Genomic DNA, 72,089 nt, shown 5'->3' on the forward strand with positions numbered 1-72,089 from the left:
CTTCACGTACTCTGATTCAGGGAGGAAAACTCGGCACTTGCTTCTCACCTTCTTGAATTTACAAATGAAATCATTAGCAGATTCCTCGAGTTTTTGGACCACCCTTGACAATTCTGCTATACTAATCTCAGGTACCGTTCTGAAGAATTGCGTATGGAATTGACGTTCCATATCGTGCCAAGTCATAATAGAGTTTTGAGGTAGTGTTGCATACCATGTGAAAGCAGTACTGGTTAGGGAATTGGGGAACAAACGTAACTTGTAATTAGAAAAATTCTCCAAATTTGCCAATTCCCCACACTGAATTGTAAACCTGGCCACATGTTCCACGGTGGACTGACCGTCTTCCCCGGAGTACAACGTGAAGTCTGGAATGCGGTATCCTCTTGGATAAGGGTTGTCATGATCCACAATATCAGGATACGGCTTATGGAATTCTGGTCGGTTGACTGGCCTCATTTCTGGGCCATACAACTCTTGAATCACATCACGTACCATCTCAAAATCCAACGCTGGAGTTTGTCTTAAATGGTGAGGGGGATAGATTGCCCCCCGAGTGTTATTCCCCAAACCTGGCGCTGAATATCCACGCATTCCGCCATCAACATACATCCTTGGATGTAAGTTAGGAGACGTCACAGAGAACACGTTACCAGCCATTTGTTTGATGTTGCTGCAGTTTTGGAATTTCAACCCCAATTCTTCCTCCCTTTTGTGCGGAGGAGTATATCTCCCTCCCCTGGCAGATTCAGGAATTCGTGTTTCCCCCAAGCAGCGATTTTCACCTGCTTGAGAAACCCCTGATCCTTGGCCTTGATCTTTTAGCAATTTAACGTCATTTTCTTGGAGTTCAGCATGTTCTGGTGTAACAGCCTCTCCTTTTGCAGACTTCCTCCATTCCTTCACTTCTGCCACAAATTCCATCATAACAGTAGAGAAAGTTTGGGTCATTTCTCTGAGATCACAGCGAATATTTTTTTCTATGACCAACGTAAAGTTCAGTGAAGGTCCATCACCACCAGAAATAGCAATTCCTTCCTTCATAGTCTCCTCCTCGAACTGGTGAACAAATCTTTCAACAGTTCTTCCATCTACATCAGTTTCTTCTTCCTGTAAGCGATGAACTTTCCCCTGTGATGGAGGAATTCCCTCATTCTTCTCAGTACGCTTTGGAGGCATTTGGTCCCACCGGGCGTGCCAACTTGTTTATCACGAAATTTGCGGGCGTGCCAGGCATGTGTTCGTGCCAAATGTGAATTAATCTGACTTCGTTTACCAAGCGTTGTGTTTCTCGATTCGACCGTTCGTTCTAATTCCCTCGAAATGTCTTCAAAAATAAGAACATAAAATGAAGAATATACTGAAATTAAAGGTGGAATTCATAAACAACATCAACATTCATTATGCTGCCATGAATTTGATCGACACTTTTACAAGAAAGTCGGAGGAATACATCAAAATTCAAATACTGACTATTGGAAATCGAAATAAATGAACATAGAATTGATGGAATTCTGCAGAAATTATGCTTGTAGATTTTTGTGTTGATTTTGTCGGGGGCCTTCTCTGATTCCTTCGTTCCCATTTTTGTACAACTCCCCTAAACGGTTTGGCCATTTTCCACGTCTATCCATGATGTGTCGTGGATCACCTCCTCCGTCATGGCCTTCAACTGACACTTTATGGGCTTGTTCATTGGGCCTTCTCATATTCTGCAGGCTTTTATATTTGATGGGTTTTCAAATATTTGGGCTAAACAACTACCCATCAATCCGATATAGTTCAACTCGAAAAAATCAGATCTAGATTTGAAGTTTTTGGGTTTGGGTCAGACCGAATTGAACCCGATAGCTGACCCGAAAAAAATGATCGAGTTGGTTGGATTCGGGTCAACCCGAAAATTTTAATTTTTTTAAAAAAATATATAATTAATAAATATTCCTTATATTTTTATATATTGTATGTCTGAAAAAATATTTATTGTATATTAATATCATAAATTTTCATAATTTAATATTTATTTTGAATATTTTTTTTATTTTTTGAGCAAATTTTTATTTGATTTAGTTATTATACTTTATTTTTTAATCATTATATTTTCAAATTCAAATTATATATATAAGGAAGATTTTATTATTATAAGTTTAAATTAAAATATTAGTATTATTTTTTTTTGAATTTTATTTAATTTTTTTTAAAAAAAATTTATAAAAAATTTAAAATCAGGTTATACGGGTTGATTCGGGTTCAAGTTCGGGTTGAGAGTTTTCTGATTTGTCGGGCTCGGGATGGGTTCGGGTTGAGCAACCTATCCGACCCACTCAAATTGACGCCCCTAATTTTTATAATAACTACTCTGACTAAGAATGTTCAATATGAATATTACGTATAGCACGTATAATATTTTTTAATTTTTTTTTTCTTAATATGATATTTGCATAAGAACTAAAATTGTCTGATTGAAGAAGAGCTAAGTCTATCATAAATTGAACCGATATAACACAAAATCTTCCAAAAATTTGGAGTTAATTTACCCTTAAATTAGAAAGATACAATAAGCAGAATGCACTTTTCGTAAATAATCATAATTTCCAAAATAAATGAACAATCTACGAAAAAGAATTAGGTCATAGAATTCTTCGAAACTCTAGAATATATCTAATCTTCAGAATTGAAATTTAATATTCTTTCAGGACCTCTGATAAATCTTATGCATTGATACATGTCCAAACACAGATAACTTCATGCTTAATCTCTGGAAGCCGATCGTTGTTCTTGGGTCTTTGAATGCGGGAAGAGCAGGAGCCACAAATTGTTGCGAACAAGGTAACACAGTAGTAATGTTCTTAGTTGCAACTTGCTACTGTACATAATTTTGAAAAACATTTCAACTAAATTTTAATTGTTATTTTAACTATATTATCGTTTCAAGATAACCAGAGCAACATGATTTAGCTTAGAAATGTACAAAGGCAATTTTGTCAATTATGTGTTAGCAATATAATGAACCAATATGATTCAGCCTGGAATTGTCAACCCGGTCTCCCACGTTCCCGAGAAGAATTCACCTGGCTCGGTAAAATCGTCCACTCACTAGTAGAATTTCCTTGATTTACTTCGCATATTCAATGAAGTCATAGGTATATAATTGCCGAAGTAGACGCACATGAAGTAATATGGTACCATTTTACTTCGCATTATCACCGAAGTCATATCCAAGAAATTAACGAAGTCTTTGGCCGGTTCAATGAGGGACAACCGGTCCAGAATTAGACCGATGTCGAAGTAAAACAACATCTTGTACATCATCGATTTCGTAAAGTGCAGAATTAATATCTTATATATAACTGCATAGTTTACATTGAATGACGAAGTAAATATGTTGTATAACTTCACAGGTTTGTATTTTTGTGAAGTAATTGATGTGAACGGATTCGGTATAACGGAGCTAAATTAGCGACGGTTTAAGCCAAAAATCGTCGCTGGTTAGCGATGATTAAGAAAAACCATATCTAATTAACGACGATATTTTGCTAAAACCGACGCTAATTAGCGACGATATTTTGCTAAAACCGACGCTAATTAGCGACGTTTTTTTTGCTAAATTCGTCGTTATTTATATTTTTTTTAAAAAATATTAGTTTTATAATTTAATAAATAATCTTTAATTTTATAATTATTTCTACATATTTAAATAATCTCCTCAACTAAATATCATATTTTTAAATTCATGATCATAAATTAAAAATTGAAACAAAAAAACTTACCTTAAAAGCAAAATTAAAATCAATCGTCGCTATTAGCGACGATTTTAAATAAATGGTCACTAATTAGCAACGGTGTTTTAAAATATGTCGCTGATTAGCGACGGTTAAAAATAAATCATCGCTAATTAGCGATAATTTAATTAAACCGCTGCAGATTTATTTTAGCGACGGTTAGCAATAGTTTAATTAAAACCGTCACAAAAAATTTTATATAGCGGCAGTTTTCTTGATAATATTTGCGACAATTCGTTAAAAACCGTCGCAAATAGATTTGTTTTTCGTTTGTAATATTTAATAATTTGTTACTTCACAATTTACATTTAATGACAAAGTAGTAAATTTAAAAAAAAATTATTTTTTTTGTATTGTAGTGAAGTAATTAATAGAGAACGGCTTACAATTATTGAGTTGTGCTGAAATAAATTATTTCTTTAACTTTGACACAATTTTAATATGACGAGATTTTTTTTATTTTATTACTTCATCATTTAATTTAGTAGTAGATTTAAAAGTCTTAATTTTTTTCGTATTGTAGTGAAGTAATTAATAGAGAACGACTTCACAATTATTGAGTTGTGGTTAAGTAAATTCTTTCTTTAACTTCGACACAATTTTAATATGACGAGTTATTTTGTATTTTATTACTTCATCATTTAATTTAGTAGTAGATTTAAAAGACTTCATTTTTTTGTATTGTAGTGAAGTAATTAATATGACGAGTTATTTTGTATTTTATTACTTCATCATTAAATTAAGAGATAGCGAGGATTATAATTAAATCGTCGCTAATCAACGACAATTTAATTAAACCATTGCCGATTTATTTTAGCGACAGTTTAGTTAAAACCATCGCAAAATTTTATATAGCGACGGTTTTGTTGAGAATATTTGCAACAATTCATTAAAAACCGTCGCTAATAGATTTGTTTTTCGTTCGTAATATTTAATATCTTGTTACTTCACAATTTACATTTAATGACAAAGTAGTAAATTTTAAAAAAATTATTTTTTTGTATTGTACTGAAGTAATTAATAGAGAACGACTTACAATTATTGAGTTGTGGTGAAATAAATTCTTTCTTTAACTTCGACACGATTTTTATATGACGAATATTATTTTATATTTAATTACTTCATCATTTAATTTAGTAATAGATTTAGAAGACTTCATTTTTTTTGTATTGTAGTGAAGTAATTAATAGAGAACGACTTCACAATTATTGAGTTGTGATGAAATAAATTCTTTCTTTAACTTCGACGCAATTTTAGTATGACGAGTTATTTTGTATTTTATTACTTCATCATATAATTTAGTAGTAGATTTAAAAGACTTCATTTTTTTATATTGTAGTGAAGTAATTAATATGACGAGTTATTTTCTGTTTTATTACTTTATCATTAAATTGAGAGATAATTTAAGGGAAATAAATTAAAATTATGGTTCATTGTTTTACTTCACTAAAACTAAAATTCAAAATTTTTTAACTTTTTACTTCATCAAAACTACTCTGTCGAAGTAAAATAAGGAATTATGTTATGTCTTTTAATAATCATATATATGTTTTCACAATCATATAATCATATATATGTTTTGAGTATAATAAGCTGTTTTGGCTGCTTCTGCCCAAAACCTCTGAAAAATGTAGGAGTCAGCAATCATTGTAATAGCCACCTCTTTTGAAGTCTAGTTTTTTCGCTCAACAACACCATTCTATTGAGGAGACTGGACAGCTAAGATACATAACAGGTCTACCAGTATGTGTGTCAAGAAGTTCAATCGCTCGAATGGAGTTGTGTGCAATGCTATGTTGTGTTCTATATTTAATCAAATTTTGTGTAGGCAGTTTGTCTTTGCTATCCATTATGTACCTATTTTGAACTGGCCTTCAATTAAAATAATGTCTTGGTTTTCCCTTTTGGACACTTAATATAGATCGAAATGACTTCTTCCAAAACTGATTGGAACTCGACCGATTACCATGCCATGTTCCATTTGATCTTGGCTTTAGCCACGTATTTCCTGACTTAGAGTCCTTGGGTTCAACGTATCCCAGTCATCTATGCTTATCTTTGTTTTCATAATACACTTTATGGTATGCTTGGATTTTGGTTTTATCATGTTCATATATCGCACTGAACCTGACAAATTTTATCATATTAGACTTTTCTTTGTTCAAATGCAATTGAATACTTGTTTCAGTAAGATTACACTCAACATTGCCAAATCCCAAGCCGATTTTTTTCACCAGATTGTTTTGTTTTTCATGCATCTTATTTAATGAAACTGAATATTGATTCCATGTGTTGATTACTTTAAGTAACTTTTGATTTTCATTCAAAGTGGCTAGAAACATTTTTCTCATGTTATCATTTTCAGTGGCTAGCAGAATTAGTTTTATCTTAAGACCGACAAGTTCTTTTGTTGTAAGGAGCTGGATTCACTTGAATTATCTCCCAGGCTTACTTTTTCTACCTTCACTTCCTCAAATGATTGAAAGAGAGTCTTGTATTCTTTCACCATATCATGAAGTGCAGTGACAAGGGCTTCTCGTACAAATTTACTAGAACAGAAATAAAATACCTCAACATCATCTTCTTTTGGTTCTAAGTTTTCTTTCAAACACTGGACCGGCTCATCATCATTGTCACTTGAATTCGCTTCCGATCCAGAAGACTCACTCTCTAAGTTTGCCCACTTGCTTTTTTTCTCCTCTGCAACAAGAACTTTCTGATATTTATTCATCTGGAAATATCTTTTCTCATCCTTCGACCGTATTTTCTCAAACATTTTATTTTCATCATTTTTGGGTATGTTGCAATTTGCAATAAAGTGATCTCTCTTACCACAATTATAACAAGCTTGATCTTCCTCTGTCTGGCCATTTTTATAATAAGGTTTAGTAAATTTAGATAGATTTTGCAAATAAATTTACTAAACCTTTTGATGAATAGAGACATGGACTCGTTATTTAGCTGTTCAACGGACTCCTTGCTTGAAGTTTCTTTGACTGGAGCAATAGCAACGGTCGTAGCTAGATCCTTTGTTGGTTGAGATGTAGATGGCTCTTCTTTAGTCTGAATTCCGAGTTCGAACTCGTAGGCTTTGAGATCAGCAAACAATTCATGCAACTCTAACTTTTAAGATCTTTGGATTCCCTCATTGTTATTGTCTTTTCATCTCCTTCTCTAGGTAGTACTTGCATTACCTTCAAGGCAATTTCACGATTAGAATATTCTTTATCTAGATATGTAAGTTTAATAATGATACTGTTAACCCGTTCATCAAACTCATTGAGAGATTCTCCAAGCTTCATCTTGACACTATCAAACTTCTGAATGGCCATGGTTAACTTTTTTTCCTTTGTCTGTTCGTTTCCCTCACAAAATTGAGTCAAATTATCTTAGATTTCTTTAACTGTAGAACAAGTTTTAATTTTACCAACCATTTTTTTTTATGAAGAGCTTTATAAAAAATATATTTGACCACATTGTCAAGATTGTCCTTCTTCTTATCCTTAGCAGTCCATTCAGATCGGTGCTTCTCCACTATCTGTGGAGCACCCTCAGATATTGCAACGGGTGTATTTGCCTTCAGGATATTCATTGGTCCTTCATTGATGACATACCATGTTTCATCATTTTGTGTAGATATGTGTGCATGCATACGGATTTTCCAGTGGACATAAAAGCTTTAGAAAATATTGTAATCTTATTTAAAGAAGCCATTTGAGTATATGTATATCAGATGTTGAGAAAAACCCGTTTTGATACCACTAGTTAGGATCTATAACGTGTTTAGATTAGGGTGAAGAAACACTTATAAAGTTTTCTCTAAAAGAACTGCCAAATAATGTGATAGATCTCGATAGAGTTAGCTAAACAAGGCATGCTTTTCTCAACATTGTAAGAAACGATCAGAACACAATTTGTGTAAAACGGTATGATGGTTCTTATGAAGATAATATACTCAAATGTATAGATGATTGTGGTAAGAAAATGACAAGTATTTTTATGGATGTTTTGAGAATTGAGCTCATACGTCGCACTTTCTTACACTTAAGAAAGATTTTACTAAAATATTTTGATTTTGCAACACATTATAACAACTCACTTCAAACTTAGAGTTTATCAACTGACTAAGTTGAAACTCTTAGTATTCTCATAAATGGTTGACATATACAGTTTAACAACTAATACAACACTAATGAAGTAAAGTAATTAATCTTTTGATTCAAGTTATCGAAAAACTACTCAAACGATCTTGGCAAGAAACAGTCGAGAGAATTGACAGAATATCTTGATGATACTTGAAAATCTTGTGAAGATTAAAGGTGGCTTGTTCAACAGTATAAATTTGTAAAGATTAAAGGTGCTCTGAAATCTTGTGTAAAATCTTGTAGTTGTTAAATTTATCTCCTGTTGGCATTCTGTATTTATAGTACTTCTTGTATTATGTTAAATGTTCAACTGTAGCTCAATTAATGAGCCAATGTAATAGTACTGATATCGACATCCCTTCCTGATTTATCGTACACTTTAATTAATGAGCAATTTGACATTTACCAAATCTGAGATAAAACGGCCAGTGACAGTAAAAAGTAACTAGTTTTGTGGATAGCGGTCTGACCTTCTGATATCCTATTTTTTCATGTATGATCAGTCTACTGGCTTTTCTAATAAAGTAAACGAGATATTTGTAAGATTTGTGACTTGTATCCAATGATAATTTTACTCTATCGTTTATTAATGTTCTTGAATAGAGTGAATGGTCAAGTAGTCCATGTGCCACAAACTAGTGCGAGATCGGTCGAGTAGATCAGATATATTCTGATGATAAAGCGATTGAATAGCTTAGCATTACAATATCAGTTAAATGGATTCTTCTGAAGCGACGAAGTAACTGTAATATAAAGCAAACGGAACCTTGATCTGACACAATAAGTTATTGTTTTGCTCAAGCGCTTACCACAAGGCCAAAAACTATAGATTTTGGCCTAGTGGTAAGCGTTTGATCTTAACAATTAGTATTAGAGTGAGATCATATGTTCAAGTATCTCAATAAGCATACTTATATACTTCTTGGGGGAAATGTTGGGTTAAGTATGCATGAGTGAGAGTGATACTAGGATGGCTGAACTCCTGGGAATTCTCGTGCGTCAAGTTGCTGACGTTGTACCACTTGATCTGATTGGTTAGGTGAGCCATAAAAGAGTGACACAAGATCTTAACAGATAACACTGTCTTTGTACGAAAAGGAGGACGACTGAGAGAAGGTAAGACTGATGTCTAAGGGACTTATGGACCTAACAGGTGATATCAGAGCGGGTTTTTCTTAATCTTCATTGATCTCTGGACTCATGGGCCTAACAGCCCGGACTATTAGCACTCAAATAGGTGCACTCTGCGCTGCAACTAGTATAAGAAAATAAAGTTATACTTTGACTAATAACTATAAGTTTTGGTTTAGTGGTAAACGATTGATCTTAACATGATCCCTTCTAAACACCTCCATCGATCTTAACTTATAAAATATATCAAATACACAAAAACTCATGTGTTAAAAAATAATATTTAAAATGTGTGTATTGAATATTTGAATGTTGAAAATAAGAGTTGTAAAAATTGAAAATTAGTTTGTGATGATGTAGGTAATGATGTATTTTATTTTTGGATTATTTGTAAAGAAATTCTATAAATAGCCTCACCATTTGTGAAGAAATTCACAATTGATTAGAGAGAAAAATATTATAAAGTGTGTAGTTTGGTAAATTTTGAGAGTTTGAGATTTTTACTTTTTACCATAAATTTTTACTTTTTCACAACACGTTATCAGCACGAAGTTCTAAAAGTCCTCCATACTTTTCCAAGCTCCAAACAGAAGAAAAAGGTAACAAAAGTAATAATATTTATTTTACTGTTATTTATTTATTGTGTATATATTTAATATATAATATAATGTTATTATTATAAATAATAAAAATAAATTTTCAAAAACTTGTTATAAATCCTGGGAGGATGTTAAGACGACATCCCACACTCCCGGTAAGGGATACGACAAGTATAAAAGCCTATAAGGTTTTAAATAAAATAACTTATGACACATAATTATAATAATATGATATACATAATTATTTAAACATGTCTAATATTATATACATCATATTATTACCATAAAATTATACAAATACATACATTTAGTTTTTGTATACCAACGGTCATAAACGGTATCAAAACGGCTAGTTTTTGCCCTATAAATATGATCTCACTAACACATTCAATCACTACAACTTTCTCTTTTTCTCTAAAAATTATTCTTCATCAAATTTTTCGAAGAAAAAAGAAGATAACTTTCTCAAGGTTATTTTTAATTATTTTGGTTATCATACTCACGAGTCTTGTATTTATCGGAGAATATCCTCCTCGTGTGTTTTCTTTATTTTTACAAATGCTTGTACTTGTTTTTTATCCATTACTTTGTATTGCAATATTCATTAACTAATAAAATGCATCATAATTTTTTTAGTACCACCATGTCAAATTTGACAAAGCTCGAATTTGTTGCGCTCGACATCACGGGAAAAAATTATATGCCATGGACTCTCGATGTAGAAATATATCTTGAGTCATTAAGTCTAAGCGAGACCATTAAAGAAAATGGTATATCTTTATCACAAGAAAAAGCAAAAGCTATAATATTTTTGCGTCGACATCTCGATGAAGGTTTAAAATGTGAATATCTCATCGAAAAAGATCTCATGGCTCTGTGGAAATGATTGAAAGAAAGATTCGAACATATAAGGGAAGTTATACTTCCGACCGTCCGTGATGAATGGAATATGTTAAGATTCCAAGATTTCAAGAAAGTTAGTGATTACAATTCGGCGATGTATCGAATAATCTCGCAATTAAAATTTTGTGGACATGAGGTTACGGAATCAGAAATGCTTGAAAAAAAATTTCCACGTTTCACGCATCAAATATAACTTTACAACAACAATATAGAGTGCGTGGATTTGCGAGATATTCTGAACTTATCGTCGGTTTTCTTGTGGCGGAAAAGAACAATGAGCTATTAATGAGAAATCATCAGTCTCGTCCCACTGGATCAACAACATTTCGAGAAGTAAATGTTGTGAGTAAAAATGAATTTAAACCTAGAAACCAAAATCAAATCCAGAGACAAGGTTTTGGTCGAGGTCGTGGTCGTGGACGTGGACGTGGAAGTGGTCGTGGTCGTGGTCGCGGCCGTGGTTTTGAAAACAATCGAGATAGTTATTGTTATAACTCATCTCAAAAGGGCGTCACGAACCACCCACCGAAAAGGCATCATGAGAACATGAGTGTAAATGAAAATCACTCAAAAAAATTTGAATGTTCTTGTTTTAGATGCGGAACTCCAGGACATTGGTCTCGTATTTGTCGAGCCCCTGAGCACCTTTGCAAGCTCTATAAAGAATCGATAAAGGGGAAAGAAAAAGAGACCAACTTCACTGAAAGCAGTGACCGTTTGAGTGATTCAACTCATTTTGATGCTGCTGATTTTCTGAATGATTTCTCTGGAATTGATCAATATGTTGGTGGGATAGAAATGGAAAAAATATTGATGCTGCAAATTTTCTCAATGATTTTTCTGAAAATGAACAATATAGTGGTAGAATATAAATGTACAATAATTTATTTTTCATGTATTCATATAATAATGTTTTATTGTATAATTATGATATGTGTTTAAATATATATTGCCAGTAATTTTATTTCATTGCATATTTTTTTTGAAGTTCAAATATAGAAAATGCTATGAGCAAAGCTGAAGTTTGCATACCCGATAGTGGTACAACGCACACTATTCTTCGAGATAAAAGATATTTCTTGGAACTAAAAACAACAAAAACAATGGTGAATACAATATCAGGTCCTGTAGACTTGATTAAAAGATGTGGTAAAGCATGTGTTACCTAATGGTACAAAATTTTTGATCAATGATGCTTTATATTCACCACAATCGAAAAGAAATTTGTTGAGTTTTAATGATATATATTCTCATGGGTATGATACTCAAACAATGAATGAAGGGAATGAGAAGTATATGTGTCTTATCATATATAAATCAGGAAAGAAATATGTGATTGAAAAACTAACAATGCTATCTACTGGATTGCATTATACACATATAAGTCTCATTGAATCAAAGATGGTAGTTGATAATTCTTCAATATTATGCAATTGGCATGATCGATTAGGACATCCTGGTTCAACAATGATGCGAAGAATTATAAAAAATTCACATGGTCATCCGCTGAAATACCAGAAGATCTTTCAGAATAATAAGTTTCAATGTAAGACATGTTCTCTTGGAAAACTTATTATAAGACCATCACCAGCCAAAATCCAAATTGAATCACCAATGTTTCTTGAACGTATTCAGTGTGATATTTGTGGACCAATCCATCCACCATGTGTACCATTCAGATATTTTATGGTATTGATTGATGCCTCCAGCAGATGGTCACACGATGATCACAAAATAGAAAATGATGTTCCTGAAGAAACACATGATGATCACAAAATAGAGAATGATGTTCCTGAAGAAACACATGATGATGAAAATGTTTTGTCAGTACCACAAACTGACGAGAATCATGAAATCTCTATCAATTATATTAATACTGGAAAAATATGGAACCGAAAAGATATAGAAGAAATTGATGATATATTTTCTTATAATGTGGCAATCGACATCATAAATGATAACGAAGATCATGAATCAAAATCTTTTGGTGAATGTAAAAATCGGCAGGATTGGATAAAATGGAAAGATGGCACCCAGGTTGAATTGGATTCGCTATATAAACGTAATGTTTTTGGACCTATAGTCCTTACACCTAAATGTGTAAAACCTGTTGGATACAAATGGGTTTTTATTCGAAAGCGAAATAAGAAAAATGAAATAGTAAGATATAAAGCTCGACTTGTTGAACAAGGTTTTTCTAAAAGACATGGAATTTATTATGAAGAAACATATTCTCCCGTGATGGATGCAATTATGTTTCGGTATTTGATTAACTTGGCGGTATCTGAAAATTTAGAAATGCGTCTTATGGATGTTGTTACAGCTTACTTATATGGATCACTTGATATATATATATATATATATATATATATATATATATATATATATATATATATATATATATATATATGTATATATGAAATTCCCTGAAGGATTTAAGATGCCCAAAACACAAAGTTCAAAACCCAGAGAATGTTATTTTGTGAAATTACAAAGATCATTATACGGGTTAAAGCAATACGGTCGAATGTGGTATAATCGACTAAGTGATCACTTGATGAAAAAGAGATATGTAAATAATTCAATATGCCATTGTGTTTTCATTAAGAAAACAACATCCGGATGCGTAATTATTGCTGTATATTTTGATGATTTAAACATAATTGGAATGAATAAGGAAATTCAAGAATTTGTGTCATACTTGAAGGAAGAATTTGAAATGAAGGATCTTGGAAAAACCAAGTTTTGTCTGAGTTTAAAAATTGAACAAAAATAATGTGCAATGTTTGTTCACCAGACAAATTATACAGAAAAGATCCTTAAACGTTTTAATATAGATAAATCAAATCATTTAGTCCAATGGTTGTTAGATCATTAAACATAGAGAATGATCCATTCCGTCCATGTGAAAATGGTGAAGATATTCTTGGTTCAGAAGTACCATATTTAAGTGCTATCGGTGCCCTTATGTATTTTACAAATTGTACAAGGCCTGATATATCTTTTGCTGTAAATTTGTTGGCAAGATTTAACACATATCAGACAAAGAGACACTGGAACAGAATTAAACATATATTCCGTTATCTACGAGGAATGACAGACTTGGGACTTTTATATTCAAAAGATGCTAATCCAAGTATAATTGGTTATGCCGATGCTGGATATTTATCTGATCCACACAAGGCACGTTCCCAAACTGGATATGTATTTACTCGTGGAGGCACTGCAATTTCTTGACGTTCACAGAAACAAACGCTCGTAACCATTTCATCAAATCATGCCGAGATTATTGCACTACATGAAGCAAGTCGTGAATGTGTGTGGTTAAAATCAATGACCCAACATATCCAAATCTCATGCGAATTATTATTCGACGAGAAGCCTGTGATACTATATGAAGATAATTCTGCATGTGTTGTTCAAATGAAAGAAGGATACATAAAAAGCGACAGAACTAAACATATTCCTCCTAAGTTCTTCGCATTCACCAATGAGCTTGAGAAGAATAAATGTATTGATGTTCGTCACATTCAATCAAGTGAAATCTCATCATATCTCTTCACAAAGGCACTTCCTACGACAATATTCAGAAAGCACATATATAATATTGGGATGCACAATTTACGAAATTCGTGAAGAATTTTTCGTGTCAACATGAGGGGGAGTTTACGTGACTGCACTCTTTTTCCCTTACTATGGTTTTTATCCCAATGAGTTTTTCCTAGTAAGGTTTTTAACGAGGCAGTATGAAAACACGTAATGAATACAATCATTATGATCATCATCACAAGAGGGAGTGTTGAAAAATAATATTTAAAATGTGTGTATTGAATATTTGAATGTTGAAAATAAGAGTGGTAAATATTGAAAATTAGTTTGTGATGATGTAGGTAATGATGTATTTTATTTTTGGATTATTTATAAAGAAATTGTATAAATAGCCTCACCATTTGTGAAGAAATTCACAATTGAGTAGAGAAAAAAATTATAAAGTGTGTAGTTTGGTAAATTTTGAGAGTTTGAAATTTTTACTTTTTACCATAAATTTTTACTTTTTCAAGAATATAAAATCGTTTTACGAGTTAATTTTGTAAGTTTGATATAGTTTAATTCATGAAAAATATTATTTTTGTTGTGAAAAAGTAAAAATTTATGGTAAAAAGTAAAAATCTCAAACTCTCAAAATTTACCAAACTACACACTTTATAATATTTTTCTCTCTACTCAATTGTGATTTTCTTCACAAATGAGAGATCTATTTATAGGAAATCTTTACACATAATCCAAAAATAAAATACATCATTACCTACATCATCACACACTAATTTTCAATATTCAACACCTATTTTTCAACATTCAACATTCACATTTTCAACACAAATATTTTTCACATTTTAAATAATATTTCAACACTCCCCCTTGTGATGATGATCATGATACGATGATGTCTTCATTATGTGTTTTGTACTGCCTCGTTAAAAACCTTACTTGGAAAAACCCATTGGGATAAAAACCATAGTAAGGGAAAAAAGAGTGCAGTCACGTAAACTCCCCCTGATGTTGACATGAACAATTCTTCACAAATTTCGTAGATTGCGCATCCCAATATTATATATGTGCTTTCTGAATATTGACGTAGGAAGTGCCTTTGTGAAGAGATCTGATGAGTTTTCACTTGATTGAATGTGACGAACATCAATACATTTATTCTTCTCAAGCTCCTTGGTGAATGCGAAGAACTTAGGAGGAATATGTTTAGTTCTGTCGCTTTTTATGTATCCTTCTTTCATTTGAGCAACACATGCAGCATTATCTTCATATAGTATCACAGGTTTCTCATCGAATGATAATCCGCATGAGATTTGGATATGTTGGGTCATTGATTTTAACCACACACATTCACGACTTGCTTCATGTAGTGCAATAATCTCAGCATGATTTGATGAAGTAGTTACGAGCGTTTGTTTCTGTGAACGCCAAGAAATTGCAGTGCCTCCACGAGTAAATACATATCCAGTTTGGGAACGTGCCTTGTGTGGATCAGATAAGTATCCAGCATCAGCATAACCAATCATACTTGAATTAGCATCTTTTGAATACAAAAGTCCCAAGTCTGTCGTTCCTCGTAGATAACGGAATATATGTTTAATTCCGTTCCAGTGTCTCTCTGTTGGATATGTGCTAAATCTTGCCAACAGATTTACGGCAAAAGATATATCAGGCCTTGTACAATTTGTAAGGTACATAAGGGCACCGATGGCACTTAGATATGGTACTTCTGGACCAAGAATATCTTCATCATCTTCACATGGACGGAATGGATCCTTTTCTATGTTTAATGATCTAACAACCATTGGAGTACTTAAAGGATTTGCTTTATCCATATTAAAACGTTTAAGGATCTTTTCTGTATAATTTGTCTGGTGAACAAACATTCCACATTCTTTTTGTTCAATTTGTAAACCCAGACAATACTTGGTTTTTCCAAGATCCTTCATTTCAAATTCTTCCTTCAAGTATGACACAACTTCTTGAATTTCCTTATTCGTTCCAATGATGTTTAAATCATCAACATATACAGCAATAATTACGCATCCGGATGTTGTTTTCTTAATGAAAACACAAGGGCATATTGAATTATTTACATATCCCTTTTTCATCAAGTGATCACTTAGTCGATTATACCACATTCGACCTGATTGCTTTAACCCATATAATGATCTTTGTAATTTCACAGAATAACATTCCCTGGGTTTTGAACTTTGTGCTTCAGGCATCTTAAATCCTTCAGGGATTTTCATATATATATTACTATCAAGTGATCCATATAAGTAAGCTGTAACAACATCCATAAGACGCATTTCTAAATTTTCAGATACCGCCAAGCTAATTAAATACCGAAACGTAATTGCATCCATCACGGGAGAATACGTTTCTTCATAATCAATTCCAGGCCTTTGAGAAAAACCTTGTGCAACAAGTCGAGCTTTATATCTTACTATTTCATTTTTCTCATTTCGCTTTCGAATAAAAACCCATTTGTATCCAACAGGTTTTACACCTTCAGGTGTAAGGACTATAGGTCCAAAAACATTACGTTTATTTAGCGAATCCAATTCAACCTGGATGGCATCTTTCCATTTTATCCAATCCTGCCGATTTTTACATTCACCAAAAGATTTTGGTTCATGATCTTCGTTGTCATTTATGATGTCGATTGCCACATTATAAGAAAATATATCATCAATTTCATCTATATCTTTTCGGTTCCATATTTTTTCAGTAATAATGTAATTGATAGAGATTTCATGATTCTCGTCAGTTTGTGGTTCTGACAGAATATTTTCATCATCATGTGTTTCTTCAGGAACACCATTCTCTATTTTGTGATCATCATGTGTTTCTTCAGAAACATCATTCTTTATTTTGTGATCATCTTGTTTCTCTATGAATTTTCTTTTTCGATGATTTTTATCCTTGGAACCGACTGGCCTTCCACGCTTCAGGCGTTTAATGACATCATGAGTATCTTCCATTTGTTTCTTTGGAATTTCAATTCGAGCAGGGGCATTTGCAGCATGTATATATGATTTAGTTACCCCTTTTGTGTCTGCAAATGCATCTGGCATTTGATTTGCTATTCTCTGCAAGTGTACAATTTGTTGTACATCTTTTTCACATTGTTTTGTTCTTGGATCCAGATGTAACAATGATGATACATACCATGTAATTTCTTTTTCGGTATGTTTCTGTTCTCCCCCTAACATTGGGAAGATTTCCTCATTAAAATGACAATCAGCAAAACGTGCTGTGAACACGTCGCCTGTCTGAGGTTCAAGATATCGAATGATTGATGGACTATCATAACCGATATAAATTCCAACCTTTCTTTGAGGTCCCATTTTCTTTCGTTGTGGTGGTGCAATAGGCACATACACCATACATCCAAATATTCTCAGATGAGAAATGTCTGGTTCTTTACCAAATGCAAGCTGTAATGGGGAGTATTTATGATATGCACTTGGTCTGATGCGAATTAATGAAGCAGCAAGTAAAATTGCATGTCCCCATATAGAAATAGGGAGCTTTGTTTTCATAATCATTGGTCTAGCAATCATTTGCAGACGTTTAATCAATGATTCAGCCAATCCATTCTGTGTATGTACATGAGCAACAGGATGCTCAACAATGATTCCCATAGACATACAATAATCATTGAAAGTCTGGGAAGTAAATTCACCAGCATTATCAAGTCTAATTTTCTTGATTGTATAATCGGGAAATTGATTCCTCAATTTTATTATTTGAGCAAGTAATCTTGCAAATACAACATTTCGAGTTGACAATAAACATACATGTGACCATCTGCTGGAGGCATCAATCAATACCATAAAGTATCTGAATGGTCCACATGGTGGATGGATTGGTCCACAAATATCACCCTGAATACGTTCAAGAAACATTGGTGATTCAGTTTGGATTTTGACTGGTGATGGTCTTATAATAAGTTTTCCAAGAGAACATGCTTTACATTGAAACTTATTATTCTGAAAGATCTTCTGGTCTTTCAGTGGATGACCATGTGTATTTTCTATAATTCTTCGCATCATTGTTGAACCAGGATGTCCCAATCGATCATGCCAATTGGTTAATATCGAAGAATTATCAATTACCATGTTTGATTCAATGGGACTTATATGTGTATAATGCAATCCAGTAGGGAGCATTGGTAGTTTTTCAATCACATATTTCTTTCCTGATTTATATGTGATAATACACATATATTTTTCATTCCCTTCATTCATTGTTTGAGTATCATACCCATGGGAATATATATCATTAAAACTCAACAAATTTCTTTTCGATTGTGGTGAATATAAAGCATCATTGATCAAAAATTTTGTACCATTAGGTAACAAAAATTGTGCTTTACCACATCCTTTAATCAAGTCTACAGGACCTGATATTGTATTCACCGTTGTTTTTGTTGGTTTTAGTTCCAAGAAATATCTTTTATCTCGGAGGATAGTGTGCGTTGTACCACTATCGGGTATGCAAACTTCAGCTTTGCTCATAGCATTTTCCATATTTGAACTTCAAAAAAAAATATGCAATGAAATAAAATTACTGGCAATATATATTTAAATATGACACATATCATAATTATACAATAAAACATTATTATATGAATACATGAAAAACAAATTATTGTACATTTATATTCTACCACTATATTGTTCATTTTCAGAAAAATCATTGAGAAAATCTGCAGCATCAAAATTGTTCATTTCTATCCCACCAACATGTTGATCATTTCCAGAGAAATCATTCATAAAATCACCAGCATCAAAATGAGTTGAATCACTCAAATGGTCACTGCGTTCAGTGAAGTTGGTCTCCTTTTCTTTCCCCTTTAATGATTCTTTATAAAGTTTACAAAGGTGCTCAGGGGCTCGACAAACTTTGGACCAATGTCCTGGAGTACCACATCTGTAACAAGAACTTTCATATCTTTTTGAGTGATTCTCATTAACACTTGTATTCTCATGATGCCTTTTCTGTGGATGGTTTGGGACGTTCTTTTGAGATGAGTTATAAAAATAACTATCTCTATTATTTTCAAAACCACGGCCTCGACCACGACCACGGCCAATTTCCACGTCCCCGACCTCGACCTCGACCAAAATCTTGTCTTTGAATTTGATTTTGGTTCCGAGGTTTAAATTCATTTTTATTTACAGCATTTACTTCGGGAAATGCTGTTGATCCAGTGGGTCGGGACTGTTGATTTCTCATTAATAGCTCGTTGTTCTTTTCCGCCACAAGAAGACAGGCGATGAGTTCAGAATATCTCGCAAATCCACGTACTCTATATTGTTGCTGTAGAGTAATATTTGATGCATGAAATGTGGAAAATGTTTTTTCAAGCATCTCAGATTCAGTAATCTCATGGCCACAAAATTTCAATTGCGAGATTATTCTATACATCGCCGAATTGTAATCACTGACTTTTTTAAAGTCTTGGAATCTCAACGTATTCCATTCATCCCGGACGGTCGGAAGTATAACTTCCCTTATATGTTCAAATCTCTCTTTTAATCCCTTCCACAAAGCCATGGGATTTTTTTCAGTCAGATATTCACATTTCAATCCATCGTCGAGATGTCGACGTAAAAATATCATGGCTCTTGCCTTTTCTTGTGACGTACATATGCCATTTTCTTTAATGGTCTCACTTAGACCCAATGACTCAAGATGCATTTCTACATCGAGAGTCCACGGCATATAATTTTTCCCCGTAATATCAAGAGCGATGAATTCGAGCTTTGTCAAGTTTGACATGGTGGTACTAAAAAAATTACGATGCAATTTATTAGTTAATAAATATTGCAATACAAAGTAACGGATAAACAACAAGTACAAGCATTTGTAAAAATAAAGAAAACGCACGAGGAGGATATTCTCCGATAAATACAAGACTCGTGAGTATGATAACCAAAATAATTAAAAATATCCTTGAGAAAGCCATCTTTTTTTTCTTCGAAAAATTTGATGAAGAATAATTTTTAGAGAAGAAGAGAAAGTTGGAGTGATTGAATGTGTTTGTGAGATGATATTTATAGGGCAAAAACTAGCCGTTTGTTACCGTTTATGACCGTTGGTGTACAAAAAATAAATGTATGTATTTGTATAATTTTATGGTAATAATATGATGTATATAATATTAGACATATTTAAATAATTATATATATCATATCATAATATTATAATGAGTGTCATAATTTATTTTGTTTAAAAACCTTATAGGCTTTTATACTTGTCGTATCCCTTACCGGGAGTGTGGGATGTCGTCTTAACATCCTCCCAGGATTTATAACAAGTTTATGAAAAATTTATTTTTATTATTTCTAATAATAATATTATATTGTATATTAAATAAATACACAATAAATAAATAACAGTAAAATAAATATAATTACTTTTGTTACCTTTTTCTTCTGTTTGGAGCTTGGAAAAGTATGTAGGACTTTTAGAGCTTCGTGCTGATAACGTGTTGTGAAAAAGTAAAAATTTATGGTAAAAAGTAAAAATCTCAAACTCTCAAAATTTACCAAACTACACACTTTATAATATTTTTCTCTCTACTCAATTGTGATTTTCTTCACAAATGAGAGATCTATTTATAGGAAATCTTTACACATAATCCAAAAATAAAATACATCATTACCTACATCATCACACACTAATTTTCAATATTCAACACCTATTTTTCAACATTCAACATTCACATTTTCAACACAAATATTTTTCACATTTTAAATAATATTTCAACAATTTTTACGTAAGTTTTTTTTATTTTGCTTTATTTGATCTATAAATAGTTGAGACCATCTTACGTGGATCCAAATTATAGACGTCACACACACACACACACACACACACAGATATATATATATATATATATATATATATATATATATATATATATATATATATATTTGTTTTTTTAGCTGTTGAAAGCATCCCGAGTTATCTATCAAAAGAGCTTCCATCGACATGCAATGCCTCACCAGTCACGACCCTCATATTCTTCCCCTTTCCCGCAATTCTAAGTTTCCAACTAACGATTTTCGAACCCATTTTGCCTATTACTTTCAATTTTACTCGTATGATACATTATAATACTCTTCAGATCTGTGAATAACATCTGCAATTCGCCTCGAAAAAGGCCATTGTCATGGCTGGTCGTTATGATTCCAATCCTTTTGCTGAGGAAGAAGTTAACCCTTTTGCGGTAATCCTTTGTCTTAAATCAGCGAGGTTAATTCATGGAATGTAATCCGTTTGGCTGGCAATGCGATTTCCTCAATGCGTTATTTTGATGTTTAGGCGATTGAAATGTCAGATCTGTTTTTTTTTTTTTTAATTATTTGAGATGTAATTTGTGACGACATTAACGTTATTCTACGTTTCTTGAGCAATGGAAATGATGAATGAGGATAGGATCGGCTGGTGCATTTCACTATGTGAAATTTTTGTGTTGTCGGCAGATTTATCCTTGATGACTGTCGGAATCAGCGCATGTATGGTTATTGTATGATTCATAAGGGAACAGTGCTCTGGTAAAGTTTGTTCAAAAAGATAAACAACAATGCTATTTGTATTACGATTTCATATTTGATCGAGCAGCGGGTTTTGTCAGCTGAATAAAGTTGTAGCTGACCTGTAATAAATATGTGTTATATAAGCTAAAATTTGTTCACCGGATAATAATAGTTGTGGGATTAGAATATATCCATGGGTCCGAAATAAAAATTGTTTAGGTTCTGACTCTCTGTGGGTTCTCTCTAATCCACTTCCAATTAAGCCGGAGAATGTAGCATACCATTGACTCATAGAATACAATTTTACTTAACAACAAACAAATTTCCTGGCATGGGATGATGCTTGCGCTTACAACGAGATTGATATTGCATGGTTTGGACTTTCAGCTGTAATGGTTCCGTGGATTCATGATGAAGTCCTTTTTCTCATCTTTAATGTTTCTATTACCTCATTTAGAGTTTGAATCTAATCTTGGCAGAATTAGATTTGCTAGAAAAATTTAGTTATTTATTTTACTTACTCAAGGTGCTATTGTTTTAGTTTTGTGTGGAATCCATGGACTCGAACTGAGCATAAAATAACTACTTTCTGCTATTTTGAATTATATCGGCTTAGTAGTAGCTGTTGTGCTATTGTCAGTACATTCAGATGCTTGCTTACCCAGCGTATTTAAATTGTTGTAGTAAAGTGAACTTCTCTATAAGATACATTATCGGATAATGACATGGCTTGAAAATAATGTCCATTCCAGTTATTAATGTAAGCCGGTGACGGCAGGATCAAGATCGCGGGAGGGGTAATTCAAACAATTCTGGGGGTGCATTTTATATGCCAGTAATTCATTCTCTTTCTGATTTTTCCATGTCCACTCATTCCATATGTCTAACCTCCCGAGACAAATCATGAGCACTTCTTTCCTTTCTCTCTCTTTCTAACACACACATACACAATATGGATACCTCATATTGATTCTGCAAAGAAGGTAGGTTGGTAATTGCTCCAGGATATTTCAGAAACATCTTTTTTTTTTTTTTAATCTGTAAAGAGAAACCACATTTCCCTTTCTTTTCGTTAGATAAATTGATTTCTAGATTGTTCTCCTAAGTCTGTTAACTGATGAAATTTAAGGCTTGAAACTGTCACTTTCATCTCTTCCATTTTTTAGTTGTTGAATGGATTTTATTCTCTTACTCTGTCTCTTCCTCTTGCATTTAGTCAGATTGTTTAGAAGTAGTGCCTTAATTTGTTTTATTTGTTAACATTTCGTTTCTCACTCTTTATGCTGAGATTTTCAGAAACCTGGAAGTGTGCCTCCTGCAAATTCCAAACTCTTACCTCTTACTCATGAACCTGCTGGCTACGATCGTGGGGATACAGTCGACATACCTCTTGATAGTTCAAGGGTATGCCTTAAAATTTGTTAAATAACCTAGAGTTTGAGAGGTGGAAATCATATTGTTATTTATGAACCTTATGAAGGATTTGAAAAAGAAAGAGAAGGAGCTCCAGGCTAAAGAGGCTGAATTGAAAAGGAGGGAACAGGTGATCTCTGTGGCATTGTTGCCTCTTAGTTAAGTTAGAGTAGTATCGCGCAGTAATATGTTTTGTTGGCTACTTCTTATTTTTTCTTTGAATATTGGCTATTGCTGATTATATTAGGTGATGTAACCACTTTTTAGCCATTTCATTGAAATCCTATCATCGATACAAAAAGTTCTTGCTTGATATTGTGCATGCTATTGTGCTTTAGATATTTGTTTTTATTCTTCTTTCTTTGATCCTTCATCTGTATATGAATCTATAATGTCATCTCTTTTTAATTTTGCCTTGATGATTATAATTAGTTCCATTGACATGCATTCAGACATTTTTTGCACATTTTAACCAATTTAATTTTTCTTGTGCTGTATAGGAGCTGAAAAGGAAGGAAGATGCAATTGCACAATGTAATTTTTTGTTTTGTTTCATGCTAGTAAATTTATTTTAAATTCCCTCAAGTTATGCTTGGATGGAAGGATTTCATTTGAAAAGTAGAAATGTATAGTGTATTTCAAATCGCTCTAATAATTAAGGATTTGGAATATATCGGTTTGGTTAAAAATTAACTTAAGATTGAAGTTGAGGGATTTAAAATCAATGGATTTAAAAATACCCAAACAATTTGAGTAAATTTGTGGTAATGATTTGCAAATCCATTAAATCCGTCTATCTGAACATAACTTAATATTTAATAATCTATTAAAATTGGGTGACATATTGTTCAATGTGATGTTTTCTTGACAGCTGGAGTTGTCATCGAGAAAAATTGGCCTCCATTCTTCCCAATTATTCATAATGACATTGCGAATGAAATTCCTATACATTTACAGAAGCTGCAGTATGTTGCTTTCACATCATTGTTGGGTATGCAAAAAAATTTATTTTCCGTATGATGTAGTATAGTAAATTGCCATCATACTATCTCTAGTACTTCATAATGATATTTTATCCCATTTCCATCCTTATATTACAATGGCATTACTTCAATAATTACATTGAGCAACATAAATGTTTTTATGCAACATGGATTATTGATTAAGTTGAAATGGTAACTTATAGGTTTCATTGGGTGTCTTCTTTGGAATGTTGTAGCCGTAACCTTAGCTTGGGTGAATGGTGAAGGTTTGTGTTGACTCCTATGATTCAGCCTTCTTGCAAGTTCTACAATATATTAAGACATCAAGATGTAAGTGTTGCGGATTTTTGTGTATTGGGCCAAAATAAAATGGCATAACTCACATTCTATACGTGAGGAGAGGAAATAACTTGGGGAAGCTGAAAAAGAGAAGATAAGAGAAGGGAATTTGTTTTGAGTCAGGCATTCAGACATTTTCATTTGTTGTGTAATTTTACTAGCTTAGGCTAGGGGCAACTGGAGAGCACACTTGTACAGAGGTTTACCTCAGGGAAATTTTCTTATTTAGATATATCTCATTTTATTTACATTGGTTATCATCTTCTTCCATTGGATATTCTGTTAATTTCCATCAGTTGTGTGTTATCATATTTGTGGTTGCAACAGTAAGTGAAACGGTTTAGTTTTCTTCTGTAGGTCCAACCATATGGTTTTTAGCTATCATCTACTTCATATCAGCTGTTCCTGGAGCCTACGTGTTATGGTACCGTCCTCTTTATCGTGCAATGAGGTACTGGCAAGAGCTTCTTCCTTTATTTTCTTTTGTTTGTTCTTCTTGGCTAGTGACTTGGTTCACTCTTTCCAAGATGCTATTATGGTGCTGAAAATTTTCCCACCACTGGAACCAATAAGTATTACGTGAATTATGCTTGCCGAGTTGCTTTAAATTTGGAAATTCCAGTCACCTTTTATTTTTTCGATTTTTACATTTTTGTGAGAATAACAAAACAACTTTCATTGGCTTTAATTATACGATATTTTGTCAGTTTTTCTTATTACTCTTGAACTAAACAAACTGAGTGCTTCATTCATTTTGATACTTTATAACTTCTGTTTTCTTTTGCTTTTATTTCAATTGCAGGACTGATAGTGCTTTAAAGTTTGGGTGGTTCTTCTTGAGTTATGTGGTTAGTATGCAATTCTCTTCAACCTTAGGATTTTCCTCTATGATTAAGGTAATTTGCCATATTCAACTTGTATTTGCTTCGTTCAGTTTCACATTGCATTCTGCATCTTTGCTGCTGTTGCTCCTCCAATAATTTTCAAAGGGAAATCATTGACGTAAGTTTTCTTGTTCTGGACCCTGCTGCAACTATCATGACTTTTATTTGATAAGTGAAAGTCATAAAACCAGAAAATGTGCACGTCAACAGGACAATCATAGCGAGCTTAATTTATTACTTCCAAGAAGTAAAATTAACATATTTATTCTAATCATTATCATTTTTGCTTGTTTTTGTTTGTTGATATATGTCCCATTTTTCTTTGACAGTGGAATCTTGCCTGCAATTGACCTTTTAAGCGGAAATGCTCTCGTTGGGGTAAGGTGTCTGTAATTATGTGGTTCTTAAATTGCATGGGTGATATTCGTATTCCATTCACTGCATACTGTTCTTTCAAGCCGTACCTTTTAGATGCTAATTGAAAAATTACAAAAAGTAATGATCTTTTAACTTTCAGATTAGGAGAGTCCAGATTGCCCTTTAAACCAACTTTTATGACTAGATTTTGGCTAAATTGCAGATTGAACAATGTTGCAGTTTGGCTACACAAGTTACATATTATAAAAACATTTTATTAAGCTCAAATTTTAAATGCTTCTTTTTCTATAAAAAAGGAAGAAACGATCTTGATGTTTTGATATAGTTATGTAAAGGAGCTTTTTTAATTCAAAAAAATTAAGAAAAAGGCGTCTTTTTGGTAGTGATTATATTCTAGATTAAACATCATACATAAAGAAAATAAAATACTGATGCTGCTATGGAGCAATTTGAAAATAAGAATGATGATACATCTCTTCTATGTAATTAACAGCATTATTTTTAAAATGGCAAACAATTTAAAAATCTTGGCATCTTAATTTACCAACATCGGCACAAAAAATTAAAAAATCCTAGTTATTGTGAGAAAAACTTTTTATTTGTCTCGCAACCAATGTTTTAATTTGGCATTCATAACATAAAAGCTTTAAATAAATGCAGTGTTATGAGCAACGTATGTTGCAATAAAATACAATTACATAACTTCCTTTTTATCTACAATGGCTTTGGTATGGCAATAACTTATATAATATTTGAACCCCTAGTAGATTTCAAGACGTACTTGAACATTGAGAAATAACTCTGAAAAAAATGTGCTGACCATGTTGTTCGTGGAAAGAGTGATCATTGAGTAAAGTGCGCTGGCTATATTAGGTTTGTTTATCATTTGGAGTTTTTATTCAGACTATACTGAATTACCAATCAACTATTCACTGGTCTTATTGTTGGATCTGGTTTTCTACACGCCCAAACGCAGCGGAAGTTTTAAAATTTTTATTTTATTTTGACAATCAAAATATATATGTTTGAGCGCTCGTATGATTTTAACAAAACATACATAGGATGTTAGAAAATTATACCTTTGGTGAATAAATCACTGGACACCAACCGATCCGGTATAACAGATCTGGCTCTTGATGAATCCCTACGATCTTTCTTCAAAAGACTCCTTTCTTTCCTTCAAATCAGGTCCACGACTAGAACGTTCGTTCCTCTTCTGATTTGCACTAGAAAAACTAGAAGAGATTTTGCGTAGGAGAAGAAAAATTGAGAGACGGCTCAAAGGTTTTTCTCAAAGAAAAGGTGGCCAATTTTTTTCTTTTGGAGTTGAGATTCTCGTGAGTTTGGTGGTGGGTGGTGTAGGGTTTTACTTTCATGCATTATATATATAATTAAATTAAACCCTAATTACATAATTAACATTAACGGGCTTGATTTAATTAATTGGGCTAGTCCAACTAGTTTAATTAATTTAATCAAATCCTTAAAACTTTAATTATTTAATATATTGGACTCGTACCCCTACAAGCCCATTAAACATATTATCCACCATATTTAATTTATTAATTAATCAACTCAACTTTTGAGCTTAATAAATTAAATACATTATAAATTCAACATTTGAATTTATTATTTAAATTATAAATTCAACTACTTGAATTTACATCACCTCAAAAATTTAATATTTAATAAACCCAACTTTTGAGTTTAATAAATTAAATTATCAAATTTTATAAATTCAACTCCTTGAATTTATTCTCTCCAAATTTCATAAATTCAACTTCTTGAATTTACTATATCATAAATTCAACTCCTTGAATTTATTTTCTCAAAATTTAATTATCATAAATTCAACTCCTTGAATTTACTATATCATAATATAAATTCAACTCCTTGAATTTATTCTCTCAACGGGAACAAACAATCCAGTACTTGTGTGACCCTCAATGGTTCAGGGATACAGCTAGCCGTGGGTTCACAACTTTTTGTGATTCAGGACATAATCCTTTATTCGGGCTTACCCTAGTTAGCCCCATTCTTTTCATCAACACCTTGATCAAGAATGTCAGAACTCATTTCTGATTGCACCCATCGGATCATGGTAAGAGCGTCTAGTAGCATCGCCCCATGATCCCCTAGGTATCACTGATAGTGCCTGCAAGAACCAGTCGATTATGATTAACGTACAGTACGGTCCCTTCATCTCATATATCCCGATCGAATCTGCAACCATTGGTTCATCGAGGGTTGCATATTAATTCGATAACTATGTGATAACTATAATAGTGGTATCGAGTGTATTCGAGAACTCCTTCTCTAACGTACATCTCATACTCTGGCCAGAGATTCCATGCACTATTATTTCATTAGATCACACAGGATATCCACACCCTTAGGTGAGCGGTGAATCCCCGACTACAATGCACTGGCTCCTATATGTGTCGCAACTGTACCCAACCTCGCCACCTGATGACTCTCCTGGAGCCGGTAAACGAGTCAAAGCACAGCCCTAGCATATAGAGCCTCAGTGTTGTCCCGGGTCGTAAGGACTAATGGTGTACAATCATAACCACGGACTTATCCTCTCGATGAATGATAACCACTTGGAAAGTCCGAGGGAGGGTTGTTCGGTATAATCATCATATGACTACCCATCTGCATGTTTGGACATCTCCATGCCCTTACCAAGAAACGCAGTACACAACATCACAGATGCTAGTCTCGAGCTCAAGTGACCTTTATCCATGTTTTAGGCGGCTGAATCGACTAGGAACGAATTTAGAATATGCAGTGTTTACAAATGAGTTCCAACATCGAATTACGATTCATTTGTATTAAAGCATAATCAAGGACTTTATCTATGCTGCTTGCATGGGTATACAGATAAAGTATAACGAAACCATTAAAAAGTAAATTATATTAAAATAAAGATTGTTTATTACACTCGAGTCAATAAATTCCCTAGCCAACCGTTGGCTTGCAGGGCATCTACTCTAACAATCTCCCACTTGCCCTAGAGCCAACTACCCTTAATCCCATTGCTTCGCGATGCTTTTCAAACAATGGTCCTGGCAAGGGCTTTGTAAGTGGATCAGCAACATTATCTGCAGAGGGGAGTCTTTCAACTTATATGTCTCCTCTTCCCACTATCTCCCGTATGACGTGGAACTTCCTCAGTACATGTTTGGATCGCTGATGAGACCTTGGTTCCTTTGCTTGTGCAACGGCACCAGTGCTGTCCCAGTACAACGGGACTGGATCAACTCAATTAGGAATAACGCCCAACTCTTGGACGGAATTCCTCATCCAAACTACCTCTTGGGCTGCATCAGATGCAGCAACGTATTCAGCTTCAGTGGTGGAATCCGCAACGGTGTCTTGCTTGGAACCTTTCCAAGAGACAACTGCACCATGAATACAAAGCCAGAGGTCGATTTCGAATCATCTACGTCGCATTAGAAGCTAGAATCAGTGTAGCCTTCCAATTTCAATTCTCCACCCCATAGACCATGAACAAGTTCTTAGTGCTTCTCAAGTACTTAAGAATATCTTTCACGGCCTTCCAATACATTGGACCAGGGTTCGCCTGATATCAGATTGTAACACTCAAAGCATAAGTAACATCAGCACGTGTCGATATCATACCATACATGATACTACCAATAGCTGACGAATATGGAATACGTTTCATCATCTCTATCTCTTCATCAGTTTTGGGACACATAGCTTTAGATAGAGTAATACCATGACACATTGGTAAGTATCTTCTCTTGGACTCTTCCATAGAGAATCGTTTAATAATGGTATCGATATAGGTGGCTTGGGTGAGTCCGAGTATCCTCTTTGATCTATCTCTATAGATTTGTATTCCCAATACGTAGGATGTTTCACCCATGTCTTTCATGGAGAATTTTACTTGCTAACCATACTTTAGTTGATTGCAGTAATCCTACATCATTCCCAATGAGCTGGATGTCATCAACATAAAGTACTAGGAATGTCACTACACTCCCACTAATTTTCTTGTACACACGGTTCCTCAGGATTCTTAGCAAAATCAAACCCTTTGATAGTGCTATCAAATCTGAGGTTCCAACTCCTTGACTCCTGCTTGAGACCATATATTGATATCTGAAGTTTGCATACCTTATGCTCACTTCCTACTGATGTGTATCCCTCAGGTTGAGACATATAAATTTCCTTTTTGATGTCTCCATTGAGGAATGCAGTCTTTACATCCATTTGCCATATCTCATAGTCATACCATGATGCTATGGCTAGTAGTAATCTAATGGACTTAAACATAGCAATTGGTGAAAATTTTCTCATAGTCAACTCATTGCCTTTGAGTATATCTTTTTGCAACCAGTCTTGCTTTGAAGGTCTCTACCTTCCCATCCGCCCCAAGCTTTCTTTTGTAGATCCATTTGCACCATATAGGAACGATTCCCTCAGGTTGATCCACCAATGTCCAGACTTGGTTTGAATATATAGAGTCCATTTTTGACTGCATGGCTTCAAGCCATTTGGTTGAATCAGTATCAGATATTACTTCCTTAAAGTTCATTGGATCATATCCAACAAAAGACTCATCATGGTCTTATTCATGAAGAAGCATATATCTAGCAGGTGGTCTAATAACACTATCAGACCTCCTAGGAGCTTGTACTTCAACTACTGGTTGTTGGAGATTAGGTTCAACTACTATAGTTGAGGGAGTATCTTGAATTTCTTCAAGTTCTATCATCTTGCCTTTTTCTATCTAATAGAAATTCCTTTTCCAAAAAGGTGGCATTTCTTGAAACAAACACTTTTGCTTCATTGAGATGATATAATTAATACCCAACAGAATTCTTTGGATATCCTACAAAGTAACACAAAGTGGATCTACTATCCAATTTGTCTCCCACTGTCTGCTTCACGTAAGCAAGACATCTCCATATTATCTCATAAGAATATTTGGGAGTTTTTCCCATCCATATCTCATATGGTGTTTTATCCACTGCTCTAGTATAGGCATTATTCAACAACATTGCCGCAGTTTCAAGCGCAAAGCCCCAAAACGATGTAGGCAATTCAGTGAATCTCATCATTGATCGAACCATGTCAAACAAGGTTTGCTTACAATATTCAGAAACACCGTTCAATTGTGGTGTTGCTGGTGGAGTCCACTGTGAGAATCACATTCTCTTTTAGATAACCCAAAAATTCAGCACTCAAGTATTCTTCACTTCGATCAGATCGAAATGCCTTCATACTTCTTTCTAGCTGATTTTTCTACTTTAGATCTGAATTCTTTGAACCATTCAAATGCTTCAGATTTGTGTTTCATAAACATATCCATATTTCGAATGGTCATCAGAAAGGATAACGAAGTAGGATTGCCCATATTTTGTGCTAACACTTAGCATGCCACAAATGTCTGTTTGGATCAAATCCAGTAGACCATGCGCACGTTCCACATTTCCATCGAATGGAGTCTTGGTCAATTTTCCTTTTAGACAGGACTTACAACCAGGTAGAGAATTTATGTCTGACAAGTCAAACATGCCTTCTCCCACTAGTTTGTGCATCCTTCTTTGAGAAATGTGACATAGTCTAGCGTGCCATATTTGTGTGGGATTTGGATCATCTAACTTTCTTTTGTTTGTTGTTGAAATTATGTTTACTTGGACATTCACTTATCATTTCCAGAACATTTCTGGCGCATATAATTTCTTATGTCCGGACTTCTTGCAGTGAAATAAATATGTTCTAACTTATCGGGCTTTGTAGGCCTTTTAAGTGTCTTTCAGAGTTTGCTTCTTATTGGGATTGTTTTTCTAGTGAGGGGCAGAACATTTCTTTCCCTTACCTTGTGGGCCATTTTCGTCTGACGAGAGGGCCATAAGAAAAACAACAATTCCATGTTTTATGGTGATCTCATAAGTTATAAGTGTATTGACTAGCTCTTCAAGGCTATCATCTATCTTATTCAAATTAAAGTTCACCATAACCCCGTCAAATGAGGAAGATAAAGACAACAAATTGATGTTATCTAGTAACTCATTAGGAATCACATATTCCATGCCCACCACATACTTAATAAGCTCAGTCACATGTACACAAAGCTCATGGGCCAAAGCCCAGTCTTGCATTCGTGTAGTCATGAGCTTTTAAAAGTGGTGTGCATCACTATACGAGTTTCATGCACCATGCAACTCTTGCACATGCATTCGAATGTCAGCAGCATTCAACATTTCCTCTAACTTTCCCTACAGTTCATTTGACACAGAAGCGAGCATGTTACACTTTAGCTTGCATACTATGGTCCTACCATCTTGCATGCTTTGTCAGTTCAACAAGACTGACATTAGTGTGTATGCTATTTTCTCTGAATTCAGAACAATTTTCCCAACCAGTCTTGAAAATTAGATTCGATTAGCTTGTTAATAAAAAAATTGATTATGCGACAAAATCGAAAATATACTGATACGGAAACAGAATAATGGTTGCTGATTATTTTAAAATAATTTTAAGATATAAAATATGGATTTCATTTTATAAATCTCCCTCCCACTATTTTGACATTTCCACCACCCTCTGATGAAAAAGGGAAATCACATTTCCTTAGTGGGCACGTAGAGTCCAATTAGCCAATTATAATCCCGAATAATATCAGCCAATTATAATTTCTAAAAGGTAGAATCCAATTGCATCCCTATGCAACCTCCGCGTGTTTTGCCTCACGTTTAATAAGGACCCAATAATATGACGCCGTTTATTTTCGCGTGTCAAACCAACCCATCAATGTTGAATTGTAGTAGACGGTCGCCATGAGTTCCCCAATAATATGAGCCGAAGTCATGGGAGTTCCACTCAATTCACATCATATGTCCGGTGGAAGTCACAGCTTTCCGGCGTACAGGCCTCCCTAATAATATGAGCCAGACACTGTCCGCGGGTAGCGATCAACATGCAACCACGGTTGATGGAAGGCAAGGAAAAATTAAACTCTTTTAATTTTTACTTTATCGGTTTGATATAAATTTTGAATCTTATTCAAAAATGAGGGATTTTATTTTCAAAAATTGTCTCATCATTTAAATTTAAAAACGCGTGCCACGAGTTTGTATGTTTGCCGGATTCATGCAATTATATTATATAATAATATACATACATGCATACTACTATATATCACATATATCATAATATGACATTCAACAATAAATAAGGATGATCGATCGCCAACACTATTAGATCCATGTGAGCCAAACATGGATCCGAGTCCAAACCTAGGTGAATGCAGGGATGCAAATGCAACTATTACAAGAGCTTCCAATATTTTACATGTCTTCGTCTTGATCATCGGGCCCACCATCTTCCAGTCTTGATCTCCCACTATTTCTAATATTACATTTAAATAGCCATGGCACATAAGGGATACATCTCATGGGGTGGGAACGGGCCATAAACCAGGCCCACTTTAATAATATCAAATATTAAAAAAAAACGAATAAAACAGTAAAATATCCTAACATACACCTAACACATTGGTCAAGGCTCTCGATCATCCTTCATGCATTTAATATCAAATATTAACATCAATTTAATTAAACAATTTAATTAATTGATAAATCATATATCTAATAATTATATTACTAACCACCACAATTATTAAAGAATTTAATCAATTAAATAAACTCATTTATTTAATTTCCAATTAAATCAATGATAATTGATTTCTTATAAAAACTCATTTTTACCATAAATAATTAAAATCATATTCTAATTATTTATTTCACAAGAAAATTATTAATTTTTCAAAAATTAATTTTTCAAAATAAAAATTGAACCAATTTTCAAAAATATCAATTTTGCCCAAAATTTGAAAAATCAGAAAATCGCACCCTAGGCCCAAACAATTCAAGCCCATTATTCAGCGCGGTTCCCGAGACACTCCCGGGCAGCCGCCCGCCCCGCTGCCCGAACGTTTCGGGCAGCGGCGACTGCCCTGTGCGCGCAGAACGCGCGCGCAGGCGTCCGCACAGGCGTCCGGCGCCTGCGCGCGCGCTGCCGTGCGCGACCCTGCGCGCACGGACTGCCCGGAACAGTTCCGGGCAGATTTAAATTTTTTTTTTTTTTTCGAAAATCTGGAAAAATAAAATTTTATGGTGCATCAATTTTTTCTGAAAAATTTTCTTGTGTGGTTAGAATAAATTATTCAATATGATTTAAAACCATACGATTCAGAAAACCTGGCTCTGATACCACTGTTGGATCTGGTTTTCTACACGCCCAAACGCAGCGGAAGTTTTAAAATTTTTATTTTATTTTGACAATCAAAATATATATGTTTGAGCGCTCGTATGATTTTAACAAAACATACATAGGATGTTAGAAAATTATACCTTTGGTGAATAAATCACTGGACACCAACCGATCCGGTATAACAGATCTGGCTCTTGATGAATCCCTACGATCTTTCTTCAAAAGACTCCTTTCTTTCCTTCAAATCAGGTCCACGACTAGAACGTTCGTTCCTCTTCTGATTTGCACTAGAAAAACTAGAAGAGATTTTGCGTAGGAGAAGAAAAATTGAGAGACGGCTCAAAGGTTTTTCTCAAAGAAAAGGTGGCCAATTTTTTTCTTTTGGAGTTGAGATATTCGTGAGTTTGGTGGTGGGTGGTGTAGGGTTTTACTTTCATGCATTATATATATAATTAAATTAAACCCTAATTACATAATTAACATTAACGGGCTTGATTTAATTAATTGGGCTAGTCCAACTAGTTTAATTAATTTAATCAAATCCATTAAAACTTTAATTATTTAATATATTGGACTCGTACCCCTACAAGCCCATTAAACATATTATCCACCATATTTAATTTATTAATTAATCAACTCAACTTTTGAGCTTAATAAATTAAATACATTATAAATTCAACATTTGAATTTATTATTTAAATTATAAATTCAACTACTTGAATTTACATCACCTCAAAAATTTAATATTTAATAAACCCAACTTTTGAGTTTAATAAATTAAATTATCAAATTTTATAAATTCAACTCCTTGAATTTATTCTCTCCAAATTTCATAAATTCAACTTCTTGAATTTACTATATCATAAATTCAACTCCTTGAATTTATTTTCTCAAAATTTAATTATCATAAATTCAACTCCTTGAATTTACTATATCATAATATAAATTCAACTCCTTGAATTTATTCTCTCAACAGGAACAAACAATCCAGTACTTGTGTGACCCTCAATGGTTCAGGGATACAGCTAGCCGTGGGTTCACAACTCTTTGTGATTCAGGACATAATCCTTTATTCGGGCTTACCCTAGTTAGCCCCATTCTTTTCATCAACACCTTGATCAAGAATGTCAGAACTCATTTCTGATTGCACCCATCGGATCATGGTAAGAGCGTCTAGTAGCATCGCCCCATGATCCCCTAGGTATCACTGATAGTGCCTGCAAGAACCAGTCGATTATGATTAACGTACAGTACGGTCCCTTCATCTCATATATCCCGATCGAATCTGCAACCATTGGTTCATCGAGGGTTGCATATTAATTCGATAACTATGTGATAACTATAATAGTGGCATCGCGTGTACTATTTGAGAACTCCTTCTCTAACGTACATCTCATACTCTGGCCAGAGATTCCATGCACTATTATTTCATTAGATCACACAGGATATCCACACCCGTAGGTGAGCGGTGAATCCCCGACTACAATGCACTGGCTCCTATATGTGTCGCAACTGTACCCAACCTCGCCACCTGATGACTCTCCTGGAGCCGGTAAACGAGTCAAAGCACAGCCCTAGCATATAGAGCCTCAGTGTTGTCCCGGGTCGTGAGGACTAATGGTGTACAATCATAACCACGGACTTATCCTCTCGATGAATGATAACTACTTGGAAAGTCCGAGGGAGGGTTGTTTGGTATAATCATCATATGACTACCCATCTGCATGTTTGGACATCTCCATGCCCTTACCAAGAAACGCAGTACACAACATCACAGATGCTAGTCTCGAGCTCAAGTGACCTTTATCCATGTTTTAGGCGGCTGAATCGACTAGGAACGAATTTAGAATATGCAGTGTTTACAAATGAGTTCCAACATCGAATTACTATTCATTTGTATTAAAGCATAATCAAGGACTTTATCTATGCTGCTTGCATGGGTATACAGATAAAGTATAACGAAACCATTAAAAAGTAAATTATATTAAAATAAAGATTGTTTATTACACTCGAGTCAATAAATTCCCTAGCCAACCGTTGGCTTGCAGGGCATCTACTCTAACACTTATAGTTCATTTTTGTTACATTGGGTAGCAACAATTGTATTTGCAGCGAATTTATTGTTTTGACTTTTGTATAATTTAAAATATTTGAGTTGGAAAATTATCGTAAATTATAATTTTTGGTATATCGATAAGTACTCTATTGTGTAATTTGTATCGGAGACAAAGGTCAAGTCCATTTGCATTATGGTGTAACTAATGTGAAGGGGATTGTTGGAACAATAATCGCCTAAAGTACGAAATAAATGTGAATTTGGACTGTTATATGGTTAAAAATTTTTGAATTATATCAATGTTACAAATCATAGTTTTTGATAGAGTGGCAAATGCTAACTTAAGATGTGGCAAGAAATTTAGAGAAAGAAAGGTTATGAAACAAGGGTGGTAAATAGTTTCTTAAAATTGTTTGTATTTATCTTTATTTTGGATGTTTATGATGACTTTGATTTCATGAGTTCAAGATGTGCTCGGAACACCCACATTCTTTTTATCGGTATCTATTTGAAATGCCTCCATTTGATAAATTCTGTGGGTTTTTTTGTCATTCTTTTATTTATTTTTTATTTTGATGCTTCATCTGAGCTTTCCTTGTTCTGCTGTTACTGTTATTTCGGGCAAACAACCAGGCCTTTTATATGTTTGGGTCTTGCAGATATTTTATTTTGTGGGTTTTGGATTCTTCTGCCTTGAATCAATTATCAGCATATGGGTGATTCAGGTTCCATACCTGTATTAGATATGACTATCCTATTACTTTTCTCTTTTTGGCTTCATCTGGAGGAATCATATTGATTTTCTTTCAACATATGCAGCAAGTTTACATGTACTTCAGAGGAAGTGGAAAAGCTGCAGAAATGAAGAGGGAGGCAGCAAGATCAACTATGATGGCGGCACTGTAACATAACAGCTGATTAGTCAAATCATATATGGTTTGAGCCGTCGAAATCTTGATTCTATACTGGGAATTTTAACAAGTTATGCCTATAAAAGACGTGAAAAACTAATTCTACAAACCCCACAGCCAACTCTATAAACTCCATACCTTGTCTGTGTAATTCCATATTCTTTACCCAGCTACTATAGTTAAATAAACATTGGTTCTTTCTTCGGTTTGAGCTTCTTTTGTTGTGGCGTACTGGCGTGTGATTCGGATTTACAGATTCACATGGAGCCTCGTGCACAACAATAGTCGTGTACAAATGACAGTATTTGATGTTATTCCTTAAGAGTACAGCAAGGTTGGCTGATTTTCTTATAATTTTCCTTGGAATTGAATATGTCAATAGAATTAAACTTGAGAATGATGCTGATCATATAAACTTAATGTCAGTTGCAAGTTAATTAGCAAAACTGATTCATAATCCAAATGCATGTGAGTGTGGCATGTTTGGTTGGTGGTGGTTCACTTGTTGGGAAAAGTTTCAGTTTTTTTTGTTCGCTAGAAGAAAAATGGACTTTCAAATTGTGTTTGTAAAACTTTTCAAGGGGCGATAATACTGGGCATTTATTGGATATTTGTGCATATCCTTAAATTTCCTCCCATAGCTTGAAACTCCGGTTTGCCAAACTTATCAAAATGAAATCTCTCCTATAGTTTTTTTTTTCTTCAAATTTTTTGCCAAATTTGAAAATTTTCTCAAAAATTTGTGGGAAAATACAGATTGTAAAATTTTATTTAATCTTACTATAACTGAATGAGTTAGTCCATTTGGGAACTTGCAATGTATACTATTATAATTGCAAATACAAATTAATAGATAAAAATTCAGTACGACTATTTGGGATATACCCCATCCAAAATTTTATTTGAAGCATCCAATTATATTTTGTTATGAAAGTACAATTTTAAAGCTCTCAAAATTTTGAAAAATTATGATTTCAAAAGTGTCTCCAAATTTTTAATAGATGGGCTAACAATAATCTTTTGCATAGACTCACTAGAAATCACTTGTTTTATGAAGAGTTCGAATAAAACTAATTTACCTTGTTAAAAAATGTTATGAAAAACAAAAAAAAATGTCATATTTGAAGATAATTATAATTTTTTTATATATATAATAACTAACAATTGTATTTGTCGTTGGGTTGTGGAAAAGCTACCAATCTTGATTTTTATAACAAAATTTGTTCTTGTAAAGTCCAGAAATTAAATTTTACGTAACTTGAATGCATGCAATATAGAGTTTTATAAATGGTGTATTGATTAATTTTTATACATTTGATGCATAATTATTGCATGATAGGGTTCATTTCACGATTATTTTAAAAATTCAATCATTAGGGTTTCTAAATGCATTTCACGCTCAATCGAGGAACGAAGACTGGGGAAATATCAGGAAAATTATTTTTATAACATGATTAATTTTTATTTATTAATATAAGGTGTTTTAAGTGTATTTTTCAAGAAATGGGTTTTGTAAGGTATTTTTACCCGTCAGAGCATATTTTTAATCGATACGCAAATTTTAATGATTCAGAGGACTTTTTGAAGGCTCGGGTGATATTTTCAAAAACTTACCAAAATGAAATATTTTTCGGTGTGTGTTTGGGCTTGATGGGCCTATTTTTAAATTTAGCGGGCTCGATACCTTCTTTAAACTTTTTAAAATACAATTAAGGGCCCATTATTTTGTAATTAACTATTTAAATATTACCCTAAGCAACCCTAAACCTAACCCAAGCATTATCAGCCGCCCCTCCCCCTTGCTGTTGATCATTTTCGAGACTTCCTTCAGCAGCCTCTCGAATTCCTTCATTTTCTTTCAAGTAAGGTCACTCCCCGCTTCTCCGGTGTCTCCCCGTCGTGCATTGCTTCAAGTTTTCGAGCATAATTCTTCAAGGAACGTCATGTACTTTTACTTTTGCATCATACATGCTATATGTATGATGATATGTGTTTAATTGTATGTGGATTTCTCGATCCAGCATTATACATGGAGATTTTTCGTTTTTGTTTCAAGTTCTTGCATTATTGAACATCCAACTTATGTTTGTTGTAATTTGCTGCAAGGGGACTGTCGGCTGCTGTCATTAGAAGTCTGAACCACATAATATTTAAGAAGAAACATGCTGGAGTCGTGTTTTGGCCGTGGGTTGTAAGGGCCGAAAGGTTGGGTGGAGTTGTGGCTTGTTATAGGTTGTGCTCGAGCCAAGGGGGAGAGCCGACAGTGAGAGGGAGACTCCAGGCCTTGAACTTGTCTCTGATGGGTCTGAGTCATGGTCTGGAGGCGCTTGAACACCGCTGGGCTTAACCCTAGGACTGCTCGAGGGTTTCGAACCAAAGGGAGATCAGCTGGGTGATTTTGGGTGTCTATCGAGAGGGTGCGATTTCCAGCATGCATGGGGCTGAGTCCATGGGTAAGGTAGGTATAGTAGGGTCTGGTCTTGGTCCTATGTGGCTTGGTTCGTGGCTGGTACGAGCCGGTAGAGCCTAGGGGCGCTAGTTTTCGAGTTTGGTGCATCTAGGGTTCGAATGGAGAGTAGCAAAAATTTCCAGCAACTTATGGGCTTGTTTTCATGGGCTTTAGCGGGATGGAAAATGTGGTATAGAGGCTGATAGGATGTATTTTAGGCATGGTGTAAGCTTGGATTAATTTGGTTAAAGGTCGGGTCGATTCGGGTTAAAACCGGGACCTCGGTCCAAGTTTCAAAACGAATCGGTTATGTTTTGGAATGGACTCGAGTTTACGTCTAAGAAACATTTATATAAATATTTAAGGAGTTTGGTAAGCTTTGAGTCGAAATTTAGAGGCCCAGAGGTAAAATGGTCATTTTCGGTTTCAAGGGGCAAAATGATCATTTTGCACCCGAGTCGAGATTTTTGTCTTGGCAGCTCCCTGAGCACATTTTATCATATTTTTAAATGTTTATGCATCATGATCACAATTTTTATGAATTTATGAGATATATGTTGCATGCTTGATTTTAAGAAAATTTACGCATGTGCATGATTTTGATAAGTGATGAAAATGATGATGTTTTGAAGGATGAAAATTAATTGTGGCTATCGAAGTATATGTAAATGCTTAAGACGTATATGTAAATGATGATTATGAGGCCTAGGAACAGTGGATATGTAATACTGTCACTGATGTCCGACAGCTGCCGAGTATCGCGGTTCTATATATGATGGATCCATCGTAAATGATGAATGATGTACAAAAGTCATAACTAATAAACTGAATTCACCAAAGCAAATGATGTATAATGATGAATGATGATAATGATGAGCTGTTTTGACTTGTAATGATTTCATAAGGCACGTCTGCATTTACGGTTTTAAGTGCATAAAAGGTATGTTGATTACAGTATATTTTCACAGCTGTGTGCTATGTATATGTACTTGTTATTTCTGGTACATGAGTGTTGAGTCTTTAGACTCACTAGACGTGTGATGCATGTGAGCATGTTTATGAGGGGACTGGAGGTGCAGAACTCTGAGTCGGAGGACTGGATGTGCGTGCACGACCCGAGGACCACATTTCTTCCGCACATGATGTTTTTATGAGTTTTGAGAGGGTATGAACATTTTATACATTGATTTTTATACGCTGTTGATGTTTATGATTTTTACTCGTTTATGTTTACGCATATTATGTTGGATAAACTTGGCCATTTTAAACTGCTCTATTTTTTTACCGTCAAATATTTACGATTATTCTCAAATGATATATTTTTCAGTAGAGTTGCATGCATGCAAAATATTCAATTGGAATTTTCGAAATGTGAGCCTTTAAAAAAAATTCCGCATTTTAAATAAGTAGATGTTTCGGTTATTATATTGCTAACATATTACATTAAGTGTGTAGTTAGTGGATGTCAAGTAGGAAGTAATAAGTTACAGAAATTACAACTTAGTTTCTTAAGTTTTTCGATAATATATCATACTTCGGTGATTCAAATGACTAGAAACCGAAACGGTAGAACAACCATGTCAAATTTCTACCAGTCATATCTCATGCCAGCTCGATTGATTGGGATGTTATCTATGCAAGCCGGTGGTCACAAGACCAAGCTGGATATAACTGAAGTTGGAATCAGCTTGACATTCGGGTTGATTATCGAATGGAATGATTCAGAATGAATTCCAAAGCTAAGCCAATTATCTGCAAATCATCTTCCAAAGTCAATGTCCATATCGGATCTTAAGATGGTTAAAAATCGTGATAAATTTGTTGGTTCTGTATTGAATAAAGAAAGAGTTCCAGCTTGTATATAGTCTAACATTTCGAGTATATCTCTCTCATAAGAATTCAAAATTAAGTGATTCTTGATTATGTGAAAATGTAAGAAAAAGGTTTACAACGTATATGTTCTTCACTTTGTCCTAAAATCAATGGTCAAGAGTTATAACTAAGATAAGGGACCAACTTGACTTGGATCAGCTCAACTCGGGCCAAGCTGATCAAACCAGCAGATCAGGCTGATCAACCAGCACAGTCAAATAAGCCCGATCAATAAAAAAATCAGCTTGATCTTATAAAGTAACGCTAAAAAATCAGTCGACGTAGACCGCATGCATGAAAATTATTAAATTGATAAAATATTTTAATTAAATGATTTTGGATGCATGATTGATATATTTTGAGTGACTACATGATTAATTGTGTAATTTTTCTTGATTGCATAATTTAAAGATTTTCAAGCGAATATCGCTGGTTTGCTGGGGACGGAGGACCAGTGATGATTAAGGTGTTAAAGATTTAAAAGCTAAATTTTTATTTTTAGTTAATAAAATATTTATTTTAAATAATTTAAGAATTATTGAATTTTTAATGTCAAAATTAAACTAATTAGTGAGAGCAATGAAATTATGTATTTTATAAGAGATTTTTTAGAAATATATAATTTTAAATCTTTTAATTTGAGGCCTAATTTATTAAATAAAATTAAGGTTGATTAAGCTCATTAATTAAGTAATTAAAAAATCATTTTTGTTTTTTTATAAATAAGCCCTAAACCCTAAAAACACACACACACACACACTTACACACATCGAAACACACACACAATTTACGTAACTTCAAGGAGGAAAACGGTCGAACCAAGGGAAAGCTTGCAAGGGAGATTTCGATTTTTTTCCCTTCATTCGTTCTTCGATTTTCTTCATCGTTCTTTCTTCCAACAACGATCACCCGACTATCTTGTATCCCAAGATGGGTTTTTGGTTAGGTTTCAACGAGGAAAAAGGGTAGAAATCGTCATCCGTTTGTCACCAATGTTCCACTGCTTAGGTATTCGTATTTTGAGCGTTTTAAATACAAAACACATTCTAAACATTTCTTTTTGCATCATTCAAACCATATTATACATGTTTATGATATTTTGAATGAAAAACAAGATGATCAAGTTTACGATGTTTGAGCGAATTGTTTCAAAACTTGGACGTTTATTATTTGGTTGAGACATGTTATGAACTCCTAGGGACATGCTGCCAGTAAAAAGGATGGGAGAGGATGTCTATGGGTAAAAAAGGGTGTCCTTTAAGTTCTAGGATAGGGCTGGCCAAAGGGGGAGGAACCGTGCATGTGGAGGAGTACGAGGCTAGGGTTTTGTGCTTCCTATTGATAGTTTGGACAGCAGCCGCACAAGGGCTTGACGAGGCTTGGTCCTGGCCCTGTGTTGGCAGAAGTCTTGTGGCTAGAAGAGTCATAGTGTGGTTGGTCGAGGGTGGAGGCGAGGGAGACACCGCAAGCCATTTAAGAAGAATTTAGATCCCGGTTGGGGGAAGAAAGCCGTGGGGAGCTGCGAATGGCTGGTGGCTGGTGCAGAGGGGTCCAGTAGGGTCCTAGGAGGGTGGCTTAGAGTCTAGTGCTGGTGATGGATCTGTTCTAACACCTGCGAGGGTGCTTCAAACACAATATTCTCTATGAGCTGCAATATCTCGTGTTCTGAGAATGTAAACAACGATGAATTAGATCGAGTTTGGTTTTAAACCAAAAGGAAAATACTCAAAATAATCATTCATTAAGAAAGATGATTAAATTGAAAGTCTATTACCTTGTCTTAACTGAATATCTGAAATAAGAGGGATCGGTTCTTGCTTGTATCAGTTCTGTCATGGTGAGAATTGAATTGATATCAGCTCGAACTGATCAAATCAATTTGAAAACAATAGTTAAACAGTTAAGTACACAAGATATGTTTATGGATGTTCAGAGTTTTAAACTGCTCATACGTCACCTCTTCTACCACCTCACGTAGGATCCACTAGAAGACTTTGATTAATACAACACCTTGTACAAACTCACTCAGCTTAGAACTTACGCTACTGTCTAACTGAACTTCTAGCCTAGACCGAAGGTAGCACCTTCCAGCCAACACTTGTTTAACGTCTATGTTTTAAAGACTACATACACAAGTTTAATGTCTTTGTGCAAGACTCACTCAACTATTTAATAAGCTTAACTCTCTTTAAATGTGAGTGATTGTGTGTGTGTGAACTGATCTATGAATAGAACACGAAAGTGTTCTCACACACTGAGGGAACTGTGCTTTTAATCTAAGCTGATAACACATTCAAGTGTTCCCTCAAATCTGATCGGATTGCTTTTTGTAAGCTGATATACGTTGAACATGCCCTTCTTCTTTTCTTATGATTTTCACACACTTGTTTGTTGATGATCTTGATCTTGTATTTGTAGAGGCTTCGTGACTGTTCTTCAAGACTCGTCAAATATGTCTGTTGCAATTTGAATCTATTTCTCGATATTTGTGTCTTGTCCTTTCTGACAGCAATTCTGGAACGTATTGACTTTAAGCTATGCTGCAACGTTCATTATTGTTCTTTTGACCGGACAATTTCTTTTTTAATGCGCACAGCTAGATTCTATTTAGATAAGCTTGTCGTGTTTTGCAAACTGGTCGGATCCTAACTGATTCTCTGAACTGATCAGCTGAACTGGTGTGGTGAAATCATTTGACTCGTCAGCTGAACTGATTTCACTGCTTCAGTTGAACTGGTCAGCTGGCCAAACTTCTGAAGGTCTTCTGCTGAACTACCTATCAGCTGGACAACCAGTTGAATTGGTTCAGTTTGGGAAATCAGTTGGCGCTTTCAGTTTGCGTCTCGATAGCTTCAATTTAGACTCGGTAGCTTTCTGCGCACTTAGGTAAATTCATTAGAAACAAAATAACAAGTTTTGTTAACATCAATATCAAGATTGCAAACATAATGTTCCAATACCTGGCTAGACTAAGGTCTGGTCGAGGGCGGTTATGTGGAAGGAGGGTCGCGTAGCTTGGGAAGAGATGGGGCTTGCACATGTGATTAAGGCAAGGAAGATATAGGCTGGATCGCGGTTCATAAGGGGATGGTTAATGACTCACGGGGGTAGTTTAGGGATGAAAACTCTAAGTTTAAAATTTGAGAATAAAATATTATGTTTTGAATTGATTCGGGTTCAAAACGCGTTATGTTTAAGTTAAATAAATCGAGAGGCTCAGGTTTACGTTTAAGAAAATTATTAGAAGTCAAAAATAATATAATATGATGGTTCGGATAGGCTCGAGTCAAGAAAATGAAGCAAAAGTCAAAATTGGGAAGTTCGAGGTCTAGGGGTATAATGGTCATTTTCCGTCCCGGGTAGTGCGAAAGGTCTGGCAGTGTTCCGAAGAATCATAACACATGCTAAATGATGTTTTAAAATATTTATGATGAAAATATGATATTTTTATGATATATGAGAATGATGTATGATTTTCCCGAAAAAAAGAAATGTTATTTACAATTTTTGGAAGAAAACAATATTTATAAATAAAAGGAGAGGAAAAATATTTTGAAGGATTTGAATTGATTGTGACATAGAGAATATGAGGGGGATCAGTCCAAAAAATGTACGATGAACTTACAAATAGGAATATCATGAAGGAAAAGGCCCTAAAGGGAGCCTGTTCACGGGAGAAGGCTCTACAGGAAGCTCGTTCACGGGAGAAGGCCCTAGAGTGAGCCCAACGATCGTATTTTCATATTTTTCCACGGCCCAATGACGATAGTTGCTGACGCCCCGCCCCCAGGTACTTGGTGTATAGATTGATCAATCGACTAGATGATGAATGATAAATGATAGTCACTATCAAGGATCAAACTTCACCCAAAGTGTATATGATGAGGAAATGATTTATGATGTTATATCCTAAAATGATTTGCGTTGAGGAAGATGAATGATATTACGTGTTTAAATGATTTACGAAAATGATATATGTTTACGAGTTTTTATGCCAGCTTATTTGAAATAAAAGTATGATTTTTAAATACATGTGTCTGTACACGTATTACTTGTTATTTACGGTTTAGACGTGCTGAGTCATTAGACTCACTTGGTTTGAATGGATGTAGGAGAGGATAATGTTGAGGGAGGTGCCGACACTTGAGTGGATCGGGTCCGACAGTACACTCTCAAGGGACATTGTTTTCCGCATTAGCTTACGATTTAAAGTTTTGAGGATTATGTAAGTAAATATTTTATGCTATGGTTTTAAAGTTTTAATAATGTGTTTTATTTTAAATTTACATATGATTTTATGGTTGACGATTTATAGATTTGTATGAATTTAAGATTTTTAAATATTAGTTTCTTTATGTTGGATGATTTCGAAGTTTAGATGAAAATGTTTCTTTAAAAAAAACTTAGTTGTGTTTATTATATATTGAATTTAAAAAGAAAGGGATGTTTCAGGTTGTATCAGAGCCAATGATCAAGTGCAGAAATTATTTTAAATGCTTTTATGATATAGAAATCTAGAGGTTGGATGTTTTATTAAATTAAATGCATGTTGGTTACGTGGTTTGGACGGTTTGTACAACCATGTCTCCGAGACGTGTTATTCACGGGCATGGGGAAGAGGAGAGACATCAGGAGAATTTGCTTTTCCTTATCTCAAATTCTGCAATATCTAGGATGAAGTTGAGTCGAAGTGAACTTGATGATTTAGGAATGCATGTTTCGAATTTTATATTGTGTAAGAAGAGAATTTGAGCTCTATAATTATGGATTGAATTCTAAGGTATCAAGGACTTAGGGACTGAATTATAATAGTTTAAAAATTTTAAGGGACTTAATGGCTAGGTTTTGAAAATATTCGAGGTGATTTTTCTATAATTCGAAAATATACAGGCTTAGTTGCATGAATTCGAAAACTAGGATGGCTAAAATAGGAAAATTTGGGGGCTAAATTTGAGAAATCAAGAATTTTGGGTCTTGATTGCAAATTTTAGTAAAATTATGGGGTCATTTTAGTAATTTTCGAAAGCTATGGAAGCCGTTTTGCATTAAATTCAATAGGTTGAGGGGTTGAAATGCGACAATTTAGGCTTAATCGAATAATCCGATAACTTTGAGATTTAGATTGCAATTTTCAGAAAATAAAAGTTTCTTATTGAATGTAGTCGACAAATAAATTACCAATTAAGGGTTACATAATTGTTATTGAGGAAGTTAGACAGATATGTAAGTATGAGGATGTCCTAAGAGGAACGAGGAAAATTGATATTAGCGATTTTGATGTGAAATTAAGATTTGTCAAATTAATAATTTTTTGATATTATAGTGGATTATAGAGAATTACAATTGTATTACAGGTGTTATAAATATATTTTGTGAAACAAAAAGAATATAAATATTAAAATAAAATTTAATCAACAATATTTTTATTTTTTGTTTTATCGTAAAACACAAATACTTTTTGGTTTAACGATTGCTATTGTATCGAAAAGTTTGGAGAGTTTGTACTTCAGATTTTAGAATTTTAGTAAGATATTTGAAGGAACAAATGATTGAAGGATAAAATCATTAAACAAAATTAGTTTACATTAGGATATTAGGCATAAAAAAATTGAAGTAATGTTATGAAGGAATCGATGAATACAAACTAAGAATATCGGAGTTCATATAATTTTTGTAAGCTTCAGTTTATAGGGTTTGAGAAAAATATTATTTTGGTAAGTAAATTAAAATAAAGAATTTTATTTTGGGTGGACACTGTGATTGTTTTGATTTTTAAGGTCTAAAAACTTCTATTTTGAATTTTTCACTAAATTTTGTAAAGATCAAAACATTTGGGGAATTGTTTAAATTTGTTAAGTTACTTATAGGATCATAAAATATTTATTTTTGGATATATTAAATTTTTAATCCAGGTTCTAATTGACGATTAAGAATATAGTTGTTGTGAGAAGACCTTTATTGCATATGTTGGGATTTTAAGAATGTCAAACACTTAAATTGGATACGTATGACCTTAAATTATCTTGATTGCAATAAATTAAGGAATGACATTTTCAGGTTAAAGAAATTACTCTAATTTTTTTATATAATAAATAGATAACTGCCTTACGTAAAATAAGTCACAAAATATAGATAGTCACCGAGGAAATAGTAGCATAATTAGTTTTGCATTTATACGATACTAAGAGTAAATTATATTAGAAGATGAATAAAAGTTTTCTTTCCTAGGGTGTTAAGATTTTTGTAAATATAAGGTCATTTGACATAATCTTGAGTTCTGATATTACATATAAGTTTTTTATTTTATAGCGGGATTTAGAATGAAATCATAATGTGAGATGGTGACTCGATAGACTTAAATCCTTTAAGTACTTTGAATGCTTGAGATTTAAGAAAAAAAATGATGATAGTGTTAATGACAATATGTATGGCATATACATAAATGAGGTTTTAGTAAGTATTAGTAATTAAGTTGTTTTACAATCATGGATACTATATGATGACTATGGATTGAAACTGGGTTTGACAATAGGAATATATTTTGGGAAAATTAAGCTATGTGATCATGTTGACTTAAGGTAAAGTCAACCAATTTCGGTATTTGGTGAGGTTTTGATGAGGAAAAAGGGTAGAAATCGTCTTCTGTTCGTCACCGATGTTCCACCATTTTGGTATTCGTATTTCAAGCGCTGTAAACGCAAAAGCACGTTCTAAACCTTTCTTTTTGTATCATTCAAACCATATTACGCATGTTTATGATATTTTGAATGAAAAACATAATGATCAAGTTTATATAACATTTGAGAGAATTATTTCAAAACTTGAACATTTTTATATTTGGTTGAGACGTGTTATGAACTCCTAGGGACGTGCTAACAATAAAAAGGATGGGAGAGGATTTCTATGGGTCGAAAAGGGAGTCCTTTAAGTGCTAGGAGAGGGCTGGCCAAAGGGGGAGGAACCGTTCATGTGGAGGAGTCGGCGGCTAGGGTTTTGTGGGTTCCTATGGATATTTTGGGCTGTAGCTTCACAAGGGCTTGACCAGGCTTGGTCCTAGCCCTGTGTTGGCTGAAGTCTTGTGGCTAGAAGAGTCCTAGTGTGGCTGGTCAAGGGTGGACACGAAGGAGACGCCGTGAGCCATTTAGGAAAAAGTTAGGGCTCGATTTGGAAAAGCAAGGCGTGAGGATCTGCGCGTGGATGGTGGCTGGTGGCTGGTGCAGAGGGGTCCAGTAGGGTGGCTAAGGGTCTTAAGCTGGCTCGACTAGGGTCTAGTCGAGGGAAACTCAGTGGAAGTAGGGTTGCGTAGCTTGGGAAGAGATGGGGCTTGAGCATGCGGCTAGGGCAAGGAAGATAGAGGCTAGATCGTGGTTCACGGAGGTAATTTAGGGATGAAATGTCTAAGTTTAAAATTTGAGAAGATAATATTAATTTTTGAATTGATTCGTGTTCAAAACGCGTTACGGTTTAGCTGTTAAGTTGAATAATCGAGAGGTTCGGGTTCAAATTTAAGAAAATTATTAGAAGAAAAAAATAAGATTGTATGATGGTTCGGGATAGGCTCGAGTCAAGAAAAGTAAGAAAAACAAAATTGAGAAGTTTGAAGTCCATAGGTAAAATGGTCATTTACGTCCCGAGTAGTGTCCCGAAAAATCATAATACATGCTAAATGTAGTTTTAAAATGTTTATGATGAAAATATGATATTTTTATGATATATGAAAAGGCTATAGGATTTTCCAAAAAAACGAAATGTTATTTTACGATTTTTAGAAGAAAACGATATTTTATAAATAAGAAGAGAGGAAAAATGTTTTAAAGGATGTGAATTGACTGTGACACAGAAGATATGTGGGGGTTCGTTTTAAAAAGGAATGGTGAACTTACAAATGTGAATATCGTGGGAGAAAAGACGCTAGAGGGAGCCTGTTCACGGTAGAAGGTCCCAGAGGGAGTCCAACGATTATATTTTCATATTTGGCCATGACCCAATGACGAGAGTTGCTGACGCCCCACCCCCAGATACTTGGTGTATGGATTGATCAATCGACCAGATGATGAATGATAAATGATAGTCACTTTTAATAATCAAACTTCATCTAAAATGATATATGATGAGGAAATGATTTATGTTGTTATATGCTAAAATGATTTCCGTGGAGGAAGCTGAATGATATTACGTGTTTAAATGAAATACGAAAATTACATGTACGAGTTTTTATGCAAGCTTATTTTAGACAAAAGTATGATTTTTAAATATATGTAATATGTGCATGTATACGTATTACTTGTTATTTACGGTTTGGACGTGTTGAGGCATTAGACTCACTAGGTTTAAATGATTGCAGGAGAAGATAATGTTGAGGGAGTCGCTGACGCTTGAGTGTATCGAGTACGATATTACACTCTCGAGAGACATTGTTTTCCACATTAACTTATGATTAAAAGTTTTAAAGTAAAGTTTTGAGGATTATGTTAGTATATATTTTATGTATGATTTTGAAGTTTTAATGTTGAATTTTCTTTTAAATTGATGTACGATTTTATGGTAGACGATTTAAGAATTTTTATGCATTTAAGATTTTTAAATATTAGTTTATTTATGTTGTATGGTTTCGAAGTTTAGAGGAAAATGTTTATTAAAAAAAACTTAGTAGTATTTATTATATTTAAAGTTAAAGCGAATGGGTGTTTCATATAAAATGACCAGCACTGTGAATATAGAATTTTCAATGTTAGAAATTATACAGAACATTTCCAAATGGTAATATTCATGTTTTAAATGTCCATATCATTCTTGAACGCCATAATTGTGGGGACCCGGACGCTAATTCATTCCTTAATCGTCTTTAGGAATAATTCAAACAATTAGAGTAAACATGGTCTAATTTTTTTTTTAAAATACAAAGCGGAAACGTAATGTAATTCAATTCAAATTACATATTAACCATAAACATATAAATCTTGTATTATCTACAATAATCCAACTAGGTTCAACTACATGTCAGTGCTGAATCCTAAGTTACTTCTGAGCCCAGATCTCCACGCTATCTAGTCCAGCCTCGTTCTCGTCCTGACCCGCTTCTATCCCACCTGTTGCCATGCACACATACAAACAAGACAACAGCCGGATAACTCCGGTGAGAATTATATTCTCAGTATAAACCATGTATGCATGCAGTCATATAAATCATATAAAAGCATATAACAAACATTTCTAACATGTAACAGAATCAGAAACATGAGTTACTATCAAGAATAATTCCTATTCTAAACATGTACCAAAATCAGGAACATAAATCGACATGTACCATATTCAGGAACATAAATCAACATCAATAAATATAAATCAATATAACTGTCCCTCAGACTCGTGACTCTACATTTTAAACTAGACTCAATCCTAGCCTAGGGATCTCGGTTTCCAGATGTGGTGTTCCTATATCGAATTCCGTAATAGAAGGAACAATGATTCTATTTACTCGATATAACCATATATGGTGTTCCTATATCGAATTCCGTAATAAAAGAAATTCCAATTCTATTTACTCGATATAACCAAACATCCGGTGTCCTGAACTAACCGTCATAGACTGTAGTTTTATCGCTAATATCCTATCTTGAGACATCGTACAATGTGCCCGTGGCGATCCCGCCACTATCAGGCACTTCCGTCCCAAGATTTCTATACTATCTTGTGACATCGTGCAATGTGCCCGTGGCGATCCGCCACTATCAGGCACTTCTGTCACAAGATCATTCGACTAATACCTGCTTTCTATATATCCAGAGAACAAGCATATCAAGTCCAAATCAATGCAACTATCAATGCAACAAAGTAAAGTATGTGATTTAGGGAAACTCGAGCCAAACCTCACTCGAGTTGTGCAATCCCAACTCAACATTAATTTATACCTGTATCTTCTCGCTCAGAAGAATAAGAAGTCACGAATCTACCTCGGTCCATTCTCAATCTGATAATAACAATGCCGAACAGACACAATATCAGTATATAACTCCATTCAAAACCTGTTCTGATCAGTATTCAAATCACAATATAATCTGATCAGTGTCAATTGAGATACAATCTAATCCATATCGACGATATCACGATATAATCGAAATCACTACTGAATCTGATCAATATCAATTAACTGATGTTTCGACGGTATAACAATACAGTCTCGATAACTCCGTCAGTCCGAACATCACAGATATAATAGCAGAACTCATAATCAATATCGATACCAGTCATAATCTCAATAACAATACATATCTGATATGAATTCTCAGTCAAATCGATTCCAAAAATATAACAATTACATAAACAGTCCGTTCTTTACTTTGACTTCGATTATACGATGTCTACTATGTCAAGAACATCATATATGATTCGTATTCAATTCTGACAATATCATAATTTCAAAACATGTCAAAACGTAGCAAAACTTACGTCCAGTTGTAGCCTACGTCGATAGGAGCACGATACTGAAGTCGGATTCAAAATTTAACGGACGGATCGAAATATAAAGGCGTAAGGATTTTTAACTATTCTTCGCTGAAGCTTTTCTCGGAAGCTTATCGTTCTTCCTTCTTGCCAACTGAAGAGAATGAACTTGTATGTATATATTTATACACGTTGCATGCTTACAAGACGTGGCACATTATCACAACTTTTAAGCGGCGCTCGGGCGGTTAAACATTACCGCTCGAGCGCGGAATGTTCTGCCCGGATGCTTAGCCATTGGCGCTCGGGCGGTAACTTTCTACCGCTCGGGCGCCACATGTTCTGTCCCAAACCTACTCTTGTGGGACACTGGCGCTCGGGCGGTACTTTTCTACCGCTCGGGCGCCAGAGGTTCTGTCCAGAATCTTGGCTCGTAATGCACTGACGCCCGGCTTCTTCACTTTAACTCCTAAAAACTCAATCATGTCAATTAATCAACGTCTGATTACAATAATTAAATCTCGGGATTTACAATAATACAACTCTTTGAGTGAGAAAATAGCATATTTAAGGGTTTAGAGCCTTGGGCAGATTAGGACAATAAATAAAAAGAGAACTCACCCCACGAAAAAGGTTCTTTTCCAGAAGAGGAGTCCAAATATATAGATAAGCTCAATGAGAGCTTTTTTCATGTGTATAAGGATAAATTTTAGAATTTTAGAAGCATACACTACAATGATTAAATCCTCACATATAGAATCACTCATACATATACACGATAGTTGAGCTTCAAAGAATAGATGAGTGTTAGTCATTACACAAAGACGTTAAAGATTATGTTTGTAGATTTGACATAAGAGATGTTAAACATTATGTAGATTATGAGGTTACACTCTACAATATAAAGTGTGCTAGAAGTTCTCGTTGAGGGTGCTCATTAGGAACGAGTTTGGAGAATTGTAATTATTCTACATCAAAGTTTTCTAGTAGACACCTTCAACAACAGAAGAAGGGGTAACTTATGAATTATTAATATCCGAACATCGATAAACAAGTCAGTGTCTTTACTTTATCATATTTATTTATTGTTGTTGTTTTTATAGAAATTGTTGAAGAATTTCAAGTGTTTAATTAAATACTTCAACCAAATTGTTTTTATTATTTCAACTTGAATTCTTTTCAAATCATTTACAAAATGTTTAATCAATTTTTATAGGATTATGCTGAGTTTATCTCGTTCAGTTTAGAACCGAACTCAATATAATTTTTCGATAACTGGCTCATTTTTAAACATTTCAATAAAGAGAAATTGTAATTTTTTTAGAAAAAATATTTTAAAATTTTAAATCTAAAAATCTAAAAACAAAATTACCACCAAATATCTACCCAAATAAGATGACCAAAAGTTCGGCTCAACCAAAAAAAAGCACTTGAATCGAATTAATTTAGAGTTTCAATTCAACCACTTTAAAACTTCAGTATTAAAAATTTCAAATAAAATTAAATTTTCTAGAACTAAAAATATTAGCCAAACTGAATTTATTTAGATAAATTATATGTTGAAAGAAAATCAATATGATTCCGAAAAATTTCATCGTGATGATGTAACCCATATGGCCACCTCATCCCTTGTGGTGCTCACTACATATGTGCCACTATGGGTTATGAGAGTCAATTCTCTATATTTTAACTAAATCTTATCAATTTCACATGATTAAATCTAAAAAAAATTTCATGGTTTAATTTTAAGATAATTTCAAATTTTTATGTACAAAATATATTTTTTATTTTCTTTTTTTAAATTGCAAATTTGATTCGTTATCTGGTATAAGAAAAGTAATCAATTAGAATTAAGTTATTGTATATTATTAAATTTGAATATTTCATACTAATTAACTTTGGTATGTCAATGTTAGACCAAAATTCCTTTACAATTTTATCAATACAATAATTTTTAGCTAACTTTGTTAATGTGGATTTATTAGTAATTTTTATATCCATCTCTCTATTTTGTCATGTTTTTCTTGAGTTTATCTCTAATTTATCTAAAATTTAAACTATTTCAGTAAATCTTATCTATTTATTGATCTATAAGTATCATATCCTAATAAAATAATATATATATTTTAAACAAAAGTATCAGACACAAAAAAATTAGGCAAAAACTTGTGTGAGACGGTCTCACGGATCGTATTTGTGAGACGGATCTCTTATTTGAGTCATCCATGAAAAAATATTACTTTTTATGCTAAGAGTATTACTTTTTATTGTGAATATGGATAGTTTGATCTGTCTCACAGATTATGATCTGTGAGACATCTCACATGAGACCCACTCAAAAAATTATGCATGCGTAACACTTGTAGTTATAAAAAGGCAGACTTTCTTTTAAATATCTACCAACATAGTCATATTTATGTTCACTTCTTGTCAGAAAATAATTTGTCGTCTCTGATTCACATAAAAAAAATGTTTTTGCAACCCGTAGAGAAACATGTGTTTTTTCCAAATGAAATTCAATACAAAATATTGAAAATCTGAAAATATTTGATGTTTATTTGAGTATAACTATTTTATACTGATACAAAAGATAAAATTTGAAGTATAAAATTGGAACTAAATTAATAACAACACTTGTTCACTTGTTTTGATTCTCAAATATCATATATTAGTTTCATGTATGTAAGAGTTGATAAAAAATTATCATATATTAGTATCATATTTTTAATATTTTGTACAGATTTTCATGCAAAAAGACTTGAGTAATTAACCTAATATTTGTTATGCATGTTTGAGTACACAAAAATCATATATTATTATCATATCTGAAATATTTTGTATTCGAATATCATATATTAGTATCATATTTTTAATTTTTTCACCAATTTTCATCCGAGAAAAGAGTTTTCATTAATATGAATAGATATTATACATGTTCGAGTACTCAAAAATCATATATTAAATTCAGATCTAAAATATTTTGTACTCAAATATCATATATTAGCACCAGATTTTTTTCAATGTTTTATACATAATTTCAGCCAATAAAACAATTGGGGATTCAAGGAGCGTAGAATTATTTTATGTGTGAATCAAGGATTGCAAAAAAATAAAATAAAATGTCTAACAGGGACTAAACACAAATATAACTATGTTGTTAGATTTATTGAACACGAAAAAATTTGATGCGAGTGACTGAACACAAATTAATTAACTTAATTGAAATCTTATATTTCAAATAATTCTTATTTTTATGTATATGGTCAATAAAAAATATATGGCTCATTTGAGATTTAATTCAAATAAAGTCTGAAATTTTTTTGGTGAAAGAGAGTGTACTTAATAATGCTTTAATTAATTTAGATAATACAAATTCTTATGTTTTTTTTTTAAAAATTATTGGTCATCTTTGTTGTCCTACCCTTCACTTGAAAATCATGATGTTTATCAGTTCCCTCAAAGGAAACCAAAGAAAATATTGAATCAAAAATCAATTAAAAACCGTAACTATAATTTTACAATGTATGTTTGTTATTTATACCTAATTTTTATAACGATATAATTTTTGTTTTACGATGGAAATGAAAATGTTTTTTTGTCATTTATAAGTGTTGGGTTAGATTCAAGAGTCTGAGTTGAGTTTTTGGGGCTGAGTTTCATCATGGTTAGAGGCTTTGGTCGAGTTGCACCATGTTAGGTCGGATATTGCTTTGGTTTTATAATAGGTTTTGGGTCAATTTGAGGGACGGGTTTCATCATGTCGGGTCGTGTTTCGTCATGTTGGGTCGAGTAACATCATGTTTGGTCGGGTTTCATCATTTGGGGTCGTGTTGCATCATGTCGGGTCGCATCTCATCATGTTCGGTCGGGTTTCATCATGTTGGGTCGTATCTCATTATGTTTGGTCGAGTTCCGTCATGTTGGGTCGATTATATTTTGAATTAAATATTTTGAAATAATAATTTTTCTATTATACTGGATCGTAGTATCTAACATATGTTTAAAAATTTATAGGTTATGCCATTAGTGGTTGTCTTTGAGTACGATGGTGAATGAGAAAGTAATGATATAATATATTTAAATGGAGTCAATGATGTATTGTTAAATGGGCTAGAATTCTTATGGATTCTGAAATTTGTTCGATGTAATATTTACGATGTGAGATATAAATTGTTACGGATCTAGGTGTGTAACGTACCGTATTTTCATACTTAAAAATTTGCGGAAGAATTAAAATTTTTTTTAAATGTAAACATCCATACGGTCGTCACTCAACATTCATAAAAATAAATCTCAAAATCATCTGTCACCAATAAAATTTTGCTAAAAGAAACTGTCTCAAAATATTTCGCATCCAGATATTTAAAAATCAGAGTATTTTGAAACTTTGCATAAAACGTAAGCATTGCGGTCCTCGGGTCTAGCCTTCCACTCAGTCCAAGCCTGCCCCTTGGTCGCCACCTCCTGTCTCCTCAACATAGTCACCTGCATCGATCAAGTCTAGTGAGTCTAAAGACTCAACACGTATAAACTGGAATAACGAGTACTACGTAATAAAATCGCATGCAACTTTAAAATAGGACATACATAACTTGAAACTTGAACTTGCATAATAAACTTGAACATACGTACGTACATAACTAGACGTGCCATCAACATTGTAAGGCTCGAGAATTATCAACTGGCATTGATGTAGACTTGTAAAGGAAGAATGCGTGACATTTAAATCAGAATTGTGAGGTTTGGGCCGAAGACACACCGCACCTGCGGTACAGGAAGGACCGCACCCGCGGTGCATTGACAGAAAATTTGGTGAATTTGTGCGAAGCAAGACCGCACCCGCGGTGCTAGCAAGACCGCACCCGCGGTGGTGCGACCGCACCCGCGGTCCTGCAATGACCGCACCCGCGGTCTGAGAATTTCGGAAAATGGACGGGCTGCCGAAAGCATAGCGCACCACGGTCCAGAGATGCCGCACCTACGGTCGTGCGTGTCATTTGAAAAATAATAACACTTGTGCTTGAGCATGCAATATAGATATGTGTCTCCTTCCTCTTTCATTTCAGAACCTGAGAGCCGAGGAAATGTTTGGGAGAAAGCTTCATGTTCTTTTGATTTTCAACTTGTGCTCTTGAATGATTTTGTGTTCCGATTTTAATTCCGAGTTGAGATTATTGTTCCTTACACCAAGAGCTATCTAAGGATGTAAGTATATTCCATTTTCAGTATGATTCAGATTGTAGATGTTGGGGAAATCATGATTTTGTTGCGAATATGTGTTCTTGATATATAGAGCATCGTATATTCGTTGTCAGAGTGATTTTCGGACACTGTATGCTATTGTTTCGATTTTCAGCATGTATTTTTGAAGAATATATCGATTTTCAGAGTTGAAGAGGATTATGTCATTGATATTGTGATGTTGATGAGATTTTGATATTGTTATATGTTGAAATTGAGTTATCGGTATCGAAGAAGTACGCCGTTATGCCGTCAACTTGTACCGAGACTGATTATTGATTATTCCAGGACTTGCTTGAGTTGTGTTTTGATATAGAACATTTGTATATGGTCATTTCAGATTAGTCTTGACAGAGTGACATTCCGGCTTCAAGATCTCGACACAGACAGTGCGACAAGAAAGGTATAATTCATGTGGTCACGGGATTGCACAACTCGATTCAGATTTGATACGAGTTTCCCTAAATCACATACTAGATTGTTGTTACATTGATTATGTAATGTCTTGGTTATTGATTTATATTCGAGTCCTGAGATAGGAGATATTGGCAGATTGGACAAAACTAGACGTTTCGGTGTATCGACGCATAGGAGTAGATTTGCTCGATGTGTAGACCCTCGATACAGAGTTTACCGAAGTCTAGGAATAAGACGTACCGTCACCCCGAGTGGTTGGGTAGGTGACAGACCGTCTTATTCACACCGGGATCCCTAGATTAGAAATGAGTCGAGTCAAGATTTAAATGTTGAATACAGATTTGTATTCTTCTACATGTTTGGATTTGCATTCATGTTACTTGATATATGCTATGCTTTTGTACATGATTATGACATTGCATGCATCCATGTTTTATACTGGGATATGTTCTCACCGGACTTATCCGGCTGTTGTCGTGTCTGTATGTGTGCATGGCAACAGGTGGGGCAGGATCTAGGTCACGAGGAAGATGAGAGATTGTTGATAGCGTGGAGATCTCGGGCATTGCAGTTTACTAGTTGTTTGTACTAGACTTGTACTGAGACTTTTAAACATTAGTGGATGATTGTACTAAACAGACTTGTATGTACAGTATGTTGTTTTATTATTATGAAAGTATGTCATGTTTTAATTACACATTTGAGTTAATGTTAAAAGCAAAATTTTGACCCACATTTTCGAGCAAAGATCCATTAAATCCCAAAAAGAATTGAGTTAGAGCCCGGGTCCCCACAACAGGTGGTATCAGAGCTGTAGGTTCTGTAGACTGAGATAGAATAAAATGAGCGGGGTAGATCGAGTCATCTTCCTTGCTTTTGATGTGATAGCATGATTTACTGCTTTCCCTATTGTATGTTGTTGTATTATCTGAATTGATTTACAGCATGTCAAGCCTGAATCAGAACCGATTCTCGATCAGAGGTTATGATCAGAGGAGGGCTGAGACAGATGATATTGATTGTGTACTAATCAGTTTGATAATCAGATTTATGCCGCCTAGACGTATACCACAGCCAGAGCAGGGTAGTACATCCGGTGCACAGATGGATGTTACCGCTACGCCGATGGAGACCTTATTGAAAAGATTTCAGTCTTTCCATCCACCTATCTTGAAGGGCACAGAGAGTGCAGTAGAGTGCGAGAGCTGGCTTGATGATATTGAAATGTTGTTTGAGTCTTTGGCATATACTGATGAGCGACGTGTGAAGTTGATAGGGCATCAGATGCAAGAGGTTGCCAAGAGCTGGTGGTTGACTACGAAGAGAGCCTTGGAGCACCGAGGCATTGACATCACGTGGAAAGTCTTCAAAGATGAGTTCTATCAGCGCTTCTTCCCCGTTTCGTACCGAAAAGATAAAGGAGCTGAATTTGCGAATTTAAGGCAGGGACAGTGGAACATCGAGGAGTATGTGGCTAAATTTTCTGCGTTGCTTCGATTTGCACCGCATGTAGCAGGGAACGACGAGGCAGTGGCTGATCAGTTCATCAACGGGCTGAACCCCGATGTTTTTACTTTGGTGAACACGGGACGGCCTAATACTTTTTCAGAGGCACTGAACAGAGCTAAGGGAGCAGAGGCTGGCTTGATCAGGCAGCGAGGCGCTTCTTACGGTGTTCAGGGGCAGAGACCGCCACAGTCCACGACCGTACAGTTTCCACCACCTCCTCCTCGTTTTGACAGTGGAGCTAGTGGTAGTGGCAAGAAGGAATTTTTGAAGGCTAAGGGCAAGCAGTTTAAGAAGTCCGGGAGTAGTTCATCGAGTTCGAGTGGATCTCGACAGAGAGGTCAAGGGTCAGATTATAGTGGCGTGTATTGTAGCTCGTGTGGAGGACGAAATGCGACAGAGCAGTGTCAAGGAGTTATGGGACGCTGCAACATCTGTAGGCAACAGGGACACTTTGCCAGAGTTTGTCCCCAGAGAGGTGCACCACGATTCCAGAGTGCAGGGTCATCCGCACCAGCGCCACAGATGGAGAGACAGGCATCCTCTGTACACTCCTTCCAGCCACCATCTACACAGACCCAGCAAAGACCAGGAGGTAGTCAGACAGTGAGTCAGCCTCCCCGACAGCAGGCTAGGGTGTTTGCGCTGACAGAGGAGCAGGCGCATGAGGCACCAGATGACGTCATTGCAGGTAGCTGTTTCCTTTGCGGTTATCCTGCATATGTGTTGATAGACACAGGTGCATCACATACATTTATATCTGAACATTTTGCATTGAGACATTCATTGCCTGTTGAGTTGTTGTCGACAGTAGTGTCTATAGCTTCTCCGTTGCGAAGTGGTTTGATATCTGTGACTATTGTTAGACACTGTATGCTTCAGTTTGAGGGGCATGAGATTGATCTTGATTGTGTAGTACTTGGTTTAGCTGATTTTGACTGTATAGTTGGCATAGATATGTTAACGAAGTACAGGGCCACTGTAGATTGTTTCCACAAGATTGTCAGATTCAGACCCGAAATGACAGATGAGTGGAAATTCTACGGCAAGGGTTCCAGATCTCGGATTCCCTTGGTATCTGCTCTGACTATGAGTAGATTGCTTCAGAGAGGAGCAGAGGGCTTTCTCGTATATTCAGTAGACCTACTGAAGTCGAGTCCTACTTTGGCAGATCTGCCAGTAGTTTGCGAGTTTGCAGATGTTTTTCCTGATGAGATTCCAGGGTTGCCTCCGGTTCGAGAGGTAGATTTTAGCATAGATCTTGTGCCAGGCAGTATTCCTATCTCGAGAGCTCCGTATAGGATGGCACCGATAGAACTGAAAGAGTTGAAAGCACAGTTGGAAGATCTCTTGTCCAAGGGATACATTAGACCAAGCGTGTCTCCTTGGGGTGCTCCGGTGCTTTTCGTTCGAAAGAAAGATGGTTCGATGCGACTATGTATTGATTACAGACAGTTGAACAAGGCGACAGTGAAGAACAAGTATCCTCTGCCTCGCATCGACGATTTGTTTGATCAGTTACAGGGATCTTCGGTATACTCGAAGATTGATTTGAGATCAGGGTATCATTAGCTCAGAGTTAGAGACGTTGATATTCCGAAGACTGCATTTCGAACCAGGTATGGGTACTACGAGTTTATTGTTATGCCTTTTGGTTTGACGAATGCACCTGCGGTGTTTATGAGTTTGATGAACCGCATTTTTCAGAGATATTTAGATGATTTTGTGATTGTGTTCATTGATGATATTTTTGTGTATTCGAAGAGCCTGACTGAACTTGCAGATCATCTGAGAATTGTATTGAAGACTTTGAGAAAAGAGCAGTTGTATGCCAAACTGTTCAAGTGTGAATTTTGGCTGAGACAGGTTGTCTTCTTGGGGCATATTATATCTGGAGAGGGTATTGCGGTAGATCCGAGTAAAGTTGAGGCTGTGATCAGTTGGCCGAGACCGACTTCTGTGCCGGAGATACGCAGTTTCATGGGTCTAGCCGGGTATTATCGTCGTTTTATCCGAGATTTCTCCAGTATAGCGAAGCCTATCACCCAATTGACACAGAAGAACATGCCATTTGTGTGGTCCGAAGATTGTGAAGCCAGTTTTGTAGAGTTGAAAAAGAGGCTGACTAGTGCGCCTGTCTTAACGATTCCTTCAGGTACAGGTGAGTTTGTTGTATACTGTGACGCATCTCACAGAGGGTTAGGGTGTGTTCTTATGCAGCGAGGGCACGTGATAGCGTACGCCTCTAGACAGCTGAAGCCGCACGAGACCCGTTATCCGATTCATGATCTTGAATTGGCGGCGATTGTTTTTGCACTCAAGATCTGGCGCCATTATCTGTATAGTGAGAAATTTGAGATCTATTCCGATCATAAGAGCTTGAAGTATCTCTTTTCTCAGTCAGAGTTGAACATGAGGCAGCGACGATGGCTTGATCTGCTGAAAGATTTTGATTGCGAGATCAAGTACCATCCAGGGAAGTCGAATGCAGCGGCAGACGCCTTAAGTCGAAAGGTATGTTCTTTGTCCTTGTCGACTATAGGTGTATCGAGTTTAGTAGAAGATTGTTGCTTGTCTGGGTTGACATTTGATACAGAGAGTAGACCGTTGCGACTTGCTGCGATTCAGATTGAGCCAGATCTGATTTTGAGGATCAAAGAAGCGCAGAGAACCGATCCGAGCGTTCAGAAATCGATTGATATGGTCAGAGCTGGTCATATATCAGAGTATCAGGTTAGAGATTCTGTTCTGTATGTGAATAACCGCTTAGTAGTGCCTGAGATTTCAGATTTGAGACGACAGATCATGTCGGAGGCACACTGTAGTCGGTTCAGCATTCATCCTGGTGGCAGGAAAATGTACAATGACTTGAAGACACAATTCTGGTGGAAGCAAATGAAAACCGATATTGCAGAATTTGTGTCTAAATGTTTGAATTGCCAGCAGGTGAAGGCAGAGAGAAAGAAGCCCGGAGGTTTACTTCAGAGTTTGTCTATTCCTGAATGGAAATGGGACCACATTTCCATGGACTTCGTGACGAAGTTACCTCGATCTTCGCGGGGCTGTGACGCGATTTGGGTTGTGATAGACAGACTGACCAAATCAGCGTGCTTTATTCCGTACAGAATGACCTATCGACACGATCAGATGGCAGAGTTGTATGTCAGAGAGGTCGTCAGATTGCACGGTGTGCCGAAGTCGATCGTATCAGATCGTGATCCACGATTCACTTCCCACTTCTGGCACAGCTTGCAGCAGGCTTTGGGTACGACTTTACACCTAAGCACTGCTTATCATCCTCAGACAGACGGACAGTCAGAGCGGACTATCCAGACTTTAGAGGATATGCTGAGAGCTGTAGTACTAGATTTTGGTACTAGTTGGCAAGATTCATTGCCGTTGTGTGAGTTTTCATACAACAACAGCTATCAGACTAGCATTAAGATGGCACCGTTCGAAGCTTTATACGGAAAGAAGTGCAGATCTCCGTTGTACTGGGATGATATCTCTGAGGTACCAGAGTTGGGGCCTGATATGATTCGTGAGATGACCGAAAAAGTGAAGATCATTCAGAAGCGAATGAAGACGGCACAAGATAGGCAAGCGAAATACGCCAATATTAGACGCAGACCGTTAGTATTCGAGCAGGGAGACAGAGTGTTTTTGAAGATTTCTCCTTTCAGAGGCATTGTCAGATTTGGCAAGAGAGGGAAGTTGTCTCCTAGATACGTCGGTCCGTATGAAATCCTTGAGAAGATTGGCGATCGAGCTTACAGACTTGCTCTTCCTCCTTCATTGTCTGATATACATGACGTTTTTCATGTATCGATGTTGCGCAAATACATGCCAGATGATTCTCATGTCATTCAACCTGACGAAGCCGAGCTGGATCAGACTCTGAGCTATGTTGAAAAACCGATACAGATTCTTGATCGGAAGGAGAAACAGCTTAGAACCAAGACTATTCCGCTTGTGAAGATTCAGTGGAGTCGTCATGGCATCGAATAAGCGACTTGGGAAACAGAGTCAGAGATGAGACAAAGATATCCCGAGGTATTCATTTGATGTAAGTATTTCGTCAGTTTGTTTTACAGTTTTATATATACTTGCATGATTAATTGCTTGCGAGTTCAAGGACGAACTCCTGTCTAAGAGGGGGAGAAATGTAAAGCTCGAGAATTATCAACTGGCATTGATGTAGACTTGTAAAGGAAGAATGCGCGACATTTAAATCAGAATTGTGAGGTTTGGGCCGAAGACACACCGCACCCGCGGTACAGGAAGGACCGCACCCGCGGTGCATTGACAGAAAATTTGGTGAATTTGTGCGAAGCAAGACCGCACCCGCGGTGCTAGCAAGACCGCACCCGCGGTGGTGCGACCGCACCCGCGGTCCTGCAATGACCGCACCCGCGGTCTGAGAATTTCGGAAAATGGACGGGCTGCCGAAAGCATAGGGCACCCGCGGTCCAGAGATGCCGCACCTGCGGTCGTGCGTGTCATTTGAAAAATAATAACACTTGTGCTTGAGCATGCGATATAGATATGTGTCTCCTTCCTCTTTCATTTCAGAACCTGAGAGCCGAGGAAATGTTTGGGAGAAAGCTTCATGTTCTTTTGATTTTCAACTTGTGCTCTTGAATGATTTTGTGTTCCGATTTTAATTCCGAGTTGAGATTATTGTTCCTTACACCAAGAGCTATCTAAGGATGTAAGTATATTCCATTTTCAGTATGATTCAGATTGTAGATGTTGGGGAAATCATGATTTTGTTGCGAATATGTGTTCTTGATATATAGAGCATCATATATTCGTTGTCAGAGTGATTTTCGGACACAGTATGTTATTGTTTCGATTTTCAGCATGTATTTTTGAAGAATATATCTATTTTCAGAGTTGAAGAGGATTATGTCATTGATATTGTGATGTTGATGAGATTTTGATATTGTTATATGTTGAAATTGAGTTATCGGTATCGAAGAAGTACGCCGTTATGCCGTCAACTTGTACCGAGACTGATTATTGATTATTCCAGGACTTGCTTGAGTTGTGTTTTGATATAGAACATTTGTATATGGTCATTTCAGATTAGTCTTGACAGAGTGACATTCCGGCTTCAAGATCTCGACACAGACAGTGCGACAAGAAAGGTATAATTCATGTGGTCACGGGATTGCACAACTCGATTCAGATTTGATACGAGTTTCCCTAAATCACATACTAGATTGTTGTTACATTGATTACGTAATGTCTTGGTTATTGATTTATATTCGAGTCCTGAGATAGGAGATATTGGCAGATTGGCCAAAACTAGACGTTTCGGTGTATCGACGCATAGGAGTAGATTTGCTCTATGTGTAGACCCTCGATACAGAGTTGACCGAAGTCTAGGAATAAGACGTACCGTCACCCCGAGTGGTTGGGTTGGTGACAGACCGTCTTATTCACACCGGGATCCCTAGATTAGAAATGAGTCGAGTCAAGATTTAAATGTTGAATACAGATTTGTATTCTTCTACATGTTTGGATTTGCATTCATGTTACTTGATATATGCTATGCTTTTGTACATGATTATGACATTTCATGCATCCATGTTTTATACTGGGATATGTTCTCACCGGAGTTATCCGGCTGTTGTCGTGTCTGTATGTGTGCATGGCAATAGGTGGGGCAGGATCTGGGTCACGAGGAAGATGAGAGATTGTTGATAGCGTGGAGATCTCGGGCATTGCAGTTTACTAGTTGTTTGTACTAGACTTGTACTGAGACTTTTAAACATTAGTGGATGATTGTACTAAACAGACTTGTATGTACAGTATGTTGTTTTATTATTATGAAAGTATGTCATGTTTTAATTACACATTTGAGTTAATGTTAAAAGCAAAATTTTGACCCACATTTTCGAGCAAAGATCCATTAAATCCCAAAAAGAATTGAGTTAGAGCCCGGGTCCCCACAAACATAAACTTTCATAAACATACTGCATACTTGAACATACATAACTTCATCATTTTGCGTAGAGGATGTTTCAAAGCAAGTGACCCATAACATAATAAACGCCGGATCAGACAAACCACAGTACTGGGCTGACATGGACGTATCCACTGCCACATACATGAGATCCCCGTTCATAATTTAACGGGCTGGTTGGTCCCCGTTCATAATTTAACGCTTTCCAACCACGATCTAACCCGTTCATAATTTAACGGGCGGATTGGTCCCCATTCATAATTTAACGCTTTCCAATCCTAAACATAATTTGGTCACAAGACATTTCGCATACCTCCAAAAACTTAAAATATTTTCTTTGCACGTCATCATACTTACTTGGCGTTGAGGGATTCGTTGGATCTCACTTGGGGCCGCTACTACACATACTAACATAAATTTTAAATACTTAACTTGCATGTCTTAGACGTAGGTACTCGAGCTCACCACCAAAGTGAATAAGTAGCTTAGGACATTCTAGTTCGCTCTTGGCTTGACCTCGTTTAATCATCGTACTAAACCATGACGCAAAACCACAAAACAAATCCTATATTTTTACATAAATAAATTTTAACCAAGGTGCTAAACCATGATATAGAACCCAGAAGCAAATCCTTAAAAAAAAATTTTTTTTTTTAATTTTTTTTTAAAAGGGTGTACACGGACCCCGTGTAGGGGTCCGTGTACGGGTCCGGGTAGACTCTGGAAATTCGTATTTTTGAAGGAAAAAGGACACGGACTCCGTCCCGGGGTCCGGGTACCCTTTGTCTTTGCAAATTCACGAAAATTCGCTAACTTAATCTTTCACCCATTCAATCCAAGCCTAAGGACCATGAACCAACACCCCTAGACTCATCCTAGGATGTTATTACATTGATTCAAACCCGTAAAAACGCCCCAAACGTCCATAAGCATCAACAATTAATTCCAACACAACAATAACCCTTAATTAGGCATCGTTTCGCTTCCTACGACTTCTATTACATCCCAAGCCAATCCCGACCCAAACGAATCACCAAATAACACTTAAATACATCTCGTAACATATCTAATTACAGTAGCACAAGCCCGGCGATGTCCAACGAAGCCTGCAACAAATAACTTCAAGAACACAATTTACATAAAAGTCGCAGCTTGAGCAGTCCCACGAAAAACTCCATAACTCACTCAATTTTCATCCAAAAATCTCGAATTTTATATCAAATCGAAGGCATCGAAAAGTTCTACAATTTTGTAGTTGTTCTCAAATTCCCGACGGAAAATCGTCGTTTTCAACAGAACAGTAAGTTACGAGTTTTCAGATCTAAAAAGTATTTCAAAACGCATTCAAACCATTTTCCGCTCAAACGACGAATGTCACACATGAATCTTTACGCATCAAAATAACACAACACATAATATGACAAGATCGATGCAGAAAGAACAGAATGCCTTTTGATGATAAATTTTTACCGAAACGGCGATATCGAAGCGGAGACGACGCGAGGCTTGATCCGGGACGACGGTGGCTCGATTTTCTCGCAATAAAATCACTAAAATTTGTTGGAGAATATGGAGAGGGAGGGCGGCTGCACTAGAGTAGGAGGAACCCTAGGTTTCTATCTTTCAAAATAATAAAAATCTGAGAAAAATGAATGTGTAGAGTGTGTTGTGTGTTTTAGTGTGTGTAAAAATGTGTAAGTGTGTGTGAGTGTAGAAAACGTGTGTGTGTTTTTTAATTAGGAGGAACCCTAGCTAAATTAACTATTTAAAATACTAATAAAAAAGTTAACACACACTAATTCAATCAAACTCTATAATTAAAATAATTACACACCAATTTTAAAAGTTTTAAATTCTTAAATCCCTCCATACATAAATAAGGCGTTAAAATACTAAAACTCTATAATTTATTTAAAATTCCCCACCCAAAATCTTAAAAATAAAATACCACATTCTAAATTGCCAACATCGTCACCGGTCTTTTCCTCGATCTCGCATCGAATAATCGCCTGAAACATGAAACTCGAAAAACATTTTAACGTGCATCACAATAAACATGAATTACTTAAAATAATGTATTTTCATAATTTATGCATGGCTAAAACTCATTTAAAATTAATTAAATGATATAATAATTAAATAAATGCATGGGTCATACGTGTACTGAATTTGGGCACTACAGTTCCTCTCCCACTTATAAAAATTTCGTCCTCGAAATTAAGTCTTACCGAACAACTCTGGGTAGCGAAATCTCATATCTGCTTCTGATTCCCATGTGGCTTCCTCAACTGATTGGTTTAGCCACTGGACTTTGACTAGCTTAGTCACTTTGTTCCGAAGCCTACACTCTTGCCTGTCTAGGATTTGGGTCGGTTTCTCCTCATAAGACAGGTCTGGAGCCAGCTGCAACGGCTCATAACTCAGAATATGCGAAGGATCGGCTAGATACTTCCTCAGCATAGAAACGTGGAACAAATTGTGTACCCCGGCCAGATTCGGCGGAAGGACTACACGATAAGCTAATGTTCCAACTCTTTCCAAAATCTCGAATGGTCCAATGAACCTCGGACTCAGCTTGCCTCTCTTCCCAAATCTCATAACACCTTTCATAGGTGCTATCTTGACGAATACGTGATCACCAACGGCAAACTCGATATCTCTTCTCCTTTTATCGGCATAGCTTTTCTGACGGCTTTGGGCAGTCTTTATTCTGTCACGAATCTTGACCACCACGTCTGCAGTCTGCTGAAATATCTCTGAACCAAGTTCTGCTCTCTCACAGACTTCATCCCAATGAACTGGTGATCTGCACTTCCTCTCATACAACGCCTCATAGGGAGCCATACCAATAGATGCTTGGAAGCTGTTGTTGTATGTGAACTCCACTAGAGGTAGTCTAGACTCCCAAGTTCCTTGAAAATCAATCATGCAGGCTCTCAGCAAATCCTCTAAAACCTGAATCACTTGCTCAGACTGACCATCTGTCTGCGGGTGAAAAGCTGTACTGAAAAGCAACTTTGTCCCCATGGCTGCATGTAAGCTCTTCCAGAAGGACGACGTAAACCTTGGGTCCCTGTCAGACACAATTGAAACTGGGAATCCATGTAAATGAACTATCTCCCTGAGATAAAGCTCCGCATACTGCGTCATGGAGAAAGTCGTCTTCACTGGTAGAAAATGCGGCGATTTAGTGAGTCGGTCCACTATAACCCAAATAGAAATCGATCCTCTGTCTGATCTCGGCAACCCATCCACAAAATCCATAGCAATGTTCTCCCACTTCCACTCGGGAATGGGGACTGGCTTAACCAATCCTGCTGGTCTCTGATGTTCAGATTTTACTTGCTGATAAGTGAGACATTCTGATACGAATCTACGGATGTCTCGCTTCATCCCTGGCCACCAATACAATAACTGTAGGTCTTTGTACATCTTGGTGCTTCCTGGGTGAATGGAATACGGAGATGTGCGTGCCTCTGTCAAAATATCCTGTCTGATCGAACCAACACTAGGCACCCACATTCTGCCTCTGTATCTCACAATGCCGTCTGAAACTGTGCACAACACACTGCCCTTGGCTTCATATTTCAGTCTCCATTTCTGTAACTGCTCATCTGAAGACTGACCTGCTCGGATACGGTCTAGAAAACCAGATTTGACTATCAGATTAGACAGTCTAGGAGCTCTGCCCTCTCGATAAATCTCTAGACCAAATCTCTGAATCTCCGACTGAAGCGGTATATGAGCTGACAACTGAGCAACAACTGCCACTTTTCTACTCAAAGCGTCTGCGACAACATTAGCCTTCCCTAGATGGTAGCAAATTTCGCAGTCGTAATCTTTCACAAGTTCCAACCATCGTCTCTGTCTCATATTCAGCTCTTTCTGCGTGAAGAAATATTTGAGACTCTTGTGGTCAGTGAAAATCTGACATTTCTCGCCGTATAGGTAGTGTCTCCAAATTTTTAGTGCGAAGACAATGGCGGCTAACTCAAGATCGTGCGTCGGGTAGTTCTTCTCGTGCACTTTCAACTGCCTGGAAGCATAAGCTATGACCCGACCCTGCTGCATCAATACTGCGCCTAACCCTAGCTTAGATGCATCGGTATATAGCATAAAGTTTCCTTGCCCTGATGGCGTGGCTAGGACCGGTGCTGAAATAAGAGCTTGCTTCAAAGTATCGAAGCTCTTCTGACATTCATCACTCCACACAAATTTGGCATTTTTCTTTGTTAGTGATGTGAGCGGCACTGCTATGGACGAAAATCCCTGAATGAACTTATGGTAGTAGCCTGCTAAACCCAAAAAGCTGCGGATTTCTGATGCATTCATTGGCTCAACCCATTCCTTAACGGCTGCTACCTTCGCTGGGTCCATCTCAATACCACTGCTTGATACTATATGCCCCAAAAATGCAACTTTCTGCAACCAAAACTCGCACTTACTAAACTTTGCAAACAACTTACGGTTCTGCAAGGTCTGTAAAACTGTCCTCAAGTGTTGGCTATGCTCCTTATGGCTCTTCGAGTATATGAGAATGTCGTCAATAAACACGATGACGAACTGATCAAGGTAGGGTTGAAATACTCGATTCATGAGGTCCATGAAAATTGCTGGAGCATTTGTCAATCCGAATGGCATTACTAAGAACTCGTAATGCCCATACCTGGTTCTGAAGTCCGTCTTGTGAACGTCCGCATCCTTAACCTTCAGCTGGTGATACCCTGATCGAAGATCTATCTTAGAGAACACTGTAGCTCCCTGCAATTGATCAAACAAGTCTTTGATCCTAGGAAGTGGGTACTTATTCTTGATCGTTACCTTGTTCAGCTCTCGGTAATCGAAGCACAGCCTCATGCTCCCATCTTTCTTCTTTACAAACAGCACTGGTGCGCCCCACAGTGAGAAACTCGGGCGAATAAACTCCTTGTCTAAGAGCTCCTGAATCTGCTGCTTAATTTCTAACATCTCTGCTGGGGCTAATCTGTACGGTGCCTTAGAGATTGACACTGTGCTTGGCATGAGATCTATTGCAAACTCCACCTCTCTCTCTGGTGGAAGGCCTGTGATGTCGTCAGGAAAGACGTCTGGGAATTCTCTGACTACTGGCACATCTGATAGCGATGGAGTGGGCATGTCAGGTGCTGCGATGATGCTGGCCAAGAAAGCCTGACACCCCTTAGAAATTAGTCTCCTCGCCTGCATGCACGAAATCATGCGAGGGAAACTCCTCCATCTAGCTGGCTCAAATAGGAACTGCTCCATGCCCAGCGGTCTGACCAACACCGATCTCTTCTGAAAATCGATTAGAACTCTGTTCTTTGTCAGCCAGTCCATGCCCATGATGATGTCGAATTTTGGAATCGGCAATAGGATTAAATCTGCATATACTAGGTGGCCATGCAGTTCTAGATCGATATCTCTGACCACACTGGTAGCTAACAACTCTTCCTCTGATGGGACTGTCACTGAAAAGTTCATGTCTAGGCCAATGGACTTGATGTCCAGATGATTAGCAAAAGTCTCCGAGATGAAGGAGTGAGTGGCTCCTGAATCTATCAGTGCCATTGTTGCTAATCTCTTTACGAAAATATTGCCTGAGGGACATTAGCACAACCAACTAACTTATATCCCAAAATTACTAATATAAACCTTAAGCATAGAGGAAACATATATCTCAAGTTATTCAAAAATAATACTAGCACACTAATAATCCCAAGTAAAAATCCACATGCAAGGCAAGGTAATATAGACTTGGGTAGGAAAGTTTACCGGTCAGTAATGTCGTGTCTGGATTCGCCTCCTGCGCATGCATGGCCAATACTCTGCCCTGAGTCGGCTGCTGCCACTGCGGGCACTGTTTCAGCATGTGGTCACTAGCTCCACACTTGAAGCACTTGCAAGATCCGTATAAGCATTGCCCTGGGTGCTGACGGTTGCACTTAGGACACACTGGGAAAATGACGGGCTTCTGAGGTGGCCCCTGCTGCTGAATTGGACCCTTGCCCTTTGGTAGTCCATGATACGGCTTCTTCCCTGGCGGCCCCTGATACGATTTCTTGAATTGGGGCCTCTGATGTTGCTGCTGCTGGTGTTGCGGCGCTTGATAGCGCCTCTTGCCCTGCTTGTCAGTCTCAATATCCCGCTGGTCTTGTTCCGCCGCCAACGCCCTAGATACGGCGACTGCATAAGAAGTAGGGCCAGCTACCCTCACATCACGGCGCACGATCGGCCGCAATCCATCCATGAAATGTCTCGGTTTAGCTTGGGCATCATTCGCAATGAAGGGTACGAAGTAACACCCCTCTCAAACTTTTTGACAAAATCTGCCACGCTGCTATCCCCCTGCCTCAGTGTCATAAATTCCCAGGTCAGACGAGAGCGTACCTTTTCACTGAAGTACTTTGCGTAGAACACCTCTTTGAATCCATTCCACGACATAGTCTGCAAGTTTACCGCCACTGATGCACTCTCCCACCATAGTCTAGCATCCCCTGACAGCAAGAATATAGCACATCTGACCCTGTCCGCGTTAATCAACTCCATAAAGTCAAATATTACTTCGATGGACTTGATCCATCCCTCAGCTACCATCGGGTCAGTAGTACCCGAAAACTCCTTCGGACTCATCCTCCAGAACCTCTCATATACTGCCTCTGGCTTAGGCCTCTCCTCGGGGCCTACAACAGTCTGGTTCCTCGCAAACTGTGCGAAGAATTGCGTCATACCAGCAAGCATCTGCGCCTGCATATCTGGTGGTGGTGGTGGAGGATTGGCTCTTCCCTCATCTCGAGGCTCTCTGTCCTCCTCCCTAGCTACCTGGTTAATCATACGTCTAGGAGGCATACTGTCCCAATGAATTACCCAACACGTAAACCCAACATGCATGTACATATATCAATATTTTATGATGCACGTAAATTAAACTTAAAACATGCACATACCGAAATCATAATTTGATGCTTACTACATAACATAATGCAAAACTTTAAACTTACAGACTTGAGGTGTGACTTCGTGAGCTTCTTGCGACTGGCAGTAGGCGTCACCCTTTACAAGAACCTGGCTCTGATACCAACTGTAACGTACCGTATTTTCATACTTAAAAATTTGCGGAAAAATTAAAAATTTTCTTAAATGTAAACATCCATACGGTCGTCACTCAACATTCATAAAAATAAATCTCAAAATCATCTGTCACCAATAAAATTTTGCTAAAAGAAACTGTCTCAAAATATTTCGCATCCAGATATTTAAAAATCAGAGTATTTTGAAACTTTGCATAAAACGTAAGCATTGCGGTCCTCGGGTCTA

The 72,089-nt window shown here is 35.8% G+C and overlaps 1 protein-coding gene across 2 annotated transcripts; it reads left to right on the forward strand.

The window, feature by feature from the left end:
- The first annotated feature begins 21,080 nt into the window (after positions 1-21,080).
- On the forward strand, positions 21,081-37,190 carry LOC140814775 (secretory carrier-associated membrane protein 1). Of its 2 annotated transcripts, XM_073173868.1 has the most exons (13): positions 21,081-21,352; positions 22,441-22,497; positions 22,959-23,066; positions 23,143-23,205; positions 23,576-23,609; positions 23,947-24,066; positions 24,262-24,324; positions 24,755-24,848; positions 25,200-25,245; positions 25,332-25,399; positions 25,611-25,659; positions 36,625-36,690; positions 36,785-37,190. In XM_073173868.1, the coding sequence occupies exons 1-13, from the start codon at positions 21,296-21,298 to the stop codon at positions 36,869-36,871; spliced, it is 912 nt and encodes a 303-aa protein (XP_073029969.1). In that variant the 5' UTR covers positions 21,081-21,295; the 3' UTR covers positions 36,872-37,190. The 2 variants fall into 2 exon arrangements, with proteins under 2 accessions (XP_073029969.1, XP_073029970.1); XM_073173869.1 differs by lacking the exon at positions 22,441-22,497.
- The last annotated feature ends 34,899 nt before the right edge of the window (positions 37,191-72,089 follow it).

Source organism: Primulina eburnea, chromosome 15, assembly GCF_022965805.1.
Source record: "Primulina eburnea isolate SZY01 chromosome 15, ASM2296580v1, whole genome shotgun sequence".
Taxonomy (NCBI): domain Eukaryota; kingdom Viridiplantae; phylum Streptophyta; class Magnoliopsida; order Lamiales; family Gesneriaceae; genus Primulina; species Primulina eburnea.

Coding starts and splice junctions, on each gene's coding strand:
- LOC140814775 (XM_073173868.1), top strand. CDS start 21,296: ATGGCTGGTCGTTATGATTCCAATCCTTTTGCTGAGGAAGAAGTTAAC. Junction 22,498..22,958: donor GGGGTGCATTTTATATGCCA/GTAATTCATTCT, acceptor TGAGATTTTCAG/AAACCTGGAAGTGTGCCTCC. Junction 25,246..25,331: donor GGTTCTTCTTGAGTTATGTG/GTTAGTATGCAA, acceptor TGCTTCGTTCAG/TTTCACATTGCATTCTGCAT.